General features: G+C 47.9%; 1 protein-coding gene and 1 pseudogene across 1 annotated transcript; both read right to left on the reverse strand.

The window, feature by feature from the left end:
* Positions 1–4,637: 4,637 nt before the first annotated feature.
* LOC149349376 (uncharacterized) lies at positions 4,638–5,985 on the reverse strand. The gene has a single exon (XM_089575443.1). The coding sequence runs from the start codon at positions 5,983–5,985 to the stop codon at positions 4,705–4,707; it is 1,281 nt and encodes a 426-aa protein (XP_089431569.1). The 3' UTR covers positions 4,638–4,704.
* A 19,155-nt stretch (positions 5,986–25,140) lies between these two features.
* LOC149349377 (uncharacterized) lies at positions 25,141–25,645 on the reverse strand (annotated as a pseudogene).
* Positions 25,646–72,089: the final 46,444 nt, after the last annotated feature.

Below are 72,089 nucleotides of genomic sequence, written 5' to 3' on the forward strand. Positions count from 1 at the left end.
GATCGTATAGTGCCAAGTGATTAGCTGATTTCTTGACCGTATATGTGTCTACAACCCGGAACTGGTGTCCGCAACAAAACGTGCCCCTTATTTTTAAGTTAGCTTTGTTTAGGCTTTCTCATTTGAGGGTCGGCTTTGCTGTAAGCGATCTTGAAACCTTGGTCATTTCAGTCCTCGGGCCTCGAGTACGGGCGCTCGTTTTTGTTGCTCAAAAGATTTATAACATCGTCTACGCGCGCATCTTGATACCTTGGAGCTTTTATAACTGTTCGCAGTAGTTTTTGTGCTTTGTGGGCGCTTTCCAATACAACTTCCCTCAAAATGGTGCATTCAGACAATCTACGCTTGATGAAACCACACTTGATGTGACAGTAGTTCCATGCAAAGCTCCGTTCGTGCTGATCAATTCGTGTTTGCCGCATTATTTATTAGTTCAGTTTGTCGTTTTCAGATCGCGCAGGTCTGTTTAATTACTGTGGAAAAGGCTTAATTATAAGCGTCTCAAACAAGCAGCTCCCATCCGTCGGGCTGCGATGGGCATCGTGCTGACATGCTCGAGACTTGACGCCAACTTCCCCCTGCGACGATGGAGCGCTCGGCTAGGCGGCTGTCGGCGCAATTAATGGCAATGTCCTCCGGGGCTCATGTACACCTCGCTCCCTCAGTCGGCTAATGAGACTGGCAGTAATTTATGCTAATTTGCCATTACCAATTTACAGCGGGCGTGCAAGGTTTTCGGCAGCTAGCTGCCCGCTGCTCCGCTGCGCCGCTAAAAAGAGCCCTGAGAAAACTAGGAACAGAGAAAAGAGAGCGGTGCAGAGTGCGGAAACGTTAGTTATATCGCTGTCTTCCAGTCTGCCGAGCACGCTGTTTGAAAAGATGTGGCGTGCTAATTGCTGGAGCAGTCCTGGGCACATGGCAGAAAATGAATTTTCGGTGCTTCATTCGGTGTCGGAGCGCTACAAAGCGACTAATTGGCGGGATGTAAATACTCTGCTGCGGCTTGGCCAGAAAAAAATGAAAAGAGGAGCAACTGATGCTGACATCGGGGCCTCAGTGGTTAGGCATGAGGCAAAGACCAGCTGCGCTTCTTCCACGAAATTAAGTCGAATGCTAGTGCTCTTGGAAGGGACCACTGGTTGAAGGAAGACATACAGGAGGTCGTGACGACGCTCCTAATGTTCATAGTTTCATAAACGAAGGTATTATGGCTCAGTAAATGGGCGTGGCTTAGAGTACAAACTGATCAATTCGCGCTACAAGGCATATACAGACGAAAACACAAACGGGTGAAGCGTGTATAGGTTCATGCTTAGCACCCGTGCTGTCTGACCTATACATGGCTAAAGGGAATAGGAGCTCAAAACCTGTCCTGGAAGACGTGGGAATAGTCGCGTGTTTCAAATACTGGATGATTTTCTGCTATGTTTCCCTGCGGAAAAAGCAGGAGATGTAGACACAGAAGCGATCATAGAGGCCTTCCAGCGCGTCTTCGCCGGACTGGAATTCACGCACGAACTTCCCGAAGCATCACGAATGAGATTCCTGGACCTCGAGATGATGGAAGGCGATCCGCACACTTTTTTTTATTTTTTTTATTTTTTTATTTAAACATACTGTGAATCCCCAGAGGGATTGTAACAGGGGTGGGTACAGAAAAACAATTTTACAGTATTATTAACAAAGAATTATACCAGAGAGAGCGACACAATCGACTGGTTACATTAATACAGGACGTGTCAAAGTATATGTACAAGGAATTCAAGAGGCAACACAGAAAACTTACTGTGTTTCAAAATACATAAATAACAATGGTAAGTACACAATTTGTAAAATTAGGATCATAAAATACATGCAAGTAATGCAGCACCAAACAATGAAAGCAAAATGATCAATGTAATAATAACACAGATATCATACAATAGTTTTACTCTGTGTTTAGCCACAATAGCGCTTCTTCTACAAGCTGGGTAAACTTTTCAGGCGAGCTTTTTTGTGTAATTATTGGATCAAGTTTGTTCCACTCGCGCACTGCGAGAGGAAAAAAGGAGTAGTGAAAGGCGTTGTTTTTACACGAGAATTCCTGAATTGTGAGAGCGTGTTTGTGGCGTGTGTTTCTAGAACGGTTGATACTAACAAAGGCTAAGGGATCAATCTTAAAGGAATTGTTAAGCAGTTCAAATAGGAACTTCAAGCGGTGTACCTTGGCTCGGTTAGTCAGCGTCGGAAGGCCTGCGAGATGTAGTAGTTCAGTTGGGGAATCGGTGCGGCGGTACCTGTTGAATATGAAACGAACAGCCTTGCGCTGCACGCATTCTAACATGGTTACATCATTTTTCACGTACGGAAACCAAGCTATGTTGGCGTATTCAAGAACTGGACGAATAAGGGTGACATATGCGAGTTGCTTAGTGCAGGGAGCAGAATGATGCAGCATACGTTTGAGAAAAAACAGTTTGTTCGTAGCTTTTTTTGTGACGTTTCGAACGTGCGTTGACCAGTTAAGATCTGATGTTATTGATACGCCCAAGTACCGATACTCCTGCACTTTACGTAGTGGGACGTTGTTGAGGCGATATTAAAAATTTAACGGTGTCTTTTTCTTGCTAATTGTCATGGAAACTGTTTTGTCTGGATTCATAATCATCTGCCATTTATTGCACCATTGCGAGACACGATTCAGGGCGTTGTTAAGGTTTACTTGGTCATTGGAATTTTTAATCTCTTGATAAATCACGAAATCATCTGCGAATAGGCGAACTTTGACATTTATATCCTTGGCTACGTCGTTAATATAGAGTAGGAATAAAAGCGGAGCAAGTACTGAGCCCTGTGGGACGCCGGATAGAACAGGAACCGTGTCTGAAACGCATTCACCAAGCTGTACAAACTGGTAGCGATCTGCAAGATAGTCACTAATCCAGCGAAGAATCGGGCCGTCTCCAAATAAGTTCTCTAGTTTAAATAACAATTTCACGTGGGACACCCGATCAAAGGCTTTTGATAAATCTAAAAAAATAGCAACAATTTGTGACTGGTCGTTTATGCCTAATGCGAAGTCATGAAGGGTTTCAATTAGCTGGGTAACGGTAGATAGGCCGGATCTAAACCCATGCTGGTTTGAATTAAGTAGATTGTGTTCTTCTACAAACTGGGTTATGTATCTAAGTATTATATGCTCCAGTAATTTACAGCACGTGCAGGTCAGTGAAATGGGACGATAATTAGTCGGTGAAGATGAGTTGCCTGACTTGTGCACGGGGACTACTTTAGCTATTTTCCATTCTGATGGTAAACGGCCTTCCCGGAGTGGTTTTGAGTATACAAGAGAAAGAAATTTACTGACTGGTTCCGCATACCGTCTCAGAAAAGCATTTGGGATTCCGTCCGGTCCGTTGCTTTTCTTCTCGTCTAGATTCAGCAGAAGCGATAACAGTCCGCTCTCAGATATAATAGGAACACCTGGCAGTTTGACGTGGGCGGTAGTGCTGGGCCTGCATTCAGGAAGCTGGTTGTCGTCTGGCGTAAAAATTGACTGAAAGTACCGGTTGAATGAATTTGCCTTTTCTCTGCCTTCCTGGGGAGATACCGGCGGATGAGGGTTTGGTCGTTGATTTATATAATGCCAAAACTTATACGGGGCTGTTTTGATAAAATTGTTTAATGTGCTACTGCAGAAACGTTCTTTCGAGCATTTAATTTTACTCTTAAGTGACTTTGTTAATTCCTGGATCCGCAATTGGTAGGCTGGGACAGCTCGTAACTTGTTAGATTTGCGTAGCCTTTTTATTTTGCGCTTCGTATGTATTATATCACGCGCGATCCAAGGATTTTGCTTACGAATGACCTTTTTTGTTGAGGCTACAAAACTGTCAATGCAATGACCAATATGAGCTTTGAATTGAAGCCAGGCCTCGTCTATGCTGGTTTGTTCATTGGTGCAGATATCATAGAAGTCTGGAAATTCGTGAGCAAGGTATGTAAGTATGGCTGCGTCATCTGCTCTATTAAATACGTGTACACTTTGAAATGGACGATGAGAGCGGATGACATTCGGTAAGGGCAAGGTGCACACCACCAGTTCGTGGTCAGAAAGGCCTTCATGTGTATGAATGTTAATTGTACCGCGGAGGAAGTGGTCTGAAACAAATATTAGGTCGAGAATTGTTCTGGACGCTCCCTGGATCCGAGTGGGCGTGGAAACAAGCTGACTTAGATTAAATGTGAATAAAAAATCAAGCATTATGGAGCTTGCCACAGTTCCTGAACCCAGAGAGCTCCAGTCAATTTCTGGAAAGTTAAAATCTCCTGCCATTAGTATCCTGCTGCCAGACATATGCTTTAACATGTAATCAAACAAGGGATCTAGGTACGAGTTTTCTGCGTTTGGTGGCCGATAAACAACGCCAACGTGCGCGATACCATTTGTTAGATAAATCTTACACCAAACTGCTTCAACTGTTGGAACGTCCGGCATGACTGAATATTTTATGTCACCTTTAATAAGCAGAGCGACGCCCCCTCCTTTTGATTCTCTGTCTTTTCTTACAATTGTGTAGCCCGGCGGCACAATTTCACGGTCTGAAATGTTTTTGTGCAACCATGTCTCTGTGACTGCGACAATATCGGGTTTAAAAGCCAGCACAATAGCTTCAAGTTCATGTGTTTTATTTGTAATACTGCGTGCATTTAAGTTAAGTACAGTTATTGACGTTTGCTCCTGGTGATTCGCTTTCCGGTGTTGCTTTGATCTTCGTTTTTTGGCTCAACTGGAACAATGTCACTGCTCTCACTATCCCACGTTAAGAGCTGACCATTTATTTTCACTTTGTCATATACCAGAGATACCTTTTCTTTTCTATCACGGTGTTCTTTAGTGCGGTCCCATAATTTTTTCCTAACATTCCTGACAGCAAGCGAAAAATCTTCTCCAATGGAGAAACCGGAATCTTTTAGTTTAGAACATTGTTTAAGAATGCTAAGTTTGTCTCGGTAGTCAAGAAACTTCATGATTATAGGCCTAGGTCTAGTTTCGTTGTCTTTACTTGGTCTGCCCAGACGATGAATTCTTTCAATGTCTGTCTTTGTAATTCCAAGTATATCCTCAAAGACCGTTTTCGTGACAGTTTCACGCAAAGTGTCTGTAGTTTCATCCTCCTGCTCCTTAACACCATAAATGATTAGATTAGAGCGACGGCTTCTGTTCTCAAGCTCATCGATTTTGCTGGTCATGGAAGCAAGGTTACGTTCTAATTCCGTAACTTTCCTGGCGCACTCCGTGACTTGCTTTTCAAGCCCACTAATTTTTTCAAGCTTCTTTTCTATTGCAATAAGCTTCTGGTTGGTTACAGCTTTACCTTTCTTAATTTCCTGAATGTCTTCAGCAATTATCTTCAGCTGTTCAGCAATCGTTTGGTCAATAGGGCCGGGATTTTCTTCGATATCACCGCTAAGCAAAAGCAGATATCGGAGCGACACAATCACATTCAAGAGCAATTCACAAAGCGGCTGTGGGCACGGCAGCAACAGCAAGCAGACGTTGTTACTTCTAAATGATTTCTCGTAACGTTTGCTCACCTGTGCAAAAAATGCGAACGAGTTGGTGACGCTCATCTTGGCGTTGCCGCCGCGCCCACTGCCGAAGGATCCGGCGAAGCCGCATTTTATACTGGATGGTCCTGATGTCCGTGTCGATGCGTTTGTGGTTTCCGTTGATAGCCGCGTGGTGCCATACGAGATATGATAGTCGCGCTGGTGAAAAGTGGCGGGTCGAAACGCTGGGATCCCTTCATCGCCTCCAGTAGTCCGAAGAATGGTCACTGACGCTTGACATGCCGATGGCGGCGCCTCTGGTAGCAGCAGCAATCCAAGAAAAACCTGTGCAAAAAATGCGAACGGGTGAGGCTTGTTGGCAATACAAAACCAATTGTTGGCAATACAAAACCAAAGAGAGAAAAAGCCATCCTGCCATACGACTCTGGCCATTCGAAGCTCATCAAAAGATCGATCGCATTCTCCTGCATGCTACAGGCCACTAAGAAGTCCTGTGCACACGTGGTGCAAAAAAGCCTTTAGGCTCAAGTTGCCAGACTGAAAGAAAGCGGCTATCCAAAATCTTTATTGACCTCAGTTGCAGAAAAGCTACTAAGAAGGATGACGTTTGAGGCTTCAAAAAAGGAAGAATCTGAGGACAAGGTTCGGCCCATTGTTATACCACATATCCACAAGGTGTCACACGGCCTAAAGAAGATCGCAGGCAAGCACAATATCCCGATAGTATTTTCCTCCCACAGAAAGCTTATCGGAATGTGTGCAAAAACGAACAACATCGACAGACAAAAGCCGCCGTGCGAGATCGCGCACGAAGTAAGATTTGTTGAATGCGACAAGGAAGTCATCTATGACATGCCGCTCCAATGTGGTAAGAGGTACATTGGACAAACCGGTAGGTGCATCAACACTAGACTGAGAGAACACGCCAACTCATGCGGCCAGGTAACGCACCCTGGCAATCTGGCTTCCCACTGTCACCATTGCAAATGGAAGCCTCATCACAATGACGCAGCCATCCAAGGCCACGCCAACACCAAACAAGAAGAAGGATGCAAGCCTCACCTGGATGACACCACCATACGAGGTCACGGGAAAACAAAAACTGAACGTGATATAATTGAAGCCTTCAATATCAGGACTTGTGGAACAGAAAACTGCGTCAGCACACCATCAATAGCTCTCGAAGATAAAGAATTAGACTGGTTAAGGTCACTGCCCAGATTATAGACAGGAGGGTGAAGGCAGCAGTTCAGATGCAAAATTGATTATCTGGTGTGTAGATCATTTGTGCCATCCAGCTCTGTATAAAAGCGACACGTTTCTGTCAAGTAAACTAGTTGAAAAATTACGCGCTTCGTCCTTCTGTGTTTCCGTGTGTGTGTCCCTTGTAGCGCGAATTGATCAGTATGAAGCACCAACTAGCCCCCGCTCTTGCATTGTTAATTAGAGTACAACTTGCTGTAGTGAAACATAACTAGTTTCTTTGGGAGTAGAAGAGTTTCAGAAAAGCCGCTAGGTTGATATTATCTGGGAATGAGTCAGAAACGCCAAAATACGGATCAGAAACTGTATTTGTTTCCCTTTACACAGCTAGCTGTCTTCGGTACACATCCGCCCTTTTACACTAACTGGCGTCCACATTGGTCGGAACAGAAGAGAGTCGCAAGCAGTCAGTTTGATGTGTCTCTTCTTACAAGTAATGCGGTATCTGAAGTGCAGCTGGTTGCTCATTTATTTCTTTTGAAGAGACTTTCGATCACCTTAAGGTTTACCGAAAGGCGAGCATAAGCGTGAGCTGTTGAACCATTTCTGAAAAACTTGGCACCAAGCATCAGTAAGGGCAATGGGGTGACGCTGCTTTACGTGTGCCTTGGGCAAATGAATCAGAATAAAAAAGGATAGTTGTGCAACGCAAAATACCAGTACATGATTTTAGTTTCGATACCTGGGCGCCGCCATGTTTGTTTTACTCGAGCGCCGCCTACCGCCGACGCCATCGTGGGCTGATAACTTGCAGCCCGTGGGCTGCAGCCGAAGCAGCGTGCGATCTCTGGAAGTGTCATTCGCCCGTTTTCTTCCTGCCAAGCCTAGAAATTTTGGGTGGGTGTTCGCCTCGTGTCCATCCTCGTGTGTGCTATGCCATTAGCTCCTGCAATAACCAATTGGGAGCAAGCGACCATTCCTCGACGCAGCGAACGATCAGCATCGGTGAGTGCCATGCTCGCAGTTCACGCGTGTAGTTTTTGTCGCCGGTTGCCTGTAGGGCAAATGCGGCACGGTGTTGCATGTTAGAAAAACGAAAGCAAAATGTGTTGAAACAAAACATCGCGGAGAGCAATGAATATCTAGTTTTTCGTGGAGTTCAGTTTTTCATGAACGCTTTCGCTGCCTGCTTGGACATGGCGAGTGTGACAGTTTAGATGCTGAGCTTGCGACAGAGTACCCCGTTTACAAACTGAACATTTTGGAAACAGCGAGTGCATGACCGAAACGAGTCCACTTCTGATGATTACAATGTTTGTTTGCGGAGATAAGCGCAATGAAATTGAAATTCGGCCCCTCCTGCCGCTTGCGTAGGGCTGTTCGTACTACGAGCAATACAAGCCAGTTGACCGAAAGCAATTCGCATCCTCGCCTTCTCCGCTCCCGCCAGTACTCACTGCTGCACAAATACCAGAAAATGTGCAATTACACGATCTAATAGGTTGGTACGCTAATGGAACGCTATTACTCCTTACTGACAGGCAGAATCGCCGCACCTTTGTTGAGAATTCCAATCTCAATCGGGTAGGGGCACTGCTCAAGTCGCTGCGTTTGTTGCATCTCTGGCGCGGTTATGCATAGTGTGGATTTTTTTTTACAGTGCATTCGATGCGATTTCAGTCTAATAATTTATTACAATGCATGGCAGAGTTTACCGTGCTGTGCACGCCGTGTATTTTTTCATCTTACCTGGCCATGGCTGCATTTTTCCTCATTCTGCAGTTCAGTAAAAGTTCATGTCGCCGCTTCTATTCAGGCCATGCTGTGCAAATTAAATTAAATTTTTGCACTAACGACATGTTTATTTTTTTCAGGTGGCGATCCCCACACCCTCCTGATATTGACGATCATGTGGAGCGGCAAAACGAAGTTGTGGCAAATTTGTGAATTCCTCACATAGTGTACTGCTGAATTAAAAGAGCTCTGCCAAGGCCGTCCAAATACTTGATCTTTTAAAATTGTGCACAGAGTATAGTTTGGTAACCCAGGCGCTGCGCTTCGTTCCGCGCCCGATATTAGACACATGCAGTGGGTTTGTTTCTGACTGCATTTCGTTCACAAAGTGCGCTAACGTTTAAGCTTTTTGTTGGCGCAAGTATTTTTTGTTCACCAACTACGTCCACTGCCAATGCAACTCGGGACCGGCGGAAAAGCGGTGAAGAAATGGACACCGCAGACGTGCTGAGACCTTCGCATAACATGGTGCGCGTACATACTGGCGGCGGTTGTTTTTTTCTAATTTCGTCGACTATTTCCGCAGCCGACAATAAAACAATGATGTCTAGAAGACGTTGGTGTTCCGTACAACATTGCTGCTTTTGTTGTACAGACGCAAGCACGCGCTTGACCGGTAGCTAAGCAGCCGCGGACGTTGCTCCGCGCGCCGGATTATCAGCCGAGGGGAGGACGGCAACTGTGGGGTGTCGCGCAGCGCACGTGTTTGAGAGTATTGCTCCCTCTCCTGCCCGCTCCTCGTAAAATGGTGTATATTCACAAGTTAATCGCCCTAAGGGACACGTGCGGCGGCTGAAGGGGCAGTTTGCCATTGAAAAATCTGATTGTAAGGAAACTCGTCATTTGAAAGTAGACAAAACACCGAGGACTAGATTCTAGTTGAGGCCCTTTATTCACGAGAATAGTTGGGCAGAATGAAATAGGCGGTGCATTTCTGGACAGATTTGGGAATTTTTTTTATTGCTAAAAGGCCAGGGCTTGTTTTACTTGCAGCCTCGCCAGGATAGCAGCTCAAGAGAAACTATGACTTGGAAATCTCGGGAAGTGATTAGTTATAGCATATAAAACTTACATACTACCCAGGTGCTTGACAGAAATGTCCGCAGCCATCAGTGTGTAATTTTTTCCACCGCGTCCGTTATGTACCCATGTTTGTTTTTTTATGCGTGACGTGACGTCACGACAGCCGGAGGAAAAACCGTAGGTAATGATGATGGCGATTCTTGGTGAAAATTGCAAACACAATAAAAAAAATAAAACAGCAAAAAAGAAAAAAACAACAACAAAAAGGGGGCGTTTCAAAGGGGGCGCTCCTATCCATCCATCCATACGTCACGGAGGAAAAGCTGCTGAGAAAATCGAGTGCCGCCAAGCAATAACTCGCTCAAAAAGACCGCGCAATATGCAACGCATTCTTGGCTTAACCAAGCTAAGCCTGGGCATCTTTTTCCTTTGTTCACTTATCGCTGTATTAGGATCACTGTATATGTGTATCCACTCCTGTAATGTCTCGCTCTACGAGAGCGCAATATATGTAAATGATAAATAAATATTAATAGTCCAACATGTAGCATACTGAATATTCAAGAGCCGGGTAACACGTTTTTTCGCGTTTAGTCTCGCTGAGTGTCTGTGGGAAGTTGGCCTCCGGCAGGACGTAACGTTAATATTAGATGGCAGTGCAAAATAAGACGCAGAGCAAAGCACAGAAATTTTTTCTCAGCGCCGCTCATCAGTGAACCCGATCAATATGAGATTGCAAAGTGCGCTTCTACTCCTTTTCTCGATGTCAGCTGAAGAACGTCCTAATTTGTAAGATGAGAAGAAAAATGATCTCGCTGAATGCATTTTTTTCAGCGCGTAATACACTGGACGAACAAAGAAGACACGCAAGACGAAGATAGGAGACACACGCAGGGTGAACGCTGCTTAAAGTGTGAAGACTGGCTGGTTGGTTTTGGTACGTAGAGTGCATTTTTTTTTTTCCAGCGGTAAGTACACAGGGCAAAGAGAGGAGATACACGCAGGGCAAACCCGCTAGACATTTCGCGCTGAAAAAATGCATTCTATGTATATAGACCAACTAGCCCGCCTTTCCACTTTAAAAATGACCTGCCCCGCTTGTAAATGGTTAGACAGAGGATACGCTCCCAAATTCTGCACTAAGCCTGAAGTGCAGCAAATAAAACCTTTCTAATCTTGGTGTTCATTTTGGTGTTTGGTTAAGCTTGGTGTTGGTTTCGCGGTCTTTCTAGTTTTGACATCCAGCTAAACTGAGTCAAGTGGTTTTATACCCAATGCCTAGGTTTTTTTCTACTTTATTTCAGATATAGAAGTATTGGATGGAGATGGTTGCTGGGAAAGAGACACGGGAAATTTGCGAGAATGTGGATAATGTGCACTTAACAGCCGGCGCCACCTGACCATACCACGGAACAAAGGGTGCACTGTTTTGTGGAAATGAGCAGTGAAGTCAATATGTGCTGCACGCATCAAATGTGTTTCGGGCGTGTGTACAAAAGCGCACTAAACTTTGTTTCCCAAATCAAAGTATAATTCAATCACACAGGGTGTCTTCAATACATACCATATCATTATTATTTTCCCTCAACGCCGAGCGCTGTAACTCATCCACCTGTGTGGTAGTGCCTAGTTTTTCCTGTAAAGTACTGCACTCGACAACCAGCTCGAATTTGCAATGACCGATAACACTCTGGGGAGGATGCCAACAAGTAGAAGAAGCCTCGAAGAAAACGTAACAGCAGGCTGCAGATAGCTAACTGCGAGGTAGCGGCTGAGTACCTGGCGGTGTTGTGCTAGCTTGCCGAATTTCTCCTTCTTGTTTTCTGTGCCTGCTCCTGTTATAGGGTGATTGGGCGTGGGACGATGGCTTAATGTCTACCTCTTCTCCCGGCCAAGGGTTTTCCCCTTGGTCGGCCTCTCTTCCACAGGACCAGCTCTCAACTGATGTCTTTTTCCGCAGTGGAGTAACAAGCATTCCTCTGGCTTTATTTCCTGCTGATGGAGGCGCGATTCGTTTGACCAACCCGGAAGCAGTGCAGGTGGCCCTTCAGACTACATCACCTCACTACATGCGAATCACAGATGTGCGGCAGTTCGGCAAGGGTGAGGATATTGTGGAGGTCACCGGACAAGGATTGTGTCGCCGACCTTTTGAAGTGTACCTCCTTCGCCAACCACCCGGTGAGCGCATTTATTCCGCCTCATCTAGCATGCTCCAAGGGCTTAGTCCGAGGTGTTGACTCTCGATTGAGCCCTTCGGAAACGCTGGAGAACCTCTCGTCTGCGGGCGTCATTGCGGTCCATCGTTGCAGCAGAATGGTAGAGGGGGTGAAAATACCTACAGAGTCCGTCATAGCCACATTCGCAGGAGTAGTGTGCCCTTCAGAGATCGAAGTGTGGCCACTAGTGTTTCGAGTTCACGCATTTAACTCTCGTCCCCTTCAGTGTCAGAACTGTTGGAGATTTGGCCACAGCGCCAAAGCCTGCAAATCGGGCTCACGATGCTGTGCATGCGGGGAAAGCCATGCTAGAGAAGAATGCCCTGAACAGCAAGAAAAATGTTGCCTGTGTGGTGGTGCCCACTCTGCCAACTGTCCTGATTGTCCTGCACGAGCTCAAGAAGTGCAAGTTCTAGAGATTATAGATAAACGTCGATGCACGCGACGAGAGGCCTTTGCCGCAGTCAAAGATAGAGCCTCATGTTATTCTAGTGCGGCTGCCAAATGTCCACCTGCAATGGACGCCTCTTGGACACAAGCCATTACCGCTGCGGTTGAAAAAGCAGTGGCGAATGCAATGGACCGCATTATGGAAACTGTATCCACGTGCATTTCACAGGTAGTAGCTACCCAGATGACTAATCTGCTGCAAGCGCACGCCGCTCCGCTCTTGTCCTCTATGGTTTCGGCTGCTACTCCACCATCTGTGGACATCAATAGCGCTCTACAGGGCCAAAGTCAGCATGAGCGACAAATGACTCCTGAAAAATCTCTCCCGAACAGCGTTAAGGACGCATCCTCTGATGAATGTGTTGAGATGGAATTCGATACCCGCGCCCAAAAACGAAGTGGGTCTCCTTTGAGTGTCCCGGATCCATCTTGTCACCAGTCCAAGTCCAAGAAAAGTCATGCAAATCAAAATCCTAAGACCAGGATTCTCGAAGCGGCAGTTGCCGCTGCAGCACTCCCGCCAAGATAGGGTCTTTAAGTGTTCTCCAATGGAATTGCCGATCTATATCCTCAGCTTCAACAGATTTAATATGCCTATGCAATCAACTTCAACCGGATATAATTGCGTTACAGGAAACATGGCTTACTACAGGTATTAATTATCATCTTAAACATTACCGTTCGTTCCGGCTAGACAGGTCTTCACGAGGGGGAGGGTTGTTGTTGCTGATTTCCTTAAAGTTTTGTCACAGGGCCTTGATTTCTTTTCAGTATGCGGACAGTCAGTGCGAAATACTTGCGGTTGATCTCAATATCCCAGGTCAACAGCCCTTTACTGTAGCTAACGCATATTTCCCTTCAGGTGTGCATGACACTCGGCCCCTTGACTCATTGATGTCTAGCAGCAGATCTCAGGTTTTATTAGTTGGGGATTTTAATTCGCATCACGTGACGTGGGGGTTTAAAACAGATTGTTTTGGCTCTAGACTATTTGATTGGGTTTGCGACAACAACATAGTCTGCAACAACTCAGGAATGCCTACATTTGTACGTGGTCTGTGCCGGTCTGTGTTAGACTTAACGTTTTCCTCCCCAGGAGTCTCTGTCACGTCTTGGGCGCCTGTTGACTGCGCGACAAACAGTAATCATCTACCGATTAGTTTCAGGTTTGCGTGTAACTTAACTCTTCCCGAACGACAACAGCGCACCTTCATAAATTACAGTCGCTTTAAAGACACTCTCAAATCAGCTCTCACAACCGATTCGGACCGAACCAGCACTACAAATTCCGAATGTAAAGCTACACATGTATGCTCAGTGTTGGAACGCGCAAGACAACAGTCTCAATTCATTGTCACAGGATCCAAGGATGCAATCACCAATAATTGGTGGAATGCAGAGTGCACGCGTGCCTATAGACGGCGGAAAGCCGCCTGGACGAAACTCCTCCTAAATCAATGCCCAAAAAATTGGTTAGATTATAAGTATGTCGCAGCAACATTTAAGCGCACTATCTCCCGCGCGAAGGAGGAGTATATTACAAGTCATTATGATTTTCTTTCTCAGTCAGGGAATAAACGGGCCTTGTTTAATTTTATGAGGAGAATGAAAGTGATTCCACCGGCTGTCAATATTGAATCCCTCGTTCAATCCCCTGCTGACATCGCTAAAGGGCAACTGAAGCGGTTTTAGAATTCGATGAGTTTTAGCTTGCTGAATGTGCGAAATGTGCTGGGAAAGCCTGCGAAATCGTTTTGCTCTAGCATTTGAAATGGTTTCGTAATCGCCGAATAAAGTCGTCGTCGGCGTTCAGGCTTCTCTGAAGTGCACAGCGACGGGCAGAGGCCCCGATAATGACGTCACGTATGACGGCACATTGTTTCCAGCGAAGAAACGGTTATTCCATGGAAGAAAACCGACGCCATAGAAGGTGAAGCTTACGGTGCATTGTTTGGCGCCATCTTACGACGCACAGCAGCATGCAGGCGTAAGCAGCGGACATTGAAATTTCGGCAACATTGACGTCATTGCCGAGTTTCCTCGCACTTCTCCAAAGTAGTCAGGAGAAGCCTAAACATCGTCGCGGTTTTAATCGACGATTATGTCACCATTTTAAATGCTAGTGCAAAAATACTTTGCATGCTTCATCTGGAAGCTTGATAGATTCGAATTCTTGAATAACTTCGAATTCTCAAAAAACCGTTTCAGCTTCCCTTAAGGCCTTAGAGGGAATTGCGGGTGGCCTAGAACGTCGATTCACATCTGCACTTCATTCTCCACCTACATTCTCATACATCTCGAGTGATTTCATTGAGGTCACTATGCCTGAGCTTTCGCAAATCGTTCTGCGCCTATCACCAGCGGCTCCTGGCCCCGATAAGGTCACTACATCTATGATTAAAATTTTGTTTACCGAATCGCCTGAAGATCTATTGGCTCTGGTTAACCATTCCCTTAAAGGTCCATGGATACCCCATGAGTGGCGTCTTGCGGAAATAGTTCCACTACTTAAAAAACAAGGGGAGGGTTTCACTTCTGACAACATACGGCCGATTTCATTAACATCGATTTTAGTGAAATTGGTGGAACGGGTCCTGCTTCGTCGTATCATGTATTTCATTTCTGCAAATGATATCTTGAATCCTTGTCAAATTGGTTTCAGGCCGGGCTGTTCGATTTGGTGTGCTCATACTGACCTTGAGAGCCGTATTAAATTAGCTCGCAGCACCAAACAGTTTGCCGCGCTTGTCACTCTGGATATCAGTAAAGCCTACGACAGCATCGAGTACTCGATGCTGTTACACAGATTACAGGTCCTTAATTTCCCAAACTATTTCGTAGCCTGGATCTTTGCTTTCCTGGAAAACAGAGAATTTTATTGCTGCCGAAATGGTGTTTCTTCAAGGAAATTTGGACAGACAAGAGGTGTACCGCAAGGCTCAGTTCTTTCCCCTGTTCTTTTTAACATCTTTCTAAGCTCCATTCCATGCATCCATAATGTGACAACTTACGTGTACGCTGACGACATCGCATTTTTTGCTTCTGCAAAAGATATTCACTCTCTGTATCAGATCTTGCAGGATTACCTCAATATTCTTGACAACTGGTTAGGAAGTATTCATCTGTCCCTCAATGTGAACAAATGCGCCTTGTTGGTCTTCCCGGTTTCTCATCCTGTACATATCTGCGTTGCTTATAGAAATCATATAATTCCTCAGGTTCAAACAGTGAAGTATCTTGGAGTGATATATGACTCTACTCTTTCCTGGCGGGCTCACATTGAGCAAGTTTCTGTAAAAGGAGTTCGGGCCATTGGCATCCTGCGTCGGCTTTGCAGCGCTAGGTCAGGGATGAGAAGGCACACACTTCTGCTGATCTATAAAATGTATGTCCGCCCAATTTTGGAGCTCGGATGTGTTTTGTTCTCAGGAGCTCCTGCCTATAAACTTCGACCGCTTGTGCTCTTGGAGCGTGAGGCGTTGCGCCTCTGCTTGGGACTTCCAAAGTATGTAGCTAATGTTGACCTGCACCTTGAGGCGCGAATTCCATCTTTATTAGCCAGATTTCGCCTTTTAACAGTCCAAACCTTTTTAAAATTGTGCGACTCTCCTCTCCACACAGCCAATGTAATATTTCTTAGTCAACCCGCACTCTTTTTAAATGCCACCTGGTCTCGTTTGCATACTCCGCAGATATGCTTCGTGCAGTCCCTCCTCGATCCCTTAAACATTAAGCTCACAGATATCCATCCACTGCATAACATCTCACCTTCAGTCGAGATTGCATTTGATAACATTTTCCCATCGAATGCCAAGCTCCTGCCCTTTCCTCTCCTTCACGGTTTGTTACAGGACCACCTAAGGTCCTTTCCTTTTCATATTCTCATTGCTACCGATGCCTCGCAGGATCGTGAAAAGGCAGGTGTGGGCATTTTTCACCTGCATTGGGATGGTCCTTTTCTCTCCGTCTCCCTGACTTCACTCCAATTTATCTGGCCGAATTATTAGCTGTCATTCTAGCCTTACGTAAATTAGATCCTGCCGTTTCCCAAGTCATGGTCATGACGGACTCCCTATCTATTTGCTTTTCATTATCATCACCCTCTGAGTCTCGGGCATTACGCCTCTTTAAGCAGCTGATCCCGCTCCATCTAAATTCGGTGAGGTTGCTTTGGGTACCGGGTCATGTGGGCATTCAGTTAAATGAGGTTGCTGATTCATTAGCAAGGGCCTCTCTCTGTGGCCCAATAATTGCTGTCCTGCCAACCTGCGCATATACAGCTGCGGTGAGGTTTCGCAGTTACACAATATTTCAGGAATTTTCAGCCTCGGCGCTTACTTCATCTCCCGAATATAAGCACCTTCTGCACCCTTGGAGCAGCAAAGACTGGAGTTCGCGCAGACTGGAGGTCTCTTTCACGCGTTTGCGATGCCGAGTTCCTCTGCTAAATTTCTACCTTCACAGATCTGGGCTGGCGGTTTCTCTGCTGTGCCCATTTTGTGCCGAGCCTGAGACAGTGGATCACTACCTGCTGTTCTGCCGCCGAATCTCATCTTTGAGGAGGCGCCTATTAGAAATTCCGTTTCACCAGCTGGGTCTGCCTGTGACTACTGAGGTTGTTCTTTCCTTTGGCGCTACTTCGCTTGGACGAAGCAACAGGAGTGCGCGTTGTGCAGTTCAAAAATTTCTTCTAGAAACACAGCGACTCCCATGCTAATGTAAATTTTATTTATTTATTTTTCTATTTGTTTTTATTTTTCTGATTATCAAATAGTTCATTTATTATTATTATTATTATTATATTTTTATTTTATTTTATTTTATTTCATTTTTTGTTTATTTTTTTTTCTGTCTCTTTCAGTCAATACAAAATTGAACCATTCCATATGATGCATTCAAATTTGTACATAAAGCCGTCGTCCCAACTTCGATCTCCCAGCTAACAGGACCCCTTTCGTTGGTCAAATGTTTTAGGGGAATCCCCCAAGGTGGAGTAGGTTTGTAATAAGGGAGTAATTACTCATTGGCATCCACCCGAGCGCAGCCATACGGCTACAAAGGAAAGCTATACAGCTTTCTCAGGAACTTCGTAGTTAAAGAAAAATTCGTCCTGGTCCGGGGATCGAACCCAGGACCACAGCTTCACCGGAGCAGTCGCTCTACCAATTGAGCTAACCAGGACGGCAAGCTTATGGTAGGGCGAGAGCGAATTGATCAATAACTCGAAGTGGGAAAGCTGACGGAAAGCCGTATAGCTTTCCATTGTAGCTGTATGGCTGCGCTCGGGTGGATGCCAATGAGTAATTATTCCCTTATTACAGTCCCCTTTCGTTGCATCGTCCAATCTGTCAGCCTATTCCCTAATTAATACTCCTTTTCCTCTAAAGCTCCTAATCATTCCAACAGTTCACCGCCTGTGTCTTGGCCACTCCCCCGTGGTGGGTATGTGCCATTCTACTTGAGGCCAACCAACCAACCAACCAACCAAAAATATTGGCGTATTCCGTACGCCCAACTATAAGCCATTTAATGCCAAAATTACGATTTAGTAATAAAAAAACAGAACAGCATATTATGCCAGCTATAATGTGCTCACACTCAAAAGCCAAAGCAAAAAAGTTTGTTAGCGCCGCTTGAATTTTGGAAATGGGCAAGTCGCAAATTCGCGACAATGGGAATTTTGTGCTACATAGTTATGAAGAAAATAAACTCGAAGGCCCTAATTTCTGCTGAACGTAGTACAGGCATTTGTTCTTGTTCATACGGTTGAGCAAATCGCATTTGGAGCAAACGGATATATCCTCCTAGCTATTGCAGTGGAGTCCAGTTACTTGGCTACGGGACGTTTTTGGGACAGCTTGTTCATTTCCACTACTGCAAAGAACAAGCTCGCACTGCCGTGGGCTTTTGCTCCCCATCAGCACTGCGCTATCTCCAACGACTGACCGCTTTCTAAAAGGCACAGGATGCATGGATCATCCTTGTCACCCATGCAGCAGCTCGTATTCGAGCGGAGCGAAGAAGATGCTCCTCGAAGCACCAACTTGAGCACTGGGAGCGAGGTTCCTGTAAAAGCACTCGTCAGCGTTGGTAAAGCTTATCAGGCCCTTCCTTGCGAGCACAAGATGCCGGAGTGGGAAGAGGGTAATAGGGTGGTGTACGTTTTCTTGAAAAGGTCTTTTCCATGTAAGAGTTCATGCTTTTTTTTTTTTTCAAGAAATTGAGGCCTCCGTCTTCTTCTCTAGTTCAGAATTTGCTTTGTGCAGTGGTTGTCACTTTATTTCCGGTGAACAAATGCGTCCTTTTGATTTCCGCATCTGTAGCAGCTTCTTGCACACATTATATGTCAACAGGAAGTCGGCAGTTTTCCAGCGGAATGAGTTCTATTGTATTTTTTTGGACAGATAAGTTGCACACATTCCCTAGATCGGAAATTCTTTGCTAACCGGAAGTCATTAACTTATTCGCCAAAAAACGCCTGGTTACTAAACAGGCGGTCTTCAAGAGCCCAATGATAGTAAGGCGTTTACTATCGAAGAAATGTTTTTCTGAAACGGCAGTAATTACTCATCGTTATTTACCCAAGCGCAGCCATACGGCTACACAGGAAAGCTATACAGCGTTCTCAAAAGGTTCATAGTTAAAGAAAATTGGTCCTGGTCCGAGGTTCAAGCCAGGAAACACCGCCTCACCGGAGCAGTCGCCCTAGCAACTGAGCAAACCCGGACAGCAAGCTTATCGTAGGGCGCGCGCGAATTGATCAATAACTAAGTGGGAACAGGGTTGGACAAATGTTTAGGGGAAACCCCAAAGAAGAGTAGCCGCCGCGGTTGCTCAGTGGTTATGGTGCTCGGCTGCTGACCCGAAAGACGTGGGTTCGATCCCGGCCGCGGCGGTTCAATTTCTTTGGAGCAGAATTTCTAGAGGCCCGTGTACTGTGCGATGTCAGTGCACGTTAAAGAACCCCAGGTGGTCGAAATTTTCGGAGCCCTCCACTACGGCGTCTCTCATAGCCTTAGTCGCATTGGGACGTTAAACCCCCTAAACCAACCAAAGATGAGTAGATTTGTAAAAAGGGAGTAGCCGTATGGCTTTGTTGCGTATGGCTGCGCTTGGGTCAAGATGTCACGTCAAGATGTACGTCAAGATGTGACGACACTGAAAATAGGATGCGACGCTCCAATCTACTCTTCTTTGGGGTGGATGATGACGAACAGGAAGACTGGGCAATGTCTGAAAATAAAGTAATTAATCTCTGCTGGGATAAACTGGGTATCGCTACAACTGTTGGTCAAATGTTTAGGGGAATCCCCCAAGGTGGAGTAGATTTGTAATAAGGGAGTAATTACTCATTGGCATCCACCCAAGCGTAGCCATACGGCTACAAAGGAAAGCTATACAGCTTTCTCAGAAACTTCGTAGTTAAAGAAAAATTCGTCCTGGTCCGGGGTCCGGACCAGGACGAATTTTTCTTTAACTACGAAGTTTCTGAGAAAGCTGTATAGCTTTCCTTTGTAGCCGTATGGCTACGCTTGGGTGGATGCCAATGAGTAATTACTCCCTTATTATATATCGCTACAACTGGCCAACAATTTTAAAGAGTCCACAGACTGGGCAAATATGATTATGAAAAGCAGCGGCCTATTATAGCTAACCTCACGTATTTTAAGGACAAGGAACGCATCCTATCTTTTGGGTATAAACTGAAAGGAACAAATTTTCCCATTCGTGAAGATTTTTCACTTACAACACGAAAAGCCAGAGCAAAGCTGATTCAGTTCGCAAAAACGCACAAAATGAAATTCAAGCTATCGGTTGACAAGCTACGTATGGATTCACAAACATATGTCTACGACGTTGCTACTGACTCAGTCATCCTGTCTGAACGGTAGCCACTACCACTTCTCTTGTGCTCGCAACTATCAAAAACTTAAACCAGCCGTCGTCTCTTCACCTTTATCAATTTCATTTGCTAACATCAGAAGTATCCTATCAAAGCGCGCTCACGTCACATCTTTGCTGGAGGACAGTGATCCTGACGTTATCGTATTCACTGAAACGTGGCTGCACCTCGATATCGGTGATCATGAAGTTATTTCAGCCTCCAGTCCATTCAACATATACAGGCGTGATCGCCCGCAGAGGCGAGGGGGCGGTGTCCTATTAGGTATAGGGAAATCAGTTGCTTCCTTTGTTATTGATACCGATTCGGATCTCGAAATAATCTGGGCAGCAAGCATGATTTCTTCTAGAAAACTTCTAATAGGTAACTGCTACCGAGCCCCAGATTCCGACAACTCTTTTTTAAAATAAACTTCATGACAGCATGGCTAAGGCGTTTGAACTCTTTCCAGCCGATATCACTTATCTATTTGGGGATTTTAACTTTCCGCAGATTGACTGGACAAAGCTCTCATCCCCTTGTAATGTCTCATTAAGATTCATAAACATGACTTTAGATTTTAACCTATTTCAAGTGGTTACCAAGCCCACCCGTGGCTCCAATATACTAGATCTCATCTTTATAACAGCCCCTGAAACAGTCGGTAACATTTTATACTTAGATGGATTTAGTGACCATGATTTGCTTCAAGTAACTATTAACATGCCGCTTCCCTTCACTGGAGTCACAAGAAAGCAAATTCGCGATTACAAAAGAGCTGATTATGCCCTTATTAACACCGAACCCGAAGAATTTGCCGACAAAATACTACTGCCTTTCTTTCAAGATAGGTCAATCAATGATAACGGGATTCTCTTCCGAGAAAAGCTGTCAGAATTAGTAGCCAAATACGTCCCGCTCATCACTATAACTAATGATAAATCCAATCCTTGGTTCACGAAACTCCATCACGGAATGAGAAATAAGAAAAAACGGCTATACAAAAATGCAAAGCGCGTGAGTTCTCCAAGTGCTTGGAATAAATACAAAAACTATCTAAACACTTACTGCTCTGCTATTTGCGACGCTAAAGATAAATATTATTCACAAGACCTTCCAGCACTGCTCAAGAACAATCCCAGCAAGTTCTGGAAGGTAATAGGTCGGCGTAACATTAGTAACGATATTTCAATACATGACAACAACAACATTCCCTACTCTGATGCTGACAGCGCAACTGCATTTAACTCATTTTTCACATCTGTATTCACTAGAGAAGACAGTTCCTACATTCCTTGCGTGCCCGATTTTGACTACCCATACATGGCTCCGATTGATATTACTCTCGAAGGCATGACCCGATTGATCACTAACCTGAAAGTGTCTTCTTCATGTGGCGTCGATGAAATTAATTCCAAAATATTAAAGAACACCCTATCCGCGTCTAGTAACATCTTACTTAATATCTTTCTGCAGTCATTATTAACAGGCATGCTTCCGAATGACTGGAAAATAGCAAAAGTGGTACCAGTTTGCAAAAGTGGCAATAAACATGCACGTGAAAACTATCGCCTGATTTCTCTAACATGTATCTTCTACAAGATGCTCGAGCACGTTATTGCGTCTCTTATTTACGGTCACTTGGAATCTGTTCATTTCTTTTTCCCCAATCAGCATGGCTTTAGGAAAGGCTTTTCATGTGAATCACAGTTATTCCAATTCACTACTGACCTTCATTCGAACATGAACAACTTACAATCTGATTGTGCATTCCTCGATTTCGCAAAAGCATTTGATCGTGTCGCTCACTGTCGCTTAATATCTAAGCTTTCGGCGCTCAAACTAGATGCTCTAACTTTGTCATGGCTCCGTAATTTTCTTTCGAATCGGCAACAGTTCACAGTCATTAATAATCACTTATCTCCTCTTTCTGATGTTACGTCAGGTGTGCCACAAGGGAGCGTCCTTGGTCCCTTACTTTTCTTAATTTACATAAATGACCTGCCGTGCAACATTTCATACCGCATACGAATATTTGCTGACGATTGTATTTTATACCGATCCATAAAGAGTACTGACGACCACATTTCACTTCAAAGTGACCTGGATTTAATTCATGATTGGTGTAGAACATGGCTAATGACCCTAAATGTTTCCAAGTGTAAAATAATCTCTTTTTCTCGAAAATCGGCAAACTCTTACTTCCCTTACCACATTAGTAACAACATATTAGGTCGGGCTACTAAATACAAATACTTAGGCGTTCACTTCGCACCAAACCTTTCTTGGACTGCTCACATAACCACCATTGCTGCCAATGCTTCACGATCATTAGGTTTCCTGCGCCGCAACTTACAAAGCACTACTGCTAATGTGCGTAAACAAGCCTATTTAACTTTTGTTAGATCTCAGCTCGAGTATGCGTCTTCCATCTGGTCTCCTCACCAAAAGTACTTAATTGACATGCTAGAAGCAATCCAAAATAGGGCTAGTCGATTCATTTAACGAAATTATAGTTTTTAGTCAAGCGTTACCCAAATAAAGCTGGAACTTTCTCTCCTTCCATTAAGAACTCGTCGAGACATAGCCCTTTTATCTCTGTTTCACAAATTAATCCATGCCACTCGGCCACCTTTATCGCACCTGCAACGACCCTCTTATTCATCAACCAGATCGCACAATAACCTCAACTACACGCGCATTTATGGCAGTACTCACGCCTTTAACTTCTCTCCGCTCCCACGTGCTATATGTCTATGGAATGATCTTCCAAACTGCATCGCATCGCAGCGCAACCACGGCACGTTTCATAATCATCTGGTCAAACATTATATATATAACCCCTAGCACGTTTTCTTCTTTGCCCGAGTCATGCCTGTTTTTTTTTTTTTTTGTCACACCCTGTTTATCAGCCCATTTGCCTTTCTGTGTATTTGCTCATTTTCTTTTTTTTCCCGTTACTATTATGTCGTATTTAGATTCTAATTTTTTTTATTCAATGTTTTTCTGCATGTATTTTGTACTGTCGTGATAATTTGTAATCAGCTTTTAGAATGTAACAGTGTTTGTTTCTACGCATTTTTGGTTTCTTATAGCTACTGTTGCACATATTTATTGCTCCCCCCTTACTCAATGCCTCCCTGGAGGCCTGTAAGGTACCTGTAAATAAATAATAAATAAATAAATACCAATGAGTAATTAATCTTTTTTTTACAAACCTACTCCACCTTGGGCGTTTTCCTTAAACATTTGGCCTATACAGTTACCACTTCGAGATCGATTCCCTCTCGCCCTATAAGCTTGCCGTCCCGGTTAGCTCAGATGGTAGAGCGACTGGTCCAGTGAAGCGGTGGTCTCGGGTCCGAACCTCGGACCAGGATAAATTTTTCTTCAAGTGCGAAATTTCTGAGAAAGCTGTATAGCTTTCCTTCGTAGCCGTATGGCTGCGCTTTGGTGGATACCGAAAAGTAATTACTGCCTTTTTAGAAATCTACTCCACCTTGGGGGTTTCCAGTAAACATTTGGCCAAATTCACTTCTATTCTTTTTGAAAAATTTGTGAGAAACTGAGAGATGAAGAATCATGGATGGGGAATCGCCAATGTGCTCATAGTCACACATTGGAGACCATTTTTCCTTGACAAAGCTAGCTCACAGAACTTTAAGAATTCCATTAAAAATTACTCGCTGCGCCAGATGAGCTCATATTTTGTCCAGTTGTTGGGAGATGTTAGCGAACAACATGGAATAAACAGCTTGGATCTGAAAAACAATGTTGTTATCCTTTAACTAAACTATACCGCGTGTTTCACCTAAGATGTTTTGCAATTAAAAAAAATACGATTTTTGAGCTAGAAGAGCGCTTTTTTTTGACATAGCATTTTCAGTGGTGTAGCGCTACTGCATACAGCTAAGACGTCCTACCTAGTAGGCTGGTTAAATATTATTGAGTAGGTAGCTTTTCAACTGGTGCTGTTAGTTTCCTTACTTATTGAGTGGCGTGCAGCAAAATTTCAGTAATGTTCATATCAGTTTATAGGATTTCGAAAGCAGAGTTACCCTCAGTGCTCTGCCAAACAAATTTTCGCTATTTCGAAGAGCTACGTACACCAGAGGGGTCGCATCGCCTTGCCCGCAAGCTTCTCGAAAGCGCATGTATTTTGGCGCGATGTAGCCAAAATTTCTTGGGCGACAGTGCCGAGAGGAACTGCGTTTTTGAAGTCCTATAATCTGATATGAATAGTACTTAGGGTGAACTAAACGCCCCTCAAGAAATAAGGAGACTAACAGTCCAGTTGTCTCAAGGTTGCTTCCAATGTTCTGCTCTCATCAGTGTAGTTCAGGCACTCGCAAAGAAGGTGTCCAGTAGTCTCTGGAGTGGGGCACTGTACGCAATTTGGGTTAGTTTCTATTCCGATCTTATGAAGGTAGTGTTTGGTGTACACTGCGCCAAGCAGTAACCAGTGGAATAAAGTGCCTTGACGTCGCATTACCCTAGATGGCAGATGAAATCGTGAGCCAGCGTCAAGCTTAGAGACGTGGTCCTGTTGATGGCTGGAATCGGCCCATTGCAACTGCATTGCAGCTTGCATTAAATGCGCTAGCATATTCCATGAGCTTGCAAGGCACACTGGTCAGGGAAATAGGGCGATAGTTCAGAGGGAAATATTTAATACCTTATTTGTGCAAGGGAACCACCTTCCTCATCTTCCAATCATCTGGTAGCGAACCTGCATGAAGTGACTGCGTGGAGAGCAAACATTGGTATTTAGCAATTATATGCTTAGTGTTATTTAGGATCTTCGGGTTAATTTCGTCCGCTTCGGCTGATGAGGATGTCTTTAGATTTTCAATTAGGCATTCAATACCAAAATAAGAAAAAGTAACGGATGGCGTAACAGAAAACCTGCTTGTGCTTAATGTGAGATGCGATGCGTCAATTTCAGTGGTGAAAACGGAGCAGAAAGCTTCATTAAATATGTTGGTACATTCAATATCTCTTACCGGTTCATCTTAATCATGCGCCTTTGATGATGACTTCGACTTGTTCTTGGTTTCGTGTGGTTAGCGACTGGTGGTGATACTGCATGCCGTGCGTCACCCTGCTGATCAGCAGGACCTAGAAGTGGTGGAGCGTGTCCTCTTCACGCATGCCCTTGCAGCTTCTTGTGATTGTCTTGATCATCCGTAAAATCTGGTTCGTGGCGGACCTTACGGCTGGAAGGTGTGGGAGGCTTTCAGGTTACTCTGCACCCAGAATCCTAGAATCCCCGTCTTGTTGCTCCCTGGGATCTTCTCGCCCTCTAGGTAGAGATCAATAAAGCCGGGGGTCTTGCAGATTCCTCCTCCGTGCACACGGATCATCGCGTAAAGCATCTCGCTCGCGGCTGCAAATCTCTCCATAGCTGCCGCAGCCTCCCGAAAGGTATCCTCTTTTTGCGCGAGCGGAGCGCGATGTCGTCGGCGTAAAGGGCATTACCCAGGTCCGGAATCTTCCGCAGTTCTTTGGTGAGCGTCAGCATAACAATGCGGGAGACTATAGCTGCTTGCCCAGTTCGTTTGTTCTGCACTTCGATCTGGTCTGATCGAATCTGGCCTATTCTGATCGTCGCCAGTCGGCCCGTCAGGAACGATGTGACGCAATCAAAGATGTGTTTCCAGCAGCTGATGTCGTTCAGTCGCATGAGGATGGCCTCGTGAGAAATTTTATCGAAGGCCCCTTTCAGGTCATATGCGACCAGGAAGTGTTCTCCTCCGTTTGGGATGTCCTATAGGACTTGTTTCCTTAGGATTAAGAACGCGTCTTGCGCAGAGTCCCGGCCAGAAGGCCTGCACTGTGTGCTGTGACAGGCCGTTAACCTCGATGTAGCTTTGGAGGCGGGCTTGGATGACCCTCTCGTACAGCTTACTGAGGCACAAAGACACAGCGATGGGACGCAGGGCATCGATCGTGGGTTTTTTTCCGGCCATGGGAATGGTAACGATTTCCGCATGTTTACACTCCTTCGGTACGTAACCTTTGCTCCAGAGTTTTTAGTTCAAGTATTCGAGTGCCAGATACTACTCAAAATGCTGCTATCGCTTCCGAACAAGAAATATGCTTCGTAGCCGCAATCATTGTTTTTGTTTTATTCGATTTTTTTTTATGGTACCAGATAGTCTAATACTAAAACGCTTCTCTTGTACTTCCTGATCTCTCGATACTGTGCCAGTGTGTGTCTGATTTACTTTTTCTGTATTGCCGCTTCTCGTCAATGCGCTAACCGTGAACCCCCTCAAGCCTGTTTAGAGGCTTTATGTTCACTGTCCTCGGCATCTGCGCTGTTGGAAATACAGGGTGCGCAACAACACGACTACGTCCGAGAGGTTCATGTAAGGCACTCTTCCCCAATGCACGTGCAACATTGACGGAAAGCAAGAAATCTCCAGGGGATCACCCATAGGTCGGCAGTTGATCCTGAATTATAGTGAGGGAACCACGCTGCGCAGCACGAGATTCCGCGCATCTTGGCTGCAACCGGTTCCTTTAATCGCCGTCCCGAGGCAGCCAGCATTGCACGCTCGTCCCTGCCGAGATAGTGCGCCTGAATGCCTGTTGTGCGCATCCTGGGAACACCTACACAGCCCGCTCACCGTCAACGAGCCTGGGCTGAGCCGAAAAAAAAAGAGAAGAAAACCATGTACGGCTTCCAGCAGTGGTCGGCATACATTGCTGTCCTTCCAACTAGAACCGTGATTTCTTTAGCATTCACTCAGGCTTGCAGCAGGCAATATAGTGCACCCCTTCTGTACAGTGCTCTAAGGGCAGCACAGAAACTAAAAATAGCAGTGAAAATGAAAGGCCAGTATGTGATCGCCGCATATGAGACAAAGGCGGCGAATTGCATCATTTGGTTCAACTTCCCCGGCGGACCTCAAACTTCGGTGAAAAACTGAAGAGAATTTTTTTTAACGTTCGCTATGCTAGTTGCTGCATTCGTTTCTTTTGTTTCGTATTTCATTAAACCGTACAGTGCAGTTAGTGTAGGCTGGCTGGTGTACTTGGGCTTGTTTAGGGCTTTTTGTGTTTACCGCTTTTACAATTGTGCGAGTTTTTAACTAGCTGTGTAATCTGATCTCTCCTGCGGCGACTCACTTAGTTCAATGTTCCTATTAAGTGTACTAATTACCATGGATCGTGTGTTTATAAGGCGACAGAACATATGTACCCAATGAAAGACAAATGGAATATCACGGAAGAAAACATGTCCAAGAACTGATCACTTTGCGGAAAAACACAGGACACTGGAACAAGGCATGAACTGACAGAAAGAAACCCGTTACTGCCTTACTTCCTCATTATCAATGCTAGAGAGAAATTGGTGACAAAGAAAACATATGCGGTGGGAATTAACGTACCTTACTACCGAAGTAATGTACAGGAGTACAGTACATCACTACTGGGAGCTAATAAGACGGAGAAGGCACGTGAAAGGCTCGAACGCGCACGAAGTTCCGAGGTGAAAAGGCTTTCAGGATATCTCTGTTTTTACTTGCTGGACACAGCTGGTTTGTAGGCCGGCTGGTTTAGCATTCGGTAGCGTTCTAGCTGTACATACGGGCGCCTACATACATATGACTGTCTGTTGCGCCACAGAAGAGACAGGAAACGCGCGCGATATCCCGAAAACACGCAGGATGGCGGCGTATCGTGATCCTGTTAACTCCTCTGCGCCCCTTTAGGCGCCTTCGGGAGGGCGCCGAGGCGCGCGTTGCGCAATGATTGGCGCTGGTACGCGATAATTCCCGAGCCAAACAGTGACATTTTTGCCAGGAGCTCTGCGAAACGCAGAAGAGCGGCGGTAGACGAGGCTGGCGTGCAATCAAATTAGGCTCGTGGGTTCCATGAACAGTATGGCTGTGCGCTTTGCTGGTGGTCGCTCAGAAGCTGCCGGGTGGCCAACAGCAGGAGAGCTCAAGAGGCTGATTTTACGTGGTACAAGAATGCCTTAATGGCAACATCCGAGTAAGTGTGCAGAGAGAAGCTGCCATTCAAGAGAGTGGAGGCGGGTGATGGGGACATTGTGTGCGATGTCAAAACGGGGTCTCCCGTTTAACGGCATATGCATTGTAAAAATGTCTCCAGCAGACCTCGAACATGTGACACGCCATGTAGCATGGTCTGCCCCGAGGTGCATGCGGACACAAGCAAAAGGAGCGCGCTCTAGTGCTTGGGAAGCATTTGGGTGTCTCTGCCAGAAATTAAGAACAATCGTGTGTTAAAGCTCGAACGTTTCAGCGGAGTATCCATACACCACGCCTTCCAAATTCAGAAGACTGCGTTACAAGACAAGAAGAACGAGGACATGATAAGCCAAGTCCTGTCCTAACCTCTCGCATGTCTTATCTTTTGGCGCAGTTTTTTCTCCTTGAGATGCACTACCAACTGGCCCCCGAAAGTGCGATTTTGAACCACAGTTCATGCCGGGCAGTACGTGAGCGGCGTTATAAAGGCGTACTTCCGGCCACTCCTGCCTGCCTCAGAAAACCAGACCGTATTGGCGGACATTTTTTGCTGCGCTTTTCTTTGCAAGCGGTTTTTACTGGCAGCTTTTCTTTGATCTGGAACCTGCACCTGCACCAGTAAAGAAACATCCTGCACCAGTACAGAAAACTGCCGTATAAACGCGTAGCGTTATTTCGTCCGCTACTACAAAAACGGGAAGCATTGCACGAGGCACCGCTATAACACCTCAGGAAACTCAACAGTGGCCATAGCAATAATCTCTAAAAGGATGACGCGTGAGTTCGTCCAGGCACGATCGCTCATGTGGTTCTGCGCGCTCGTGCATTTTGTGAAATCACTCCTCCACGGGGCCAAACCCAACCAAGAATCTTGTGGTGTTCCTGACCTTGAGGGTGCTGAAATAAAATATATATTGCCGCGACTGGGTTTCGAACCCACGGCGCCGCCAAAGATCAGCTGCACTGGCCACTGCACGAGAGCACTATTCGATTGCCGCACCCGATCACGCTTCGCATTAAACTGCAACACACTCTCACGCTGTGCATTGCACACTGTCTTCATCAACTTCCATCTAAGGCGTGAGCAGCGGATCAGGTCAGCTTAACTTCGATCAGAGCTTAACCTGAGTCTAATATCGTCGCCAGACGTGCCAACGACCCAGCAAAGCAAAACCATTAGCCAATTGACCAGGCGAAACATATTATTTCGCTCGTCTACTTGGTTTAAGCACATTAAACCCTACGTTTTTCAGCAGCTCCGTATTCCTGCTCTTAAAAGCAGTTTCATTAAGGAACCAAAAAGCGCTCGCGGGCGAGACCCCGTGAATTTTAAGGCGAAAGCCTTTAATGCCTCATGCTGTCGTTAGCAATCCGTGTCCGCAGCCGTGTCTGCGTCCGTGTCGGCAGCCGTGTCTGCGTCCTTGTCGGCAGCCGTGTCGACAGCCGTGTCGGCAGCCGCCGTGTCGACAGATGTGTCCGCGTTTTGACGGGTGTCCACCGAGATATGTGAGACAGTTACTGCGTAATTTCCTTTCCTCAAATACAATTTTCAGTGTCTTCATTACGGCCCCTCTTTCTTCTTTCACTGCCACTTCCTCCCTTCCTGTACGGTGCGGTTAAGGTGTCCACCGAGATGACTGAGAATTACAGCGCCATTTCCTTTCCTCAAAAAGCGTTGCGTTCAAAGAGCAAGGCATCGCGCCGAACGGATGCTGGCGTTCCGTGGACTCCCTGGCAGCGCTGCAACACGCTGTCGCGTTCCACTCCTAAAGGCGAAGCTTAAGCGCCATTAATTAGCAGTCCATTAGTATTGAGTGATTAATCAGTAATTAGTCATTAATTAGTAATTTCTCATTACTTCGTCATCAATTATGTGTGACGTCATCCAGTGGAGACGAAGCCAGTGTCATATGGGCAAAGTGGTGCGGAAAACGCTTTCGCCTCTACGCACTTTAGACAGTCAAAGTGCCCCCTGAATTTTTTGCTCACTACTGCACCCCGTATATGGCCCCCTCCTGTACAAGCGCTAATAATTTCTGGAGGCGCAGGAACGGTCAGAAAACACCATCCGCAGTCAATCTGGCAGCGTCGTAATTGCGAAAAGCCTCCAGAGCGTTCCGCTGGGTATAAGTAATACCGAGGCCTGACTCCGCTCCGATTCTTGGGCTGGTGCAGGCGACCACAAGGCTGACACCCGCCACAGGGTGCTACTAACAACTGATTTTTTTATTTAAATACGCACTATATATAAGCAGGCAGTTAGAATCATACCAGTTGCAGGAACGCCACATATGGCGGAAGAGTCACTAGAGGGTTAAGAGCTTATGAACAAACGTTTTCTGTCGCCCTAACCTATTACCCTGAAAGATGTATCCATGTAGCTAGTTTCGCATGATTACCGACGATACAGCTTTTTTTCCGCTAATAGTTTGTTTTTATAGGTTGATGTGGTTTAACGTCCCAAACCGACTCAGGCTACGAGTTTGGACCACATGGGGATTTTAACCTGCACTGACATCTCATTTGAACACGTGCCTTCGGCATTTCGCCTCCATCGAAAAGCGACCACCGCGACCGAGATTGAACCCGCGTCCTTGTAGTCAGCAGCCGGCCGCCATAACCGCTTGGCCACCGCAGCGGCTGTTTTCGCTAATGATTGTAGACACAGACAGGCAACGCACGATATGTTTAAATGCTTTTCGAAATGAATAAAGATTTGCGGTACGCAATAAAGTACAGGTGAGGAGTACAGCTAGTCAAAGCAGAAATGTGATATTAAAATCAGGGAAGAGAAATTAAGCGGAGAATAAGAACAGAGTTGAGTGCATCTGTTTCTGGGTGTCCACTTACGAGCAGCAATTTACGTCACCTCTTACAAGGAAACCACATGTGTAATATATTGTCACGTTGTAGTGACGGCAGTCCAGCGGTCACGAAAACACCAACAAGACTTGGAAACGAATCTCTTTATTTGGGCTGACTTCCGCCCGCAAAAGAACTGATTCACTCGGCGGCGGCGTAAGCAACAAACGTACGTGCTCGTCAGTCGTCGAACTACGAATGCCCGCTGCTCGCGGCATCGTTCAATTTAAAGCCGGCTAGCAAACTTCGAGATAACAGGTTGAGATCATCTAGACTAATCTGGAAACACGTAGATGCAGCTGTTCATAGCTGTGAACAATCGAGATTAGACCGGTCGCTTCTCGCGTCACGAACAAAAATGATAACACCCCTTTTCTGCGGCCTTGCGCGAACGAACGGACGCTACAATCATACGTGGCATTACCCCCCTCCCAAAGAAGCATCGTCTCGATGCTTTAAAATGAAAATAAACACGGAGAATGCAAACTTCGAGTCCTTTAGCGTTCATAATATGGCTTCAGGCGTACGACATGTACGACTTCCGGACGTGTGCGGCGTCGTTGAGATGCTGTCGTGCCGTCGGGGATGACTTCATAGTCGAGGTCACTGATGCGACGGAGAACCCTGTACGGGCCAAAGTAGTGTCGCAGCAACTTTTCACTCAATCCACGGCGGCGAACTGGCGTACATATCCAAACACGATCACCTGGCTTGTAATGCGTGTCTCGTCGGCGCAGATTGTAGCGTCGGGCGTCGGTGTGCTGCTGGTCCTGAATGCGGGGAGGGCGCCACCAGCGCCACCGTGATCGGCTGTGCGCACACCGAGCTCCAGCAAAATCACGTCTACGTCCAGGTTCCTGACCTCGGATCGCCACCAACCGTTCTACAGGAGCGCTACTTCATCGCCTGTACGCCTGGTAACCAAAATTCCAAGCGTTCTGCGCCGTTTTTTGGCACATCAGCATCTGGCTGGCCGCCCACGCCGGGCGCGCTAAGCCAAGCCTACATCTGCACCGCCGGGGCAACGCCCCCCGCGCTCGCCAGCATGCTCGCAGCCGGAACGGCGGGGAGCTCGCCTAGCCAGTCAGCAGCCCAGGCGCTGAATCACAAGCACTGTGCTCCCGCGGCGCCCCGGCAAGCCACCGCAGCCACGATCGTCATGAAATTTGCGAACCACCTCAACCTCGGCAACACTTTATTCCCTGTGCTCTGTCGGTCCGTCATGGATTCCGCCCGCCTAACCAAGACTGAACGTGACAATACCTACATCAAACTCCGCACCTCGCAAAACATCCTGGCCATCGATACCCACCGCCCAGCCGCTGCGGACAAGCTGCTCCAACTCAAGCAAGTTTCACTGAACAACATACAGTACGAAGTCACCTCGTACGTAGCTAACGACCCCCTTAACGCCCGTGGTGTTATACTCGGCATCACCATGGACTTTACCGAAGACGACTTTGCCGCTAACCTTCGTGTTGACGGCCCCCGACTCCTAAGCGCCCGCCGTCTCGGACGTACCAACACACTTCTGCTCACCGTCGAAGGGCCCCGTCTACCACGCTATGCCGTCTTCTACAGCGGAGTGTACCGCGTCTACCCGCAAAAGCCGCACAGCAAACAATGCACGCATTGTCACGCCATAGGACACCGTGCCGACGTCTGTCCTAACAAGCCTAGCCTTGTTCGGTGCTCGATTTGCAGCCAACCGTTTCCTCCTGACCAAGACCCAACGACTACCCCACACGAATGTGAACCACACTGCTGGAACTGCAAGGGCGACCACACACCGTCTCATCCTGAATGCCCCGCAAGGAAAGACGCCGACGCTGCAGTCCTAAAGTGGCACCGCGCCCAACGACGCCATCGCGCCCGCGCCGCCCCTCCACCCCCTAAAGCCGACGCGACCATCTGGCCGCCCCTGCCTACCTCGAACCGCTACGAGGCCCTTCAGCTCTCCTGCAGCAGCAGCAGCAACAGCCCGGGGCACGAGACCGCGCAAAGAAGTCAATCTCGAACCAAGCCCTCTGCCAAGCGGCCACCGTCCACCACTTCTGGTGCGGCAACCAGCACCTCCACCTCCTCTACTAAACCGCAAGCTTCCGTGATGCAGTCACAGACTCCACCAAGTCACCAGGTGAGCGGTCCATCTCCCACATCCATTGCACCCCCTCCCCCGTCCTTCCAAAACCGGTTTTACTCACGCCCCTCCACACCTACTCCACTTTCACCCCTCCCTACCGACAACGCTATTGCTCTCATACAGCAATCCCTTGCTCCCGTCCTATTGGCCTTACAACAACTGACGGCTCGCGTCGAGCAACTAGAGCACCATCTCCTCTCCCTCGCGTCCTCTGCCCCACCCTCTCCCGACGCAGACTCCAATGCTCCCCCTCGAAAGCGCGCAAGCGCCCCTCTAGTGCCTAACCTCGACACAATGGAGGAAGACCGGCATGATGAGTGATATCATGCGACACACATCCCCACCCCAAAACCCTCTAATTATTTGGCAGTGGAACTGCCGCGGTTTTCGTCGCAAGAAAAATGCCCTCTTGCAACACATGCAGATTACTGGCGTTAACCCAGACGTCATCGCACTGCAGGAAACGCACGGTGCCTTTTCTCTGCCAGGTTAGGACCATTTTACTCAGCCAAGTATAGTCATGAAGAGAAAAGGACATCAAACGCCCCCTCCTCCGCCGACTTTGACGGTTACATACATACGGCGCACGATACCCACCATTCAGGAAGATACATCCCACCTCAACTCCGGGACGAAAGAGCATGTCCTGACACACTCCACCTATCAGGGTCACCGTATCACGATTTTAAACTGCTACTGGACTCCCTCCGACTCCAAAACCAGCATCCCACCTTTGCATACGGCCCTCCCTGCCTCTAATGTCCCTACTACTTTCGTCCTTCTTGGTGACTTCAACTGCCCACACCCTGCATGGGGATACGACCGTACTTCAGCCTCCGGACGAAAACTCGACCGCTTCGCCAGTATTAATCACCTCACCCTCCTCAATGACACGTTCATGCCTACACGTCTAGGATGTGGAGCACAATCCGACACAAACCCCGACCTCGCATGGATTCGCAGCGATCTCCGCGCTTCTTGGAGTAATACGGGTGACACGATGGGGAGTGATCACTGTATTCTTCAGATAACGCTCACGTCCCAGCGACCCTCCAGACCACCCGGAACACATCTACCTCCCACTATGCTCGTAGACTGGCCAAAGGCTCGGCCGGCCCTCGACTCCTTATCAGTCTCACTCGAGGACCCCGAAAAATGGTGTAGCGCCATTATGGAGACCGTCTCCCAACACACCAAACATATCCACCGATCTCCCGACTATCCATACATTGACACACACCTACTTGGGCTATGGAAACAACGTCGCCGGGCCATAAAAGCTTGGCGCAACTGTAGATCTAGCCACGCATTGAAAAGAAAAGTTGCTGAACTAACGCAAGCAGCCCAAGAATACGCTGACCAACTAGCCACGAACAACTGGCTTCAGCTCTGTGATGACATGGTCGAGAGACTCCACACTCCAAAAGTCTGGCACATTATGCGCACCCTACTTGGACAGGGTAAACCTCGTAACACACTTCAAAAGCTACAGTTGGCCCTCTCCGTCTCACAAGAAGAGCTGGTTGAGCAAATCCGAAATCAATTTTACCCATCCTCTACTTCTCCTGCCAGCTCCCCGTCATACCCTTACACCGAAGAAGAAGCAGACGAACAAGGAATGAATTCCGACTTTACATTCGCCGAACTTCAGGCTGCTCTACGCTCCCTTAAGCGAAACACAGCACCCGGCCCAGATAAAGTTACCTATGGTATACTCCGTAATCTCCCCGATTCAAAACTAGACGAACTTATTCAGATTATTAATACTGTTTGGCGCTCCGGGAAAATTCCCGCTGCATGGAAAGAGGCACATGTAATTATGATTCCGAAACCAGGAAAATCCTCTGCGCTCATCACTAACCTCCGACCTATATCCATGACTTCTTGCCTAGGGAAGCTGATGGAGAAGATGGCCCTTACCCGCCTCGAATGGCACCTGCATACCAATCGCTGTCTTGCTCCCATTATGGTCGGATTCCGCGCCCACGTATGCACACAAGACATTGGACGGCAAATCTATGAGGATTTGTACGCCTTCCCAAGCAGCGCACAGCTTCGAGTTTTGACCGGCGTGGATATCAAAAAGGCTTTTGATAATGTCGCCCACTCCGCAATTCTCACCAACCTGGCAGACACTCGCCCTGGGGTCCGCATGTTCAACTACATCAAAGACTTTCTTACAGACAGGACCCTCCGAATCATTGGCCCCGACGGCACACCTTCCGCCCCCTTTCCCCTCACCGCAGGTACACCACAGGGATCCATTCTTTCACCTATGCTTTTCAACTTGGCAATGAAAGAACTGCCCCGAAAACTCGCTGAAATTCCTGGCCTACGCCACGCTATATATGCGGATCATATCTCTCTCTGGTCTACCACAGGAAACGCCGGGGAACTAGAATCCACTTTGCAGCAAGGCCTCGACGTCGTTCAGGAGCATGCACGCCGCATAGGTATGAGTTGTTCCGCCGAAAAGTCGGAATACATCGTGGTTTCTAACGCTCCTCAAAAAACCGCTTCTTCCTACCGCGAACTCATTCAACTCTCTCTCGCGCAAACCCCTATTCCCCGACGGAGCCACATCAAGATCCTTGGCTTCACTTTTCAACAAGATGGCAAGTGCAACGTGTGGCTTAGCCAACTCCTGCAACAACTGAACCAAATTCGCCACATGCTGTCCCGCATATCTCGTCAAAAGCATGGACTCAGAGAACACGAACTCCGTCGAGTTATAGAAGCACTCGTTTATTCGAGGGTCATGTACGCCTACCCCTATCAACGCCTCACATCCTCTCAAGTAAGCAAACTGGAAGCCTCTCTGCGTCGCTTCACTCGATTAGCCATGGGAGTTCCCATCTACGCCGCAAATGCTCTGATCGCAGACGCCGCCATTTTCAACTCCCTCGAAGAACGCGCAGCAGCACACCACCGAGCCCAGATACACCGTCTCTCTACCTCCGAGCAAGGCAGAGACCTCCTCAGCCTTTTCGGACACACCATTTCCCAACTACCCCCGCTTCAACCATCTGCTCCCCCGTGGAAAAGCCTCCCGCGTCTTACTGTAAAACCCATTCCACGCCACATGTCTCCAACGATAAATCCCGGGCGGCGTGAAGCACTGGCGAACCATTTACCCGTACTGGGCCACGACACTTACTATACCGATGCCCATATCCTCGAGCACCAAGTAGTTACTGCAGTAGTCGGCCCTCGAAGCACCTCCACACATCTCCACACAGGAGTGCCCTCCTCAACCGACGCAGAAACTCTGGCCATAGCAGAGGCGATTACGCTTCACGACCACCTGTCCTCCACCATCACCATACGTGCAGACTCTCAGGCTGCCATACGCTCATTCGAATCTCAAAAACTCCCTCCCCATATCCTAGACACTTTGCTGCAATACCTAACAGCCCACCCTACGCTCCATGTCCGCCTTGAATGGATTCCTGGTCATCAAGGTATACCGGAGAATGAGCTTGCTCATGCTCTGGCTCGTGAAAAAATACCACCGGGCCCTCCGACTGCCTGGCCAGCCCATTATAATCCCAAGGCAGACCGCGCTACACACCGACAGGACCGCCGCGAACACCTTCGCAATTTGCGGCACATGCGACGAACCCTTCCGTCACCCTCCCATTTCCTTTGCCGTGCTGACGCCTCTCTAATTCGACAGGCACAGACTAACTCCCTTCCCTGCGAACTGTATTCCCACTATATCCTTCATAAACCTGGCAAACCCGCCTGTCTCGTGTGCGGAGAGCATCCCTCCAACATTCATACATATTGGTTATGCCCCCGCGCAACTAACTCTCCCACCATACCTTCCTCGCATACCTTGCCTCCCCCCTTTCACCTCACGTGGGCCCGATGGACCGCTCCACCAACCTCTCTGCAGCCCACCCTCTGGCCGCTCCTCGCCGCCCACATCCGACGCATCCAAGGGACACGTGGCCCTACTCTGCCACCGCCGATAAATAGCGCCCACCAAACGGGCAACTAAGAAGGCTCGGACTTGAGCTGAAAAATAAAAGTTATCTCTCTCTCTCTCCTGAATGCGAAGCCGCGCAAGTCTTCGGGCTTCCTCGGCGCGATGAAGGTAGGCGGCGACGTCGAAGTTGTCTTCGTCGGAAACGTGCGGGAGCATTGCGTCGAGTGTTGTCATGGGCTTCCTGCCGTATACCAGCTGGAATGGGGTAAACCTGGTTGCCTCCTGGACGGAAGTATTATAGGCGAAGATCACGTAGGGCAGAATGGAGTCCCACGTCTTGTGTTCGGCGACGATGTACATGGAGAGCATGTCTGCGATGGTCTTGTTCAGACGCTCTGTGAGTCCGTTGGTTTGTGGATGATAGGCAGGTGTCCTCCGATCGCTTGTCTGGCTGTAGCTTAAAATGGCTTGCGTCAGCTCCGCTGTAAATGCCGTTCCTCTGTCTGTGATTAGCTCTTCGGGGGCGCCGTGTCGCAAGAGAATTCGTTCGACAAAAAATTTTGCAACTTCTGTTGCGGTACCACTAGGCAACGCTTTTTCTTCGGCGTAGCGGGTCATGTAGTCGCTGGCCACGATGATCCACTTGTTACCTGATGATTAAGTCGGAAAGGGGCCGAGGAGGTCCATCCCCATTTGCTGAAAGGGCTTAGTTGGCGGTGGTATGGGGTTCAGGAGTCTGGCTGGTCTAGTCCGAGGCGTTTTGCGTCTCTGACACTCACTGCACGTTTTCACGTAATGGTTAACGTCGGTAGCTAGCCGCGGCCAATAGTACTTCTCCTGGATGCGGTGCAACGTGCGAACAATCCCGAGATGCGCTGCAGTCGGCTCGTCATGATATGCCAGCATAATTTCTTGCCGGAGATTTTTGGGCACGACAAGAAGATGCACTGTCCTGTTGGGCGCGAAGTTCTTCTTCAGGAGGACATTATTGTAAAAGACGAAGGACGACAGTTGGCGTTTGAACCCTCGGGGAGGCGATGCGGTATTGCCTTTCAGATAATCAACTAGGCTTTGCAACTCAGGATCCGAGCGCTGCTGTTGCGCGAAACTTTAACGGTCCTAAGAAAGTGTCGCTGTCTTCCTCTTCCGGTGCTGCCTCGACGGGGGCTCGCGACAAGCAGTCTGCGTCGGAATGCTTGCGGCCAGATTTGTAGACCACAGTTATGTCGAATTCTTGAAGGCGCAGGCTGCAACGGGCAAGGCGGCCGGAGGGATCTTTCAAATTGGCTAGCCAGCACAGAGCATGGTGATCGCTCACAACCTTGAATGGTCGTCCGTACAGGTAGGGGCGAAATTTTGAAGTGGCCCAAATAATGGCGAGACATTCTTTCTCGGTGGTCGAATAGTTGGCCTCGGCTTTCGACAGTGAACGGCTAGCGTACGCGATAACTTTCTCCTGTCTTCCATTTTTCTGAACGAGGACCGCTCCTAAGCCTACACTACTTGTGTCGGTATGGATTTCGGTTTCGGCGTTTTCGTCAAAGTGCCCGAGCACAGGAGGGGACTGTAAGCGGCGCTTCAGCTCTTTGAAAGCTTCCGCTTGCGGCGTTTCCCATTTAAAAGCCACGTCAGCCTTGGTAAGTTGGGTCGAAGGTTCAGCGATGCGCGAAAAGTTCTTCACGAATCGCCGGTAATAAGCGCACAATCCAAGGAATCTGCGTATAGCTTTCTTGTAATTAGGCTGTGGAAACTCTGCGATCGCAGCCGTCTTCTGAGGGTCTGGGCGAACTCCATCCTTGCTTACGACGTGACCAAGGAACAGCAGCTCCTCGTACGCGAAAAGGCACTTCTATGGTTTCAGTGTTAGGCCTGAAGACTTGATTATTTCCAGCACTGTCCGAAGCCTTCTGAGATGGTCTTTAAAGCTTGAGGAGAAGACAACAACGTCACATAAGTAGATTAGACAAATTTGCCACTTCAAGCCTGCGAGCACCGTGTCCATTACGAGCTGGAACGTCGCTGGGGCAGAGCAGAGGCCAAATGGCATCACCTTGAACTCGAATAGTCTGTCTGGTGTGATGAACGCAGTCTTCTCGCCATCTCTTTCGTCGACTTCAATTTGCCAGTAGGCGCTCTTCAGGACCATTGATGAGAAGTACTTAGCGTTGCACAGCCGGTCCAATGTATCGTCGATGCGGGGGAGGGGATAGACATCCTTCTTTGTAATGCTGTTCAGGCTGCGGTAATCGACGGAAAAGCGAAGGGTAGCCTCTTTCTTTTTCACTAGGACGACTGGTGCTGCCCCGGGGCTCCTCGATGGCTGGATGACGTCGTCACGAAGCATTTCCTCAACTTGCTTGCGGATAGCTTGGCGTTCTAGCGGCGATACGCGGTAGGGGCTCTATCGCAGTGGTCGGGCGTATTCGTCTGTGACAATGCGGTGCTTAGCAAGCCGGGTTCGTCGCACATTCGATGCTGATGAGAAGCAATCGCTGTACTTTTGAAGAAGACTGCGTATTTGGTCTTGTCTGCTTCGTGGCAATGCTCGGTTGATATCAAACGTTGGTTGATAGCCTTGGTCAGATGGTTCAACGGGTTGGTCGGGTAGGGCAAATATGTCTCTGATGTCTTCCAGCTCGTCGAGGGAAGCGATCGTCGTACCTTTGTTTAAATACCAGTATTCTTCGGTGAAGTTGGTTAGCAACACCTGGGCTTGGCCATGTCGGATTTCGGCGACTCCCCTTGCGACGCCCAATCCTCGATCCAGGAGTAACTGGGTGTTCCCCTCGATGACGCCTTCGGCATTTTCGATGTCTCCAGTACCTATGTAGGCGAGGACACTTGATCGAGGCGGCACGCTCAATACTTCGTGGAGGACGTTTAAGGCAACGTGATGAGTCGCGCTCGTCGCAACAGGTATGGCTTTGTCCGTGGAAAGCTTGATCGACTTAGATCGAAGGTCGATGATCGCTCGATGTTCATTCAGGAAGTCCATTCCCAAAATCACGTCTCGCGAGCACTGCTGTAGGATCAGGAAGGTTGTCGCATAGGTTCTCCCGTTTACAGTAACTCTCGCGGTGCAGCGTCCTGACGGCGTAATCAGGTTACCACCTGCGGTGCGGATCAGCGGGCCATCCCAAGTTGTTGTTACTTTCCTAAGTCGGACAGCGAGCGGCCCACTCATGACGGAGTAGTCAGCTCCGGTGTCGACCAAGGCAGTAACCGCGTCATCGTCGACCATAACTTTAAGGTCACTTGTTCGCGTTTTCGTATTGCACGTTGTCTTCGGTGTACGGTCTCGGCTTTTTCGGGCAGTGAGACTGCGGTGGGCGTATTCCGACGTTACTTCTCTGGGCGGTGGTATAGGGTTCAAGTCTGGCCTCGTCGTCGTCGTCGTCGTCGGTGTAGTGGTCGTAGTAGAGGCATGGTCTTGCGTTTTCGTCGATGGAGGATCTTTGTTCTTGCGCTCAGAAGCTACCTCACCTACAGAGGCTGCTTTATTTAGTTTAACCTTCGGGGGCTGGGGGAGCGTCCACGCACTGCGTAGCCTCGGCTAGGAGATACATACCGCGGTGACGATGGCGACGGAGAACGCGATAGGCGGCTCGGCGATGAGCATTTTTCCCGACGCAAAAACTCCTCGATTTCGGCTGGTCGCTGGCCGGGTCGGGGTCGTGGAGCGTCGTAAGAGAACCCTCGGATGCCCAGTCTTCTGTATGGGCAGTGCCGGTGGATGTGACCGGCTTCGCCACAGTGGAAGCATAGTGGGCGGCGCTTGTCGGGAGTTCTCCACTCGTCGCATTTCCTCGGCTGTTTGCGGCGCTCGTAGGACGGGCGGGTTGGGGCGAGAGGGCGGCGGTCCAGCGGAGCTGGCTGAGGGCGATATGGGCTTGGGTCCCGTTGTCGAGGTGCAGGACGGCGCACTGCTGCGGCGGAAGTCATGGCTGGGGGCTCCGTAGGCTGCGTGGTGGTCGGCGTCACACCCAATGCCTGTTGAACCTCTGTTGAAGCTGCGGCTGCGTTCCTCTTGGCAGCAATCGTAGGAGCTCTTCTCGCACAACTCCACGTATAACCTCTTGCAGGTCATTGCTGTTAGCGGCGTCCAGGCAGCTTGCTGAGAATACGCGCTGCTAGCGGTCATAATGGCGGGCTCGGGCATCAAGAGTTTTTTCCATCGTGGATGCCTCTTCTACGAATTCCGCGACGGTTTTTGGTGGGTTGCGGACGAGGCCGGCAAAGAGTTGCTCTTTAACTCCTCGCATAAGCAACTTCACCTTCTCTTCTTCCTTCATGTTCGTGTCGGCACGCCGGAAGAGACGCTTCATCTCCTCAGTATACACTGCAACGGTCTCGTTTGGGCGTTGTATGAGAGACTGCAGCAGCTGCTGGGCTCTTTCCTTTCGCACGACGTTTGTGAAGGTCTTCAGAAGCTGCTCCTTGAAGGTTTCCCAGTTCGTGAGACTGGCTACCTCATTTTCAAATCAGATCCTTGCTGGTCCGTTCAAGGCGAAGAAGACGTACCTTAATTTCGTGGCATCGTCCCATTGGTTAAAAATAGCCACACGGTCGAACTGTTCTAGCCATTCTTCGGGGTCGGCGGCAGGCGAAGCGTCGAAGGTTGGTGGCACCCGGGGCTGCTGAAGAATGATTGGAGACATCGTCTGGGGCAAGTTCATGGTAGACGTTGCTGGTGGCTTTCGCTTTCGGGTAGGGTCCAGCAGAATCCCGAACTCAGGTGCATCCCCTTGCAGGCGTCGGCTTGCGCGGTGGACTGGACTCAGGTCCTGCGGTAGATGACTCAGAGGGCTGGCGTCACGACTTATAGGAGGTGTCCCGAACATGGTAGGCTACCCAGCACCTCCACCAGATGTCACGGTGTAGTGACGGCAGTCCAGCGGTCACGAAAACACCAACAATACTTGGAAACGAAGCTCTTTATTTGGGCTGACTTGCGCCCGCAAAAGAACTGAATCACTCGGCGGCGGCGTAAGCAACAAACGTGCTCGTCAGTCGTCGAACTACGAATGCCCGCTGCTCGCGGCATCGTTCAATTTCAAGCCGGCAAGGAAACTTCGAGATAACAGGTCGAGATCATCTAGAGTAATCTGGAAACAAATAGATGCAGCTGTTCATGGCTGTGAACAATCGAGATTAGACCGTTCGCTTCTCGCGTCACGAACAGAAATGATAACACCCCTTTTCTGCGGCCTTGCGCGAACGAACGGACGCTACAATGATACGTGGCAATATCTTGTCAGCACCAACCTTTGGGGCCAAAATTTGGAAGCTACCAGAAAATGGTAGAAATGGATAACGATAAAAAGGAAAATGATGCGGTAAACATCAGTGCAGGGCAGTGGAGCTAATGTTAGAAAGAGAACATGAAAATGGGCGGGACACGCAACGCACCGAAGCGACAACCAATGGTCCATTGCGGAACACAGCTGGCATTCTCAGCATCTCTTGATGGTATGTTTCAAATTTTTAAGCGACCAGGAGTCCCAGTCGCTGGCTCGATGCGTCCCTGCGACAGAAAAATGGCCCGAGGATCATAGTGTTTCTTACTGTTCACTAGAGGGAAAGTTGGCGGCCTTGCACTTCATCCACCAAGGAAGCCCGAGGCATGCCGGGAAGATAGATCCTTCAGATTGACATCTGATGGCTTGTTGACTGTACTACGGTTTGGATTTCTTGTTTGTTCAGTTTCGTTTTCATTAACGTTTTGTGCGCTTTGCGCCGGTGTAATTATCTAGCTATGCATGCAATTCCTTTGAGATCCGAAGCATCGGTAGGGCCTTGAGTTGAAGGGAGCTGAGCGTAGTGTCTGGTGCCTGCTAGGCCTGAAGTCCGTTTGCCCCATCAGTTGGAGCCATCTACGCAACAGGCTCGGTTTGCTCAGCGGAAACCTGTGTATTGAAAGGTTGAAAGAAGAGAACAAAGTTTTTTGGGAATTTAGAACTCATCAGTGTGCTCCTGTGACCACTCTACACATTTCTTGCAGGCGTGCCGGAGACGCTTGTGTTTTAAAAGCGCGAAGTACTTCGACAAGCGCAACGTATTTAACCTGCATCGTCGAGGATTGCTTTTGCTTCGTTTTCATGTCCGGCGGTAGCCGTGCACTGCATGCATGAACGATTTACGCTTCATTAATTATTTCAACACCTGCATATTGCACTTGTCTGCTTGGACACGGCCGTCACTTACGGGTAGGACAGATTTCCTCTTCCTAATTCATGTTGTTCGTAAAACCTGCAAACGCAGCGCCATTACATGGTGACAGCCGGAACTTGGGATGTGCAAACAATTTTGTCAAAGAAAGGTGAGGCTTCGGGCAAGTTTCTGATCTAGAAGAGTGCGGTGAGGCGCTAGTTTGTATGACATTATAAATAACAAGGAGGAGGAGGATATAGAAGAGGAAAGGCAGGGAGGTTAACTGAAAGAATAATCGGTTTGCTACCCTACACGGGGGGAAGGGGGTGAGGGGATAAAAAAAGAAAGAGAAAAGAGAGTAACAGAAAATTGAAGTCACTATAAAACGTCACTGTTCGTTAAAGTCACAGCCTATCGTGCATGCCAGAAGTTCTCAAGAAGCGGAGCAGTGCCTTGCAGGCCTTCTCCGCCGACGACCGCCGCGGCCAGTGGCCGAGAATCTTCATTTCCGTCAAAGGGCGCGGATCTAGGCGCTCCAGCGCATGGCTGAGAGACTGCCTTTCGGTGGTGTACGCAGGACAGTCACAAAGAATGTGGGTTATGGTCTCGTCATGCCCGCAGATGGAACATGCAGGACTATCAGCCATACCGATTAAGAATGAGTAGTGGTTGGTGCAAGCTACACCAAGCCAGAGGTGACACAGCAAAGTTTCTTCTCGTCGTGGTAGGCCTGATGGTAGCCGGAGCTTCAGATCTGGGTCCAAGGATTGTAAACGGGAATTGCAAAATTGGCCGGAATTCCACGCGGCAAGCGTGATGTCCCGCGCAAGTGCGCGAAGCCTGCTCGCTGCATCCGATCTCGAAATGGGGATCGACACAAAATCACCGTCGTCGTGAGCAGTTCGCGCGACCTCATCCGCGCGGTGATTACCTGCTATGCCGCTGTGCCCCGGTAGCCATTGGTAGATAATGTCATGTCCTTTGTTGATGGCAGAGTGATGTAGGTGTCGAATTTCTGCGACCAGTTGTTCATGGGCTCCACGGCGAAGAGCAGCTTGTAAGCCTTGGAGGGCAGCTTTCGAATCGGTGAAAATAGACCACCGCTGAGGGCGCTGCTGACTGATGTATTCAATGGCGACACGAAGAGTGGTGAGTTCTGCACCCGTCGAAGAAGTGCGGTGACCTGTCCTAACTCTAATTTCTGTAGTGCTTGCGGGTATGACGACGGAGCCAGAAGAAGAGATAGGTTTCACTGAGCCGTCGGTGTAAACGTGCACCCGGTTTGCATGGTGCTCATGTAAATATTCAAGGGTGACTTGTTGTAGTTCTGTCGGCGATAAGTCTATCTTCTTCCTGATGCCAGGTATCGAAAGAAGCACACGGGGATTGTGCAGGCTCCAAAGTGGCGAGGACGGTCTAGAGGCGGGTGTAAACTGGGACGGCAGAATGGCGGGATGTGCGTCAATGATGTCTGTAAACGATGTGCGCGGCCTGGTAATAGGAAGACTGGCAAGATGGTGAGGAGGAAACCTGGGAAATGTGCCGGAAATGTGCCCTCAGTGCGTCAACGGTTAAGTAGGCAGGGATTGGATGCTCCTGGGCGATAAGTACAGATGCGGCCGTAGAGGCACATTTCGGCAATCCTAGGCAAGTCTGGAGAGCTTGAGCTTGAGCGCTTTGCAGACTTCGTATGTTTGTTTTTCGAATATTTCCAAGTACAGGGAGGCTGTAGCTAAGAAATCCCATGAATAAGGCGTTGTAGAGCTGCATCATCGACCGCACCGACGCTCCCCACGACTTTCCCCCAAGAAAGGCGAGAACGTGAGAAATCGCTGTCAGTCTCTTTTTCATATATGAGATATGAAGGGTCCATGATAGATTTCGGTCGATGATTACTCCCAGAAACCGATGGCTCTTTACGTAGGGTATTGCTGTGCCGTTTATGCATACTGTATAAGGAGACATGTTCTTTCGTGTAAAGGCAACCAGTGAGCACTTTTCGGTTGAAATCTGTAGGCCTTGCTGGCGAAAGTAGGCCGCAAGAATACTTGACGCCTTTTGAAGTCTCGCTCGAACTTGTGGGCGCGTAACTCCGGATGCCCAGATACAGATGTCATCCGCATATATTGAGAGTTGCGCCGACTGTGGTAGTATATCGACAAGCCCGACAAGTGTAAGGTTGAACAGCGTTGGGCTGAGCACTCCACCCTGCGGGACTCCCCGGGAAGTGAAATGAGAAGATGTTGGGCCTTCCTCTGTCAGCACAAAGCGAGATCTGTTGGATCAATAACTACGTATCCAGCAGAATACGCGGCCACCAAGCTTGGCAGCTTCCAGAGCGTCCAAAATAGCCTGGTGGGTTACATTGTCGTATGCGCCCTTTACATCCAGGAACAATGCCGCGGTCAAGCGCTTCAAATGTTTTTGGCGCTGGACGGATGACACTAGGTCGACCACGTTGTCGATTGAAGAGCGTCCACGTCGAAACCCGGACATTATATCCGGATATGTGCGGTAGCGCTCCAGGTACCACTCAATGCGTGAAAGTACCATCCTTTCCAGTACTTTGCCAACACAACTAGCCAGCGCAATTGGACGGTATGATGTCAGGTCAAGAGGCGATTTCCCTGGTTTCAGGAGCGGAACTAGACGACTGGACTTCCAATCGTCTGGAACTGTGCCCTCATTCCACGATTTGTTGTAATGCTCCAGAAGGACACGCCTAGCTTCTTGTCCAAGGTTTGCAAGTGCAGTGTATGGCTCACCGTCGGGTCCCGGCGATGATGATCGTCTGCAACAAGCCAGCGCGGCGTCAAGTTCCTCCACGGAGAAGGGAAGGTCCATCCGAGAATCCCGAGAAGCAGGAATATCGCTGCAATGCAGCGTCGCAGATGGGTCAGATGGTCCAGCTACCCTAGCGCAGAAATCCTCAGCTACCTCGACCTCGCCACGTCGTTGGAAGAGTGCAAGAGACTTGAAAGGGTGCAGCTGGTGTGGGGATGTTCGAAGGCCACGAACTACATTCCAGATGCGTGACAACGGTTTCAGTGGATCAAGCGTTTCACAGAATGACCTCCAACGTTGTGCCTGTACTGCTTGAATTCTGCGCTGAATTTTCTTTTGCATGCGCCTCGCATCTCTGAGGTCAAGGCTCGACTTTGTGCGTCGGTACCTACGCTCGGCCCTACGCCGCAGTGATCGCAGGCGCTGCAATTCCATATCGAATTCCGTGTACTTTTTAATTGGGGTGAATAACCGTGTCGCGTTCTCCATGGCCTCCTTAATTTTCCCTTCAAAACTTGCGGATAAACCTTCTCTGGATGCATCTTCCATAAGTGCTTGAAACACTGACCAATCGATGCGTCGCATGCGTGTGGCAGAGGTGCATGTGGAAAGGCCAGTAGGAAAGGTCAGATATGTAGGGATATGGTCACTGCCGCGGGTTTCAATATCCGAAAACCACCGTACATTGCTGATAAGGCATCGAGAAACGAACGCCAAGTCAAGGCAGCTGCTGTAAGTTGTCCCTCGAATGTAAGTTGGGGAGCCGTCATTTAAACACTGACGATCATGGTCAGAAGCGAAGGACACAAGTTTCCGTCCCCTAATGTTCATTCTAACGCCTCCCCACATGGTGTGGTGAGCGTTAAAGTCACCCATGACGATCCAAGGGCCGGGTGTAACCGCGATCAGGTCACTGAGTCGTGCGGCGTCAAATCGACTTGATGGAGACATATACGCACCCACAAGCGTAAACGTGAGATTACGCCTCTTCACTGTTAGACAAACGTACTGGTTGTCGTTATTAGGTGAACTGGATGAAGCACATATGTAAGTTCACGCCGAATGTAGATGATGACTTTACTGTTCCCTCGGTGCGTGGGAGATGCAAACGCCTCGTAACCTGACAGTCGCAATATCTTCGGCACATTAGGCTCACTAATGATAAGGATGGGGAAATTGTTTACGTAAACATACTGCCAAATATCTGAAATTCGGGGCTGAAGTCCGCGGGCATTCCATTGAAAAATAGAGGCTTGCCTCAGCTGCTTTTGAAATGTTAATGCTGGGGGAGCCATTGTTCCTGCTACTGTAACGCCGCTAGGACTGGTGTTAGCGCGTCTAGTACTTGCAGCGCATTCTGTGCCGCTGGCGTACGCAGGCCTGCCAGCACAGCGCGGATGGCACTCAGGATGGACTTCAGCATTCCCATAACCTGTAATTCTTGGCCATGGCTGAGGTCTTGGCCTTTCTCCGGATCAACAGTAGGCGCCGAACTTGGAGATGGCATTGACTTTCCTGACCCAGTGGATGTGGGAGGTTTCGGGAGTGACGGCCAGGTAACGGCCGATGCAGCAAGTCCAGCCTCATCAACTGTCGGGCTCCCTTGGTGTAGTACGGCAGGCGGAGGAGGAGGACAAGATGCAGCAGTGCTACAGGCCTCTCTGTCAAAAGTGACGGCTTTCTTAGAGGACCTTCGACGACGCGAACGACGTCGTCGCACCTTAGCAGCGGCCTCTCTGTGCGTGGAATGGTCTCGAACCATTTGTTTCAACACTGCTCGTTCATTCTTGAGGCGTGGGAGTCTTTCGAAGAGGAATCGTGAGGGCCACGGCAGTTGGCACACTTCAGGGTAGTCGCGCGGCAAATGTCGCCGCAATGTGAATCAGAGCATCTAGTGCACACGATGTTGTTCTTGCAGACGCCACTCACGTGTCCGATCTTCATGCACTTTCTACATTGCAGTGGCTTGGGCACGATAGGTCGAACTGGGTGGCGAAAATGCCCAACTTTCACATACGACGGTATGCAGTCGCCCTGGAATGTTAGCTTGATGCACTGAGATCTTCCAAGGCGCTGAACTGCCATTATAGAGATGCTGTTGGGCGCTGGCTTGATTAAAATAGGCAAATCGGCGTCAGCGATGGAAATGTCGACGTTGTAAATGACGCCTGCTGTAGTGCCGCTCTCTTGGAGGACATGGGAGCGTACGCTGATATCGCCGAGTTTGGTAACGGCGGACAGACTTTGCAGTGCGCTGCGCTCCGTGACATCAATGGCGATAATGTTTTTGTAATTGTTGACTCGCACGTCTTTAATCCCCCCAGGCACGAGGCCCTCAAGGAACATAGACGTGGCTTGCCTGTTCAGGTGGTTGAGGTTTCCGGTTGGCGTTTCAGGCACAAACAAGATGGTATGCGTCGGGGGACCTCGCGTCTTGATGGCTGTAGACGTGCTTGATGAGGACGACTCCGCACGTCGGCGCAGTCTTCGCTTGGCCTTCTTGCTGAGGACTGGTACGAACCCATCGTCCGTCGAAGAGTCTTCACTGGCCACCGAGTACACCTCGGTGGCCTGGCTACTTGCGTCACTGAGATGGTAGAGACGCTTCCTCTGGGCGGCCGCTGCCGACCCGCCGGGTTCCAAGGGAGGCCCATGAGCCTCCACTTCCATCGCCGTATGTGAAAGGGAGCGGCGCCTCCCTGGTTATAGCACAAATTGCAAAAAAACTGCAGAGGCGTGAAGGCAACGTTCTAGTAAGAACAACTTATTTGTCTTCCTCCATAAATAACAAGAATCGCGCGAAAAGGACGGGACACGATAGAAGAAGACGCACACGGGACGAGCGCTTGTCCCGTGTGCTCCTTCTTCTCTTGTGTCCCGTCTTTTTCGCGCAATTCTTGTTTTTTATAAAATTTCTTATGGCAGGAACCAAAGCCTATGCACGAATATGGGACGCGAACCCGCAATAGCCTACGAAATCGGTCAAATGTTTATATTTTTCACAGTGCGAAAACGGAAGCTTGTATAGTGTACTATTTCAAGCGCTAAATTTTTTAAAGAGAATGTTTGCTCTGAGAAGTGTGTCTCTAAAAACATGAAAAAAAATGCTTTAGCGGTTGACTATATTTAGGGATATGAAGGGAAAGCACTCTCTCGCCATTGGTGCTCGTATACGCCTATCTGCCTTTATGCTCATTTATTACAATGTACAGCCTTTGTCAAAAGGTTGGAGCCCAGGGGGTTTTCTTTTGAGCCACACTGTGTCGTTCTTAATGACTCTCTAGCGCTCCAAATTTCCTGGACATGAGAATATTTCTGGTACTGCCTCCTGCAATAGGTAGGACTTCCACGAATGCTCCTGAATTCCCAATATAAAGCTTAGAAGTGAACCCCCTGGGCTCTAAACTTCTGACAAAGACTGTACATAAGCAGATGTTATTAACGGGCATATTTTTGCAGTAGTAATGTTTTAAGGCTAACACTAGCCAAGTAAAGTAAGATACCTTCGTCTTCCAGGCATTGTCACGGTGGATGAAGTGCTCTTTAAGAAATTCGGATAGACAGTGGCGCCAGCTTACCCTCTTGGTTGCATTTAGAAACTCTATGCCTAGACTGGCGCGTCCATTTTGCGCGCCAGTGGGTGCTAGTCTGGAAGCATCTGCTCTGTCTGCCTTGGGCATGGCGCAAGTATAAGCCCCCCGGATTAGTTGACAAACTGGCGCCCGTCTTAGCGTATCCCTCCGCTAGGCGTTGGCAACGTGCATTTCTTCCTGAATTTTACCAGCAGCCCACTTCTGCGGGCTAGCGTTGCTTCGCGAATCAAGCCGAACAACTTTATCAGACCATCGCCCCTTCTAGCAGTTATGAAAAGGGTGTTGCAAAAAAATGCCACGGCGGTGGATTAACGTCGCAGCAGACCCCCGCACGGACATCAGGGAAAATAGGTGCTGGTGAGAAGTGCGCCACAACGGACCCCAGGCCCCATGCTCAACGGTCCGTAACGCGGCAGTATGCTAGGAAAAGGGGATCCTGGTTGTTCAGCCGATGCCAAATAGTTGGACTTTATTGCTGATCACCGCTTCCTGTTGATGACACCTCCGGCCCGACCTTGTATGGCGAGCTATCCTGAGTTACATATTGGGTGAGGGTAGTGGGGTGTGGCTGGCGTGGGCGGCGCTTCCACAGTTGAGCTCCATGTTGGGTGGCTGGCACCGGGGCCGAAGTGCAATTTTTTTTTATGGCTACTTCCTTTTTCCTTAATAATCACTCCCTAGAGTTCAAAAATAAGTTTTAAGGTTTTTTTAAATACCGAGAGCAGTATACAAGAGAGAGACAGAGAGAGACAGAGAGAGACAGAGAGAGGTGAACGGAAAGGCAGGGAGGTTAACTATATTCGACGCCCAGTATTGATTACTGGGCGTCGCCATTCATTGCTGTTATTGGGTTACGTGGTGAGCCGGACACAGACAGCGAAAAAAATTGTCATCCTAACCTGAGTAATTCAAAATTTTAATTCTCAACTATTAATTCAATGCACTTAGCATGCATATTTCTACAGAAAACTTAGAAGCAGTGGCATTCAATGACTATTTTGTATTTCACGTGGTGTTCCGTAGATATCTGTGTGGGTCGTAAAAGAATCTCCTGTGCAAACCACACGTCTATTTCTGCTCAAGCAGAGCCACAGGTTAGCTTACGATAGTCTGCGTTCCTTGATGAATAATTTAACAGAGGAAGTAGCCAGGACTGTCCGAAACAGGTGAAAAAGTGGAGTCGCCTGCACGCAGAATTTTCATCAAGGCGAGTGGGATAGCCGATTTGAGAGGGTGCTTCCTCTGGCGAACTGCGAGGCAACCATTATCCCTGCTGGGAGCTGGGGTAAGTCTTGGAGTACCCCAGATGGCATAGCCTGTGCAAGCTGGTGCCCTGCTTGCCCAGACGAAAATTTTCCGCGCAGACGACTGCAGTTTTTCGCCGATTCTGGACAATGGATGCAAGTTCCGATGCTTAAATTTTTATCGGACGGCACAGACTAGCATAAGGTGCCCTGTGGTCTGTGCTTGAGGCTAAATAGACCACCGGTTTGCGCAGGATAATGTTTTATAACCTGACAGGTAAATACGGCACACCCTGTACATTTTTAGTACGCGTTTCGGTTTTGGATACGCTCGCGCAAAATTTCAGCCTAATCAGTGCAGTTACACATTCGAGATCGCGACGCTCGGCATGAAGCTCCTTCCTAATTTGACGCAGGTTTTGCGTATGGCGCTTCGCGTGACGAAATGTGGAGTAACAGGTGGCGGTTATAAATTTTCGCTCTTGGCCAGCAATATGGCATCGCCTAGTTTGACCGCATGCGAAGTATAAAGCGACAAAGTTAAAGCAAAATTCGTCCTGGTCCGGGGTTCGAACCCGGGAACACCAGCCCTCTTGCATTAATGACTTCTTTACCTCTCTCACTATATTTGGAAAACCTTAAAGCTTAATTTTCAGCGCCCTGTATACTGGCACTGCACTGCGCAGCGTCAGAACTTCGCCTCTGCACTCACTGCAGCAACGATGCCTGAAACTACTGAGATGGAGTGCAGTAAAGCTTCCTCTTTATAACAGGACTGGTCATCCTTTTTTGCTAAATGTGCAGGGTACCACCTCATAGCATAGTGGGCGAGTTGGTATTGCATCTTTAAGGAACGAAACAGCGCGTGTTCGTGTCTCTCTTTTTCTTGGTCCTTCGTTTTAGTTGCGCTGTTTCGTTCCTTAAAGATACCACCTCATGTTCGACGACCGTTAAGAAGCCCTTCTCGCAGCGATTTCTGCGTCTCGTCGACCCGACGTCATGCATTCGAAAGGCAAGCTCCCGGTTACTAGGCTTGGAACCGCCGCACGGAGCCACGACATGCATGGCGCAAGCCGCCATTGTTGTACCTGGCACGCCCATACCTTTTCAGGGCGAATAGTTTGAGGACTGGCTAGGCATCTACGACTTGGTCCAATACGTGGGACGAAGCAGAAAACTTTGCAATGTTTGTTTTTCTTTTCATTATGTAGCCTAAACGAGGTTTGAAAAGTGCCACTCTTGTGTCACCAAGTAGGCAGATTTTCGGCGGCACTTGCTCTTTACCTGCAGCAACAACGAAATAAAGGAGAGCTAGGTCTGAGGTCGCTTCTCATTTCGAGGCGCAGCGACAAAATGAGCGCGTCGCCTAGCTCGTGAAAGGCTTGGCTCCGCTCTGGTCCTACAACAAGTGAAGCGACGCCGTTTCACGGGAGGAACTCTTGGTCACACTTCAGTACCTTTGCCGAATTGTCCTTCGCTGTACATCCTGTATGCAGTGGTTGAGCTTGAAAACCGTCAGAAAGCGGCCAGTATGGAGAATTCACTGCGGTGCATATAGCGTATTTCCGCATGCCTGCATTCCGCAATGGCACAATGGCAGCCAGGGTCTTGGAGAGCGTCGCACGTAAAGAGCTGCACTTGCAAAGATTACGGAAAGATTTCTTGCCGAGTAGCCAGGCGGCTTCCGCAGGAGACCTGCACCTCCCCCCCCCCCCCCCCTTGTCCAAACTAAGGTCTCTTCACCCCGAACAGGTCGAAATATAACACAGCCAGCGCCACTCAGAAACGGACGCTGATTGGCCCTTAGTGACGACGGGCAGAGAGACGACAGCGAGATGACGCCAAGTGAATAACTCTTCCCCCTTCCTTTCTTGTCGCCATTTTACCCCGTCAGCAGCTTGCGGCACGGGTCGCCGAACATGTCAGCAGTCTTTTGGGAAAGCCCAATAAATGTCTTGCACCGGCAAAGCGACCTGTTGGGTCATTATCGCACAGCCGCGGTAAGAACGGTCGCCCGCGGTGTGCGCTAGTTCAAGGCCTAGGCCTGAAAGGAGGCTGAAATACGTCGAGCAGAGCAACCGCTGCCTCAACGAGTGATGCGCTCCACACTGCCGCTGCCGCACACATTCATTGCTGCCCTAACCTCGGCGTGCCTCATGAGGACCACGCGTCAGAAAAGCCGACATCGACTCATGGGCACATAGAGCGCCACTGCTGCAATATATGCCTGCTAGGGCTCTAACTAAAAGCGCCCGGCTACGCTACGGTGAAAGGCCGGAGAAGTCAGAAGAGTAACTGGTGGCAAACGGGCAATATCCGCCGTCGCCTTGACGCGATTCGAGGTCTGGAACCCTGCGATAATTCATTTTTACGCAACCGTTAGTTGACCCCCGGGCAGTAATCAAGACGGTGTCGCAAAAACTGAGGACGAGGAACAACTTTATTCTGGGCCTCAATGGTGGGCTCCTGCTTCTCCAGGAGTCCACAGGCCTGGGCATAACGGAGATCTTTGTCCACTAGCTTTACATAGTCTAAAGCTCGACGGAATACCGTATGGCCAGGATGAGACATTATTAGAAGGAAAAGACTGGGTCGCTGACCAAGTGAAAAACAAAACGAAAATGACGTTTCGCTTTGTTTGGCCAGCTTGTTGAGCAGCTCTCAGAGCGACCTCCCATGAGGAGGGGGATGGGTTGGGTATGAGGGAACGCCATGGATAGGAGGCATTCCCACAATCAGTGCATGAGGGTGGCCTTGGCCACCACACATGTTGAGCAGAGTGTGATTGTGAGGGTCAAAATGAGAGTGGGAGGGTCAAGGTAGGGGGATAGCGATGAGGGAGGTAAGGTGAGATGTAGCAGTTTGTCTGCAGTTGCCGCCAGACCGCACTGTATTTGGCATCTAGTGTACGTTGAGGTGATGGAAGGTTGAAGAGGCTGTTTTTGTAATGAGTGGTGATTTGGTGGTACCTGAGTAGAGCCCTCGAGGTTTCCTGCGTTGGTTTGAGTGTGCAATCTTCTGGGGTCCGGAAGGACAGTCAGAGCCAGCGCATGAACGCGCTTATTACCGGGGGTCGCGGCACGCCCAGGAACCCACGTGAAGGTTATCTCTTGTGCAAGCGTGTGTCCTGATGCGAAAATGCGTCCGACGGTTGGTGGCATAGTGCTTGGCTGATAGTGACACCGCGCAGCTTCGTAGTTGGTGCAGGTTTCAGTGATGTTGGGATCTTGTGTAGCGTGCACGAGCGCCAGGAGATGGACGCGCCCTCAGCCTCCGTAGGGCTGTTGGCGTGGAGGGTGGCTGCGGCCCCGATGGTGCACCCTCATCGCGGCGACAGTGGTATAATAGCCTGGTAGGGTGTGTTAAGCCGCGTCCACGTAGAGGTCATCAGGTCTGCCTCTGTAGTGTTTGGTGTAATATTCGGCTTGGGCCTGGCGTCTGCCCCTGTGTAGCTCGGGGTTTATATTTATGGGTAGAGGTTTGATGCGCTGCTTTCCCTGGATGTCAGGTGGGAAGATTTGATTTTCGGGGAAAGGTGAGCATGTGGTTTCTTAACGTTGCACCTATAATTTTTATTTCCATAGATCGCTGCGTTGTCCTTAATTTAAGCTGAACCCTTTTCGTTAGTCTCCACGTTTCTGCCCCACAGGATAGTACAGATAAGATACAGCTGTTGTATACTAAAGAGTGTATAAGATACCGGAAGCGGGTAGAGTGAATGAGGGAAGCGTGTGTTAGCGACATCCTAGTCAAAAATAAGACGATGAAATGGGCTGGGACCGAACATGTAATGCGAAGGCACGGTAATCCTGGTCCTTAAGGGTGATAGCTTTGATTCCAAGAGAAGGTAAGCGTAGCAGGGGTGGGAGAAAGTTAGGTGGGCGGATGAGATTAAAAAGTTTGCGGGGGTATGGCGGCCACAGTTGGCAGATGACAGGGTTAATTTGAGAGACATGGGAGTGACCTTTTCCCTGCAGTGGGCGTAGTCAGGCTGATGATGATGATGAGCATGTGGTGGGGCGAGGTGTAGATGCCATAGGAGGTGCTAGCCGGTTCTGTGCAGGTTAGTCGAAGTATCGGCGACTTCCGTAGATAAGGAAGCCGTGGCTCGACGTTTTGGACCTCCTTCACTCGCCGACTGGTTCCACGACCTGGCCTACTACCTTCCGCGTCTCAACGTCCTCCGTTCGATGACCACCAAACTGAAACTCTCAGTGACGCGCTGGGAACAAGTGATAGTTTCTGTCAAAATCTCTACAATCGCTGACAATAGTCATCAATAGTCATTCTCATGTACAAAACTCTAATTCGCCCTATTCTTGAATACGCTTCTAATGTCTGGAATCCATACAAGCAATGTGAAATCGATCAAATAGAATCTGTACAACGTAAAGCTGTAAGATTTAGTTTCCGCCGCTACGACTTTCATTTTTCACCCTCATCTTTGATGTCTTACCTAAACTTAAGCCCGCTCGCATCCCGCCGAAAAACTGAGTCCTTAAAACTTCTTCACTCCATAGTCCATTCTGCTAATTGCCTTTCAGAGGGTAAGCATACCTCGTTTTCAAAACCATCTGCAACCAGGTGCCATCACGATCTTAATATCCAACCTTTGTTTGCCCGCACTAACGTTTTCAAATACAGCTTTTTTCCGCGCACTGTGGAGAGTTGGAATTCTTTGGATGGTAACATTCGTGCATTAACAATCTCTGATTTTGCGTCGGCAATTGAGTCGTAGCATTGTATGTTGTTGTTCTCAGTGTTTATATTTGTAATGCTTGTAATGTACCCTTGTATGCGTGGAATTGTTCCACATTTTATGTACCCACTCCTGCTATAGCCCCTAGAATGAGGCTGCAGTATTTTCAAATAAATAAAATAAATAAATCACTGGGCTGCCCTTCCTGAGCCTGCGTTAATTTCTCTCAAATGAGTTGCAGACTTGCAATGGTACTAAAAACGGTTACAACAGCTTGGCACGGATTGTAGATCAGCACAGCGTGAAGCCACGGGGCAGCGTGAAGAAGAGAGGTTCAATTCAATTAAATTCATTTTGTTTCCAATTTCTTTTACAGGAAATAAAAAAACACTTTTTGGACCCATAGCCAACGGCTAGTTCGCCTAGTACACAAAATACGTAAAACAAATTCAAAAACGGCGGACTTATACAGAAAAGCGTAAGAGTAGTAGAAGATTAAAAGCAAAGCTCTCTAAATAACACTGTTGGATAACATTCGGCCAGGCAAAAGAAAGAAAATAGCTTTGAAAAGATGTCATGCAAAAAGAACTTTCGGACATGGAGTGTTAGTGAAAACTATCGTGTTACATACAAAGTACATAATAACAGAAAACTATGACGAAAAAAGAATGTCAGGTTAAATCATTTATTTCAATGAAGTATTTTTTAAACATGCTAGCAAAATTGTGTGTTTTTCAGAGAAATGGGTATCGCGTTCCAGATCTTTACCCCCGCAGACTGCACTAAACGCTCACCATATACATTGCGGATGGGAGGGAGGTTGAAATTGCCGAAGGAGAGGTTTCTAGTGGACCGAAGCAGGGGATGAGGTATTGATGCATGAAAAGGGCGGTTGTGTCTTAATATGTTGTGAACACATACAGAGATTTTTAATCGGTACAAAAAATCAAATGGAAGAATCACTGACGTGCAGATTAACGGTTTGCTGTGCTCAAAACGGTTAGATTTGTTTATTATTCTTAATGCACGTTTTTGAAGGCGGATAATAAGATTTCAATACGTATGGTAAGTTCCACCTCATGCTTCGACAAAGTATGATAGATGGATTTCAATGAAGGCAAAATAAAGCATTCGTAATGTAGACATGTCAAATAATTCCATAACCTGATGAAGAGCATGACATCCAGACGCCAACTTCCTGCAGACTGTCTCAATTTGGACTTTGCCAGTGTCAGTGGCTGTCAAATGTGACACCTTGATATTTAAATGAAAACGTGCGTTCTATTAGTGCGTTAGTTATTAGGATTGTAGGGTTCGGCACGGTGCCGCCTCTTTTTGCACATGTGTTGCGAACATTCCGCGAGAGGGCAGTGGCCTAGGCTGCGTATCCCGTTTTGTTTCGTTTTGTTTTGTTTTAGTGCGTGCCGTTAGAAGGGGAGGAGCGGCTCGAACGCCCATGCTCTTTGGTTAGTCTCCCCGTTCATTCTTGCGTTTTCCCTTGCCACTCCAGACGGCGGGGCTCTCTGCCGACATCGACCTTGGGCTCCTGTCCCCCGTCTTCCCGGAATCCTGCCTCCCGGGGGGGAGAAGCCGCCGGCCATAAACAAGCGAGAACGGTCTCGGTTTCGTCGCGTTACGCGACGTGCTGTGTACTAGGCCAGCACGGTTAGGAACCGAACGTGTCCGTTGGCCCCAGACGTCTAGCGCGCATCCGGTCCACTTGGCGGAGGATTGCGCAACCACGTAGGGAGGAATTTCGGGGTGACGGAGAAACCCTGACATCAGTTCTGAGCTTTCAAATTCGTTAAAACTGATGTCAGGCGGGAAGCGGTAACACAGTTCAGTTTTGAGTGTGGAAAGGGGCGCGGGATCGGGGTGAACTCTTGAAGAGACCCACGCCCGAGGGCTTTTGGCTCGAGTGACTCGTAGCTGTCAGGCGCTCGGTCGGGCCGAGCGCGGAGGTAGCGGCCGTTGAGAGCTGGTGCAAGGCGCGCCAGTTCGACTGTTGGGACGTGGTGTACCTCGCCTCTGTGCAGGCGGTCGGCTAGGCCGGCCACGGATAGTTTGCACGTACTGAATCTTGTACCCATCTGTAAATAGCCTGTATAAAAGTTCATCGTTTCTCCCTGAATCGCTTCGCCTGGAAGTCACTTCATCGAGAAGCCCTTCAAGCGGTGCATCCAATTGCTGGAAACCACCGGACCAACACCACCGGCACAACTAGGATTCCGACATCAGTTGGGTGAATTACTTTCCTTCTTGAAGGGAATATCAGGTATTTAGTTTTTTTCGTATTTATTGTCAGCTTATTAGCTGAGAACCATTGCGCTATTTTATGGACTTCTTGATTCGCATTTTCTTTTAGCTTTTTCATTGTATCTGCCGTTATTATTAAACACGTATCATCAGCGTAGATCAGAAGTTTTGAACAGCCGATAAATGATGGTAAGCATTAACGTATAAGGAAAACAACAACGGACCAAGTACGGATCCCTGCGGAACTCCAGTGTAAAGCTTGTGCGGTGAGGATGTAAAGGAATTCATCACCACAACTTGTTGACCGTCATTGATATAACTAGTGAGTAGGTCGGAAATATTATGACGAAAGCCGTAGTGTTTTAGTTTTGTTATCAGTATAGAATGATCAACTGTGTCGAATGCCTTTTTTAAATCCAAAAATATTACTCCAACTAAAATGTCATTGTGCAAAGCCGTGTTAATTTTCTGGGTAAATGACAGAACTGCTATGGAAGTTGAATAGTGTGACCTGAAACCATACTGTTGTGTACTGAGGATACCGTATTTATCTAAAAAATTGTTGAATCTTTTTGCGACAATTTTTACAAATATGTTATTAATTGCGCTAAGAAGAAATATGGAAGTTTGTTGGAAGTTAGCGCTCGTGGTGTTCGTCTCTCGTCTCTTGTGTCCTCGTCTTTTGCGGCGCTACAGTGTATTGGAACTATGTACCAACAAGCCCAAAAAGCCACGCTAAAGAAATATGGGCCTGCAGCAATCTGCGTCGTTCCGGTCACCGTCCTAATATACTGGTATTACCTTCGCTATTTGCCGCCGCGGTGGCTCAGTGGTTATGGTGCTCGGCTGCTGACCCAAAAGACGCGGGTTCGATCCCGCCCGCGGCGGCTGGAATTTCTTTGGAGGAGAAATTCTAGAGGCCCGTGTACTTTGCGATGTCAGTGCACGTTAAAGAACCCCAGGTGGTCGAAATTTCCGGAGCCCTTCATTACGGCGTCTCTCATAGCCTTAGTCGCTTTGGGACGTTAAACCCCATAAACCAAAACCAAACCTTCGCTATTTTCAATACAGACGGGTACTTGGAAGCATTAACAGAATGGTTAAAAAGCGAGCACAAGGCGGGACCAAGGATGTCAAAATTTCCTAGCACAGCCCTATTGCTTATGCCATCCAAACCTGTCGCTTTATTTACGTACAGACGCTCATTTCGTGCCTCGCTGTTACGTTTATGCTCGAAACATCTGATTCTCCCACCGGATTTCTTTCGGGAATAAGTCGTGGTCACCGACCTTCGACGCTCATGGTGACATTTTCGGTCCAGCGACAAGGGGAAGCCACACGTTCAGTCTTGTGCGTGCGTGATAACCATGTCGCGCTCCCACGACATTCGCGGCAGCAAGTTTGTTAGGGCGGAGTGGGAAAGCAGCCGCGCAATCACAGGCAACACTTGCTCAGCTGGTAGGTGTGGGCGGCCCGAGAACAACAAATCTAGCAGTTAATACCTGAATATCTCAAAACAAGCAGCATAGCCATTTCTGATTAAAGAGCCAGCTCGGCTGAGCCACGAAAACTAAGGGAAAAAGAGAGGGCACTGGCACTACCGCAATGGTCGCATGAATGTTGAGACCGGGTGAAAGGTGGCGCCTGCAAACCATTATTGACTCTTACCGTCACTGCTCTGCATGCAACTGCAAGCTGTGACAGACATCAGTCGCCAAAGTACTGTATTGTATTTGATGAAAACAAAAGGCCTACGCATCGACACCATTGTCCGGCTTTCGCGGAAGAACGTGAGGCGATAGGTTAAATAAATTCTTTGGGATGAAGTAATGTGTTAAGGAACCCGTACGATTCTCATCTAGCGCCTGCTGCAGTCTCAAAGAAGGATTGAAGGCTCAAATTTTGCGTTGAGGCTCATCATGTGTTACATCAATGGCGTTAACCGTTTGACCCACACCGATGACTCGTTGGACCAGCTGCATCCTGCAGGCTATTCCGTGCATGTTTGTGGAAGTGGTGTGTTGACTAGCAGCGAATGTTACAAAACGCTTGCAAAGCAGCTAACGATAGCCAATGAATAACTGAAACTCTTTGAGTTACGAATTTTTCTGATATCGGAGCGCTGAACCATTCTGAAAGAAACTAAGAGCGTTCAGACAGAAATGCCTCAAAAGTGTGCAAAAAGAATGATGTTTTATGCTGCACATTGAACACCACAGCTCCGGACGACAGTACACTATACTCACAGGGCGTATATTCGTTTTGTTTATCTGTAGTTAGAAAAAGGAAACGACCCATTGCGAGTGTGCTGCATCTGTGACGGCAGAACGGTTCCGAGACAAAGTCACAAGCATTGTTTTCAGGTAGGATAGACGACGTGCAAACGGTACCGAGAAGTATTTGTCCCTGCTGAAATCACGCCTCTCATCCACGAATCATTTATGCGCCCATCCGGCGCTTATTCCCCGACAAATAAGTGCGTCCACTGGCTTCAGAGTGCCGCTCGTTTCGGGTGCGCAGCACATTGTGCACGCCCATTCAGCCGACAAGCTGTTGTATTGACGTCTCTGCAGTCGCTGGAGACACGTGCATGCCCAATGCGCGAGCCGATTAGGGCGCACTCGCGAGCAGAGCTGAATCCCGCCGTCGAAAACAAGGAGAAATGAGGCGTCGGACGAGCCTTATGAATGCACCGGTGTGTGTCGCGGACGGAGCGCATAAATTGTTGATCCGCCTGGGCGGCCTTCGCGCGCCGCCACTGTTGACATTGGAGGCTTTCTACAGCACGCTGGGCAAACTCGGCCTTCGGCGACGCGGGTGAGTTCTGTTTTCCCCGGTACCCTCTCTTCGAGGCGAACCTGCACTGGGAAAACTGGCCGCCCTATTTAAAGAAAAGAAACGGCATTTCTAATCTCGCGCGAGAGCGCCGGAGGATACACATCGGCGCTGTAATGGGGCCGCTCGATGGCAGAGCACACAGGAGAGACAAACAGAAGTCGGACCCACTCTTAGCGCCCGCGGTAGGATTGATCGGTGCGCTAGCTTAGCCGGTCGGTGTTTAGTTACCTGACGGTGGTCTTACGGAACGTACAGCGTCAAAGTTGCTTGTCATGATCGCAGCGCTTCAAGGGCTCTGGCATGTACGAGTCCTCCTGGGAAACAAACGGCCAGGTCGATCTCCTAATGCAGCATTTAAGCAGAATCCATGTGCATGAAGGAGGGCTGTTGTCATGTCGTCGTTAATTCCCGGTCTCTCTCTCACATACGCATACTATGGCAGTCCTACTAGCTAATATGTAGCGCCTGCGCGCATCTAATACTCTACGTACGCCACACTTCTGGAAGCAGCGAGTTATTGGAACAGTTGTTTCGGAAAAATTACTTGTAGGCGCGGAGTATAGGTGAAAATGTCGACCGATTTTATGATTTAAATAAATTTCTCAGAATTTAAATGTATTATAGCCAACATGAATTTCTAAGGAAGTTGAGTTTCGACGCCACATCGTTAAGTGTCCCGTTTTGCGAGGAAGGTGGCGTCATTCCGTCGTCGTTCGGCGTTGTTCAGTCCCGAAACTCCGGATTGGCCGGAAAGATTTGACGTCACACGCGTCGCGGCCTAATTTAAAGCGATTAAATTATCACATATATCTTGAAAAATTTAGCGCGACACACAAGGACAGAAAGAGTAGACGACACGAGCGCTGACTAACAACTGGAAGTTTATTCGAAAACACGTAGAATTATAAAGGAAGAAAGTGCGATAAAATCGTTGGTCAAAAACCAAAAGAAGAAAACTAAACACAACAGTCACCGCCAGCTCCTGCTATCAAGACGCAAAGCACTTGTCCAGATAAGCTACCTCTTTTTCCCGTATAGTAACGGACGGTTTGGCCACGCACGTGTTATGAGCCTTGGCGATACTATATGCCTCGTAAATTTCCCTACACAACACGTTGTCATTCTTGTACACAATCGTGTTAACCAACTCGCCCAATCTGCAGTATTGTTATATCACATATACTATGATTACAAGGTCACAACATGTCAAACGACATTGCAACATGTAAGTATAAGTAAATATCACTCCGGCGACCCACATTGGGAGAATGCGAAAGCATTGACGCATCCGCGGAACTCGTCGCCTCACTTTGGCTGGCTTTGCCATTTTCTTTTTGCTTCTTAATTTAACTACTGAATTGGCGTAATTATCTAATGCTTTAAATAAAGATCGATTTATTTACTGTGATTATAACTTCTCTAATCTCAATCAGCCATTTTAGTTTTTCAAATTTGGCACCGTGGTCGCTTCCTCGTCCACTTACTGCATCCTCGTGCAGTTATTCAACCGTCTAATGGTTTTTTGCTGATAATTAATTAATCTATGTCAATGAAACTTCTTTGTTCGAATGATTATCAGTAATCAAATAAATTTCAGTTCATTTCAAACTTTATTTTGACTGCTTTGCCTATTTTTGCACTAATTTGCCGTCCATCCCTTAGCAAAAAATCTCTGCCTCTCCCGTAACCGAGAGTAGAGTAAGCATGAAATGTTTACGGGCATAACACATTGGTTGTAGATGGTACTAGTGAAAATCTTGAAATAGGTCTAGTGTTGAACACACCACACCACACTCTTCTTGTTGCGTCGAAGCGATCGCCTGCAATAGTGCGGGCTTAGGTAGGCAGCCGCGAACCGTGGCGGCCTTGTAGCTTTCGGGAGCGGCCGCATAATCATGGCGTTGTCGGCAGGGGCGAGCAGTCTTCTGCTGTGGCGTATCACTCGCAAAGCGATCGCTTTCCGCAAAACACTTCCTATCTCTCCTTTCATCAGGCTCCATTCCTCGGCTTAAGCAGCTGTGACGGTGGCGGCAATGAAATGCAGGACGATGCAGAAGCGTACGCGGACACGACGAGACGCAGGCCTGACAAGAATGTATCTGCTGCGCGTTCGAATACTCTGCGAGCGTGTATAAATCTGCCTGCCAAATGGGGAACCTTCATGAGCTGAAGGCCCAGCGGCGGGTCTTTTACATCATAGAGTTAATACAACCAACTCTAGAGGAAAAGCTGCCCATTGAGCCCATGCATTCCAGTGGGCAACGCATGAACGCCGCCATGATCCAACGGTTTGTGTGTGTTGCCAGCTATTTAGACACTCGCTAAATCTGGACAAAGTACGGAGTTGGAACCTGGCAACGTAGTCTGTGGGAAGATGGCGGCTTGCATTGTAGCTGTCGACTGTCGTGAATATGCCGTAAACAACGGCAATATCGTCGCGTTTTGGAGCATATTTGATGGTATGTAGCGTCGCATACCAACTGTAACTTCGAATGGCCGCCTTCTTGTTTCTAAATTGTTGTTTGAAAGCGAGTACCGCGATTGTGACGCGCTTGGCGTGCATTTCTTCCGTCGAGCACACAGGATTATGCATCTGCTCTGTTCTCGATTACCAAAATACACGTCGGAAATTTGCTTTGGCGCTAAGAACGATCACAGATCCCAAACGAAATGGCGACGACGCCCACAAGAACGGCTCTGCCTGGTTTATTTTGGATGGTCAGCGTTTATTTCAGTTAATGTCGAAGGTTTCTTGAACTGCCCCAGGCCTCAAGCGTTCTTTTTTTTGTCTTACGCTGAGGATGACTACGCCGTGTCTTACCTGGCGCGGCGCGAGTTCATAATGGGACTACACGGCCACGGCAACGCTCAGAGCATCATCATTAATTATTTAGCAGCAGCAGCTAGGTGGAAACAGAAATGCACGAAACAGTGTCACCTTTGTTTCCAGCGTGCATTAGTGCTGCAAATGTACTCCGGAACGCAGCTAAACGCTGATGAGAACCTTTATAGATACACAGATTAAGCCAATCAGATTAAGCCAGTGGCCGAAAGAAATCCGAATGTAGTGAAAAATTAAACAGCAGCAAAATGTGAGCTTTATACACCGCACTGTCAAAAGTGCTTTCAGCACTAGGCATACCACTGAAGAGTTCTTAAATGCAGGGTTGTAGCCCAGAGTTAGAAGTGGGGCATTTTACTTGATTCAATGGTTCATTTCATTTCATTTATTTACCTTAAAGGCCCCTTTCGGGGTATTACGTAAGGGGTGGGTTAATCAAAAATTGGTACATTTTTTCACGATGACATATGAAGTTCAATGTTGGCGTTGAAGAGTGACGGGCAGGTGATAGCAGCAGCGGAGTGGGAGAGGCCGTTCCAGTCTGACGCGGCTCGTGGAAAGAAGGAGGTGGAAAAGGTTACGGTACGGGCACGTGGACGACTAACTTGAAGGGGGTGACCAGTGCGATGTGATATGCGCGGTGGAGGTGCGCAGATGTATGGTTCATGGCCGAGTGAGCTGTAATAAAATTTATGAAAAAGAGATAGGGTTGCGACGCGACGACGGCAAGAAAGACTTCGTAAGTTGGACAGTAATTTCATGGATGACACACTGACTTCGTATGAATATTGGGAGTGAATGAAACGGGCGGCGCGATTTTGCACGGCTTCAAGTGCATCGATTAGATATGCTTGATGGGGGCTCCAAATGGGGGATGCGTATTCTAGTTTTGGTCTTACCAATGATGTGTAAGCGAGTAATTTTACCTCCTTTGTTGCGTGACGTAAATGGCGCTTCAGATATCCAAGGGTTCTGTTTGCAGATGAAATAACATTAGTAACATGTTCCCGCCAAGTTAGATCATGACACACAGTGATACCTAAGTATTTATATGAATGAATGTGCTCTATTGGATTGTTAGATATTCTATAGGAAAAGGACAACGGATTAAGCCTGCGGTGAAACGAAATAAGCTTGCATTTGTTAGGGTTAAGTGTCATTAGCCAATCATCGCACCATTTTTCAATGCGGTTAAGATCATCCTGAAGGGCTTTTTGGTCGGAAGTGTTATTTATTGAGTGGTAGATAACGCAGTCGTCGGCGAATAAACGGATATTGCATGATAGATGTTCTGGCAAGTCATTTATGTATATTAAGAAGAAAAGAGGACCTAGGACCGAGCCCTGAGGTACGCCTGAGGTTACGGGGGCAGAAGGAGATGACTGGATGTTAACAGCAACTGACTGAAAGCGACACGTTAGAAATGCTTCAATCCATTTTAAGATGTTAGGATGCAAGTTCAGCTGCGATAGTTTTAGCATCAAACGTCGGTGGGAAACTTTGTCGAATGCTTTAGCAAAGTCTAAAAAAATTGCGTCAGTCTGGATATTCAAGTCGAGGTTCGCATGCAGATCGTGAAGAAAGAGTGCTAATTGTGTGCAATTGGTGTGTGCAATGTGCAATGTGCAAGTGGTGTGTGCAATGGTTACATCTTAAGCATTCAGCATGCTTATGTAGGCATATACCTATGTACACACAGTCCTATACATGCAAACCCATGGATTCAAAACATGAAAGCACATTTTTTGTCAGCATGCGCACAGTTGTACATGACCGGTGTGCATATGGGTGCCTACGTACAGTGTTTGCAAATCGTGCAATAGATTATGCACTACGACACGGCAGCAACATATTTATTTATTCAGTGCGCTCTTAAAGGCTCCGAGAAGTAGGGTATAACAGGGGAAGTGAGGTTGGGGGGGGGGGGGGGGGGGGCAATGCATAAAATACTACGTAAACAAATTAAAACAGGGTGACAATTGAACATAGTGCGCTGGCATAAAAAAAGATCAGGAAAGCAAGTGAGGATAAGCAAATGGTGATAACAAACAAAAATAGAAAAGAACAGATGAAAGCAGTAACGATAAAATTCACAAATAAACCCAACAACACAAGGGAAAAAAAGCAGGTAATTTAGGCAACACGTAAACATGGTGTGATAGTGATGAAATTGCAAGCAGTGAACGTATATGCATCAAGACAGGATCAATACAGGAAAACAAATAAAAGTGCACCGAAAAAAAATGTTCGAAACGGATAAAAACCAGTATCTCAGATCGTGGATTCTTGGAAAACAGATCAATTTAATTCAGTGGCAGTGGCTGGTGAGGGTATTCCAATCAGCTGTTATTCCATGTGAGCATGCATCAGTTCTCTGCCTTGTGCCGTGATGTGTCAGACCAGTTTAGATATCTCATGGCAAAGAAGTGTAAGGCACAAATCAGTGTCACCAGTACTTACTAAATGCATTACTACTGATACAACTATTTGGACGTGAATTCAAGCATCACTGAGAAAGCTAATAAGCTTTTGTCAACAATATCAAGGTGTACTCTATCAAGCTTATCGAGGCTATAGCCAACCGAATATGTTGAGAAAACAAGATGTGAGATTTATGCACTTCATTGTAAGGATTGTGCTCAGCGGGTGGCATACAGTGAACCATCATAATTGCAGGACTGCAGTCAAAGTTAAAAGTGTGGCGCTTTACCATACCTGTAAACATTCGCACATATATATATATATATATATATATATATATATATATATATATATATATATATATATATATATATACACACACCCCGCCGCGGTGGCTCAGTGGTTACGGCACTCGGCTGCTTGCCCGAAAGACACGGGTTTGATCCCGGCCGCGGCAGTCGAATTTGGATGGAGGCGAAATTCTAGAGGCCCGTGTACTGTGCGATGTCAGTGCACGTTAAAGAACCCCAGGTGGTCGAAATTTCCGGAGCCCTTCACTACGGCATCCCCCATAGCCTGAGTCGCTTTGGGTCGTTAAACCCCAATAAACCAATACACATATATACACGTAGACCTCCACATGCAAATGCACTGATTCAAGAAAAAACAAGGTGCATGTGTGTGCCCAACCACGCAGGACAAATGGGATACAAGTGCCCACAGTACAATGTTCTCAGACTAGAATACCTTTATTGAATTGAATTGAATTGGCTTTTTATTTGCAGGAAACAATACAGATGAATCCCTGCGGGTGGCGTAAGGCTAAAGGCTTGGAAGCCTGACGAGGCCTTAGCCCCCTCACATCAGTTACAGCCTGCAGCAGCAGCAGACACACATTTTCTGAATTTAAGCATGTACGCGGTTGCAATAGGATAACATGTTCACGCTTTTCAATTACAACACAATGAATACGAGAATACAAGTCCATAATCCTCGTCTGCCCTTGATCGTTTAAATTATTGATTTCCATATCTGCAGCGCTAAAGACGAGACAGAAAGAACACACACAAGTCACACAACAGAGCGCTGTTGTGCGTGTTCCTTCTGTCTTGTCTTTAGCGGTGTAGATATGAAAGCTAAAACCCAACTCACCCAGCTTATTGTATTGTGGTTATTGATGTTGGAATAGAATTTGTTTGGTGAGCTCTGCACGTACATATGTACCTCTTGTCTGTTCTGTGATCCTTTTTGAATGTTCCCTTAGGCGAAGTGTGATGTAGGCCTTGAGTATGGATTTGATTAAGGCAATCACATGTTCTGGACTTTCTCTAATGTTCAAGGAGCTAAAAACTCTTCTTGTGCCTTGCACAGAATTGTTGAAATGACAACAAGGTTATCCGATGCGCTGTCATTTTTTCAGCTTTTTCCAATGAGTGCCTAAGCACATACTCAGTCGTATGAAGGGTGGGGTGAACAATTTCAGAAGGCATAATCAACCCTCCATTATTCCTTATAAAAATAAGTATGCTGGTGATGCTTTCCTTCACCAGCATACCAGTACAAGCAGTGCATGTTATTTTTTTTTTTTGATACAACCCTCACGATGAAGCCCCCAATGTATTGGATGACCTCACTGCTGAAATTTCTTAGGCCGTAGCCAAGGTTTGCATAGTCGTGGCCTGCTGCTGTTATAACTGCTCCATCTTCAGGTGAATCAACACCTTCTTCATCATCTTGTCTCTGCTGTAACCTCACGTGTGGCAGTGTCAGGGCCCCTTCCAGGTCTGGGGCCACATTCCCGGTGTTTGGTGGCCGCACATCAGCATGTACGAGAAGGCTGCGGTACGCATACCGGAATTGCAGAGCAGACGGATTGTCGTTCCAGCCCCCTCGATGGCGCACACAACTGAAAAACATTTCCAGGTGGTCCTGACTAAGGCGATAGGTGCAGATATAACTGTAACAGAAAGAAGTACACAATTGTTGGTATGGTCTCACTACAGGCGCAGCATTTCAGCGAATGCACATGAGCCTTCCTGGCATCCAGTTTGTGCTGACATGTTAACATCATGTAAAGGCAGTACTAGGTTCGAGGAAGTCATTTCCATACCCCATTTTTCGGCCAAATATGTCGAAGAAATACATGGCTCAGGTGCAACCGCCTGTTCCTAGAGTGACCCATAAAGCTGGCCTTGCTACAGTGCAAGGTCATTTGTGACCAGGGGCTGTTATAAATGTTATTACTGTAATCTTCTACTTCATCATGGTTATAGAATCACTTTAGTTGCCTACATTCTGGATTGTTTTCTGCGTTGCGATGTAGTTCATGCTAACATATAGGATAATGCAATTTCTTGCAAGATTGTTCTAGCAGTGGTAACAGTTACAACTAATGCTCGCTAGTAACCTTGACTATGAACGAAACAATTTTCATACAAAATATATGCAGCTAGGTGGCTAATCAGTTCGGGTATATGTAACCCATGTCACTTCATGCAGTTAGGTATGCTTACTAATTCTACCTGGTTCAAGGAACAGGGAAAACTAGGGTCAGAAGACAACTAGGGACAGAGTAGCAGTTTGTTTGAGTCGGACAAACCAGTTTGAAGATATTTCTGCTGGCATTATATAAAATTATTCTGTCTCGTATTTTGTATAGACCCAACATTAGCTTTGGCTATGGGTTCAGTACCATTGTACAGTTTCATTGTACTATTTTAGTTTTCAAATAATTAAAATTTAAAAAGTACTCATGCGTACGGGAATCTTCTTGATGTTGGAGTAATTTCCATGCATACCTGCACACAGCAGACTTGAATATCCTTTCTGCCAGTTCAGCCACACTTTTCAAAGAAAAGGCAAGACTGATGATTGACATCCGTCGTCCGGACGTACAGACGAGGTCGCCAGGTGGTAGTTTCAATGACATCAATTTGGCTGAGAGGGCCAACATCGTTGTTTTCTTATTTTGGAAGGTTGACACTCGCAGTGGGGCTTTTAAATTCAGTGCAGTCTGGTTTTGGGAGTTCAGCATGTCAAATGAGCTGAAAAGGAGAGTTGTAAATTTAGCAAGAATAAGGTTGGTACCACAACTTACCGGTCAATGTCGGCAATAAGCCTTGCTGTTCCTTCACATCCCCTGAACTGTGGCAGCTTCAGTTGTAGAGCGAGGTTCAGGCTTTTGCTCACAGAGGAGCTCAGTGTTTGGGCGGCCAGCTTCACTTTCATTATTTGCCGATAATATTCAATGTGGCTTCTCCTTAGCTTGTTAGCAGCTCGGAGGCCTTCGGCCTCTTGGAGATCTTGTAGTTTTTCAATATAGCCCCATTCAATTGTCTGCAAAACAAAAATATTGCATTAGAACCGGCATGGTAGCCAGTCACATAAACTGCTTCTTACTCCATATTCACTGCTCCGTAGAACTTTCATGTCTCCCAGGAGGTTTCGAAGGAGTTTCAGGCCATGTGCAGCATCAAATATTATTGATACTCTTCGTGATGGTTCTTTGGGATGGGGGAATGATGTTTGGAAAAAGCTGCTGCTGGTTTCATGGACGCGGCATCCAAACAACTTTGCCATTGAAACATTTGCTGCAAGCGCATCACATGTTACTGCTACCACATTTAGGGAGCATTCGCTAAGCAGGACTATAGCTTCACTTACAATGTTCTTAAGTGTTTCCCCGTTGATGCCGTTGTTCAGAAAATATCCAAATGGAATCTTACATGGGGCAGCCACACCCACAGCCATTATCCCAAGAGCATCACCAGCCAGACATGTGTCATCAGTTTCCCTAGGATTCTGGCAATTTTCCAAGTCTACATAACCGATGAGTCGTCCACTCGGACTGTCCAAGTCGAACTTTTTTCTGATAGCCATGCCATCCACCATTATACAGCAAAGCTTTTCTCTGTCATTTGTTTTTCTGAATCTTTCTTTCATGTGCTACAAGGCCTCATGATTGAACCCTGGCCAAGCATCCACCACTTTAAGCCATGTGCGAATTGTTTGCCGGCTTGGCAATGGGAATATGCTGGACCGGTAGTTGTAGGCGCTGGGGGAATGGTAGTACAGTGTTGTTGCAAACTTCTGCAGCTTTTCACTGTAGCGCCTTCGCCCTGGTGCTTTTTGGATGTTGGCACTCCAGTTCATTACAAGTTCTTTCGGAAGTTCTCCAAATGATTCGAGTAGCTGCTGTCCTTCTAAAGAAAGCAAGTTTTTCTCTTTCATTTCCTTTATCAAGCTGTTTAGAGTTATTAGTTTTTTTTTTCTTCAGCTGTTTTTTTTGTGGCCTGGAGCTTCCGCTTCATTTCAGAAAGCTTCTTGCTGGTACTCAGAGGCCTGGATTTCGGAGATTGTGGTGTAGAATATCTGTGGTCATCACTGTAGGTTTTCTTCTCTCTATGAAGCCGAGGAGATGATGCTGCCTATAATGGAAGAAAAGCTACTGGTACATGTATAGCAGGTGCAATTCCATTGCACCTTTGCTATTTTAAGCAATATTTTTTTGACCAGCCAAATTAACGGAGAAGCTATTGGTCACAGCATACTGTCACGAAACCAAGGCAGGAGACACCGTTCGCAGCAGCGCTAAAAGAATCAGCCCTCAGGGTGCATGAGCCAGCTCTCACCTCTTTTTCTTCTGATGGCACCTGGGGCCACCTGGTGGCATTATTCCCCCTCCCGAAAAAAAGAAAAGGAATACGGAAAACCACTACGACGCCACGAGCTAACTGAAGGAAGTAGGGGAACAACAATCGAAGGGGCAAAATGACAGGGGGAAAACGGGCCTCTGCAAAAAAAACAAAAACCGGAACAACTGTGCAAACGCTATCAGTGCGTGAAAAAGGGCTTCAGACGCAGTAGGTGCACTACTTCTGGCTGGGGTCGACGGCGCGCACTGTGCACAGAACCGTCGGGCAGAACATCATAAGTCACATCTGTTATGCGACGCAACACTCTGTAGGGGCCGAATTAGCGGCATAGGAGTTTTTCCGACATGCCTGGGTGCCCCCCAGGTGGCCCTAGGTGGAAATACTATGATGTAGCCTCCAATGGACAAGCAGTGCCATTTTAAGTTTGCGATCTAACATCTCATGTGAGCCCCATACACAAATGGACTTCCATGCTGAAGTGGTACTATCTAAGGTAGAGCAAGTTTCACAAGTGGACATATTGTCACGTCGGTGTAAGACGCGCTAACGCTCAAGGCGGTTTGGAAGGCTCCCAAGAACGTCCGGGGCCGACTCCGACGGTGGCGAACTTCGTCCTTTTCGCTCAATGTCCTCACGTCGTCGTCTTCAGTAGCGCTAGCGTCATTAGCCCCCCCGTTCGAAAAGCATCGTCCCGATGCTAGAAGGAAACCAGCGTCAGAGGGAGTGTCACGGTCCTTGCGTGATACGGTTTCAGGCGAACGACGTGGACCACCTCGGGGCGCGCGTCGCGTCGTGAGCGTGGGGTTTGATCACGAATGACGCTAGCGCTACTGAAGACGACGACGTGAGGACATTAAGCGAAAAGGACGAAGTTCGCCACCGTCGAAGTCGGCCCCGGACGTTCTTGTGAGCCTTCCAAACCGCCCTGAGCGTTAGCGCGACGGAAGAGGCGTGTCATCTCTTCCACGTACACCATTACACTTTTGTTCGGAAGTTGGATGCGATTCTGCAGCAGAAGGTCGGCCTTCTCCTTGCGAAACGTACTGGTGAACGCCTGGAGAAATTCTGCTTTGAATGTCTCCCATGTTTGGAGGCAAGATTCATGGTTTACGTACCATGTCCTTCCAGAGTCTTCCAGAGCAAAATAGACTTGGCGCATCTTTGAGTCCCCGTCTCAAGAATTGAATGTGGCCACCCGATCGAACTGGTCCAGCCAGATCTAGGCGTCCTCATGAGGTAGGCAGTGCAAACGCGGCGGATCCCGTTGGTGGTGGAGAAGGACTGGCGCAGTTGATGCTGGAGGATTCATTGCCGCAGCGCCGGTACTCCTTGTTGACTTGTGGTCGGGGAGCAGCCCGAACTCGGGAGATAGGCCTTGTAGTCGGCGGCTGCCCTGGTGAACGGGCGTGTCTACCGGGGGTGGTCGACGTCTGCTGGAATCGCGGCTTGATGGAGGCGCCCGGTATATGAAAGATGTACCCAGCACCTCCACCAGATGTCACGTCGGTGTAAGACGCGATAACGCTCAAGGCGGTTTGGAAGGC

The sequence above is a fragment of the Amblyomma mixtum genome, chromosome 3 (genome assembly GCF_055824585.1).
Source record: "Amblyomma mixtum isolate Tamu chromosome 3, ASM5582458v1, whole genome shotgun sequence".
NCBI classification, from domain to species: domain Eukaryota; kingdom Metazoa; phylum Arthropoda; class Arachnida; order Ixodida; family Ixodidae; genus Amblyomma; species Amblyomma mixtum.

Bases quoted from the DNA above. Each gene is read 5' to 3' on its own strand.
- LOC149349376 (XM_089575443.1), bottom strand. From the start codon at position 5,985: ATGGCCAGAGTCGTATGGCAGGATGGCTTTTTCTCTCTTTGGTTTTGT.